Source organism: Pipistrellus kuhlii, unplaced genomic scaffold, assembly GCF_014108245.1.
Source record: "Pipistrellus kuhlii isolate mPipKuh1 unplaced genomic scaffold, mPipKuh1.p scaffold_m20_p_14, whole genome shotgun sequence".
Taxonomy (NCBI): Eukaryota; Metazoa; Chordata; class Mammalia; order Chiroptera; family Vespertilionidae; genus Pipistrellus; species Pipistrellus kuhlii.
In genome coordinates this window covers 14,940,186-15,012,274 of record NW_023425449.1, presented here as the reverse complement: position 1 = coordinate 15,012,274, position 72,089 = coordinate 14,940,186, and the positions used below count along the sequence as shown (strand labels likewise).

Below are 72,089 nucleotides of genomic sequence, written 5' to 3'. Positions count from 1 at the left end.
CTACATTGGGGAAAGGTTATACACTATATCCCTTCATAGAGACATCCAATACACCTTATCTTAGAAGGCATAAAAATGTTCTGTAGAATAAATTTGTTTAACCCAGAATTTCTGCAAGTGTCTGAACCACAAAAAAAGCTATCCCTTGGGATTAGCAGGATTTGTATTTTCAGTAAAACACTTTGGGAAACATTGCTTAATAATCACCAGTTAAGGCTTGTATCAAGAACTGGCTATTGCATTAATTTTTTAAAAGAATAATCCTATCAATTTTAATCATATATTTTCCTGTGAACTAAATTATTATATTTCCACAATAGTCATTTGTGTTTTTTAATATCTGCAGGTATGGAACACTGAAATGTTGAAGTTTTCTCTGCAGAAGCCAGGAGATAAGACTTGATTTAAATCAAATAAATAATTACTTTTCTAACCTGATGACTAATTTCCTTCCCGCCCCTTACTTCTAGCTAATAATCACTGTCGTCTCCATATGCCTCCCATGTGCCAGATAGGAAGTGAATATTATTTCCCAAGAATCATGCAATTAAGTAAGATCATCCCTTTTATTAAGAAGAAAATGGAGCTTCTAAGATGCTGACAAATTTCACTAGTAAATAGCAGGGGGAGAGACTGAACCCAGGTTTGTTTGACTCCATCTGCTTTCCTCTGGATCACACAGTTTCTCTCCACTGTGAGCTTACTTACCTGCTTTCTACTTTAAGGGAGGATATGATGTGTCTACATGCAAACTAAAATCTCGCTGATCCCACTGGTGTTAAAAAGTGAAAACTTGTGGGCTTTTACCTTAAACTAAGTACCATCTGTTTACACACACCTGTGTCACCACCACTATCACACTCTGTTACAATTATTTTGTCTTACTCGTGATCTTGTTTATGATTCTGTATGTGGCTAAATCTTGTGTCTCAAAATTCCCAGAACTTACCATAAAACCTTAACTAATCACAAATATAATAATAGCTAACTCACATTAAGCAGTTTCTTTGAGTCAGGACTTAATTTAGATGTTTTTAATGCTTTTAACTCATTTTCTACTCCAATACCATGAGATAACTACTATAATTCTTTCTGTTACAGATGAAAAGCCTGAGACTCAGAGAAGTTAAGCAACTTGTTCGAGGACACATAGCTGGTAAATAAAAGAGACCAAAGTCTGAACATAGTAGAGACAATTGAACACCCTCATGAATAATAAATGATTAAAAAGAGCTAACACCGACTAAATTATTTCTTTGTCCTAGGCACCATCTAAGAGCTTTGCATTAATTTTGACTTCTATTTATACAACAACTAGAGGCCTGTTGCACGAATTCGTGCATGGGTAGAGGCTGGCCAGGGGAAGGGAATATGGAAGGTAGGCCAGCCTGCCCCACCCCTGATTAGGGTTGGAGGGCCCAATTGGGGCCAGAGCCTACTGGGGGGAGGAGTTACAGCAGCTGTGGGGAGGGCCCATGGGCAGTAGGCCATTTGGCCCCACCCCCTGGTCAAACTCCCAGTTGGACTCCTGGGCGAGGGGCCAATTTGCATATTAGCTTTTTATTATATAGAATTCTATGAGATGGGTGGGATTATTACATACACCCCCATTCTGTACAGAGATGGAAACTGCTCAGAGAGAACTTAAATAATGTGCTCAAAGTTACAAAGCTAGTAAGTGATGGGCTGGGAGTAGAACTGACTCCAGAACCTGTGGTCATATGTTTTTCATAATTGAATAATTTAATTGTTTTTAAAAACTGAACTAATTACAAGACAAATCAGTAGGGAGTTCCACACCTAAGCAATAGGAATCACATACTTATGAACATCATGAATCTTAGAAAATGTCTGAAACCATTTTTGAGAAGGAACAAAATGTGCTGTCAATGGTTTTCATTATGAAATTCTACAAATTGACACCTGGCTTTCCTGAAGTTAGAAAGAATACTTTGGTACAGCATTTCTTCTTGTGGCTTCTATCTTAAAAAAAAAAAAAATAGGATTTTGATATGGCCTTTCTTGGGAAAACTGATTTGAAGGATTTTAAACGAATCAATCAAAAGCAAGCAAAATAGAAAGCATTCATCAGAGGCTCACCTCTAGATATTTTCAAAATTCCCCCCAATAAAATATGCCTATTCTATATGTTCTATTCTCTCCCTCAAAAAATACATTCTTCGGATCTAAATTCCCTTAAAGGACTGGGAGCCAGAAATAAATAGGGGCAGAGAAAGGAGAGAGAGCAACAAGCATCACAGGAAAAAAAACAAACACCTCTGCTTTTCACAGACAACTCTTGGAGGGAAGTTCTCAGCTGCCCAATAGCTGTGTAATGTTCAGCAAATTTTGCCTCTCTGGATTTATGGGGTATAGAAAATGGCCATCACAAGACCTGAGAATGATGAGTCCAGTCCCGAAATCACCGTGTCAACACAGAAAGTGCAGTGGAAGGCAAATAAAAATGATTACATTTTGTGTGACAGAAGGTGCCGGCTCGCAGAGCACAAGCAGCTGTTTCCCCAGGGAGACATTTGTCACAAGTGGGACATTGATGGTGGCCAAGAGCAGGCAGCCGGGGCCAGGTGGGTGCAAGGCAGGAAGGATTGCAGAGGGAAGGAGGAGTGGTTCTATCCTCTATCCAGGCTGCGTCGGTTCTTCCTGGGGATGTCAAACCTTGCTATGTCAGTCCTGCCCTAGGAGGACATAGCACCTCCCATTGTGCCTGAGGTCCTCAGTGGATGAGGACTGCCATTAATGAGCACTTGCCATGTTAAAAGCAATTCTAACCACTGTTTATCTCTCCCTTTACTGAAACCACAAAACTCCACAGCAATTTTACTGTACACACGAGAAAACCAAGACGAGGAGAAATTAACCGCCCAAGGTTTAATAGCTAGAAAGGAAGAGTCCAGAATTCAGAGAGGGACCATCTGACCCAAATTCGCTGTCTTCACACTCCCTGCCAGAGGTCAACAAACAGCAGCCTGGTGGCCAAATCAGCCCCCAGCCTGCTATGTTCGTGGCCCATGAGCTAAGGATGGTTTTTATATTTTTAAACGGTTGGGGAGGAAAAACATCAAAAGGAGAAGAATATTTTGTGGCACATGATCATCACATTAGATTCAAATTTCATTGTTTATCAACAAAGTTTGATTGGAACACAGCCACACTCATTCATCTCTACATTGTCCGTGAATGCTTTTGAGCTACCATGAAAAAAGTTAGCTGTCACTACCGAGGTTGTATGACCTAACAAGCCAAAAATGTTTATTCTCTGGCCTATTATAGAAAGTCTTTTGGTGCCTGGTCAGTTCAGTGCTGAGCAAGGACTGAGAAGAATTCTCCGAAGTTGACGTACTCAAAGGATGATCCGGACAAACCTTCTGGTCCACCTACCCACATTCGTTTCATTCCTATCTTTGTTTCTGTATGTGAATGTGGTGCAGTAGCAAATGTCTGACCTCTCACCGATAGATTGTCTTGAGATGGATGGATGGAACTACCCCAGCAGAAGTGGCCATTCTACAAAATGAAACTAATAACAAAACCAAATTTCTAAAATACAGTTATTGTGAGGGTAAAAATAGTTGAGCCAGTGTTCAAGTGGGAGAGGAAAGAAGCATTAAAAATATTTTTGTAATTAGATTGCTCCCATCGAAGAATAAAAGGTTATATTGTTGCCCAGAAAAGGTAGGCTCTTCTTCAGCTGATCCAGCTACTCAACTGCCTTCACTGTGGTTTGATGATTCTCACCCGAGAGTAACAAAGCGCCGATAAGTCAGTCACTGTTGATGAAGACACGTGTGCATAAAATAGCCATCAAAGAGGAAAAGGCAAAGGTAATTGGGAAAGCAGTGCAGCTTCCCTGATCACCAGGTTTTGAATATTTTAATAAATAAATTAAAGTCCATGTTTAATTTAAACATTAGTTGGATAAAAATTTCACCTGAACACTTCATGCCTGGCTTTTATCTCTCTAGCATCACTATAGCAACAAGGCAGGAGCAGGATTTGGCATTTCCTTAACCACAGTTAAAGGGGTAACCAATAAAAATAGGTGAACTTAGAACAAAGACCCATAAAATATACATCATTAGCCCAGTGGAGCCCTGGTTTTCTGTTGCGTTAGTGTGCACTCCAGAAGAACAGAAAGCAAGACAAATCTAAGGATTATCTCCAAAGAGGAGCTATTACTCTGTACTCCCAAGGGGACTCATCTGCATATGTAGAGCGGGTTTAAAGGTCCCCAGGAGCTTGATTCTTTGACATCACGTGGGTTTTTCTGCTCTGTTCCCTTATGCAGCTCTTAGCCTCCACAGGCTCTGCAAGATTAGAGCATTACTTCTCTGATGCATGTGGGTTTGGGCTTTTCTCCATGCTGGCGACACAAGAGGACCAGAGCAGCCTGATGGGCCACCAGCAAACATAGGCAGTGTTGACAGATATGGGATGAAATCCAAAGGGCGCAACCAGAGAGCCCATCTCCCCAGCTGGGTTCAGAAGACAGCTTAGTCCAGCTTCACAGAGGAAACCAACTTCTCCCATTTTGGTTCCCTTGGGATGATGGGGTATGAGAGATGCTAGGCACATGTGTCAAACACAAGGCCCGTGGGCCAAATCCGTCCCGCCAGGCCTTGCAATGTGGCCCGCACCACGCTGTCATCACTGCACTCCGCTGCGTTTCCATCACAATGACAGTTTATGACTGTTCAGTAAACCATTCGGCCCGCGATTTAGGCTGGATTTTAGATTTTGGCCCCTTCTCTGATTGAGTTCGACACCCCTATGCTAGAGTATGACTGCACTACCTGAGCCTTAAACATCACTCTTGGTTCTCAAGAGGCACCTGAAATACCCTCAAAATTAGACATTTAAAACTAGAACGTGTCAATTATTCCATCACCCTCATTTTACAGACCAGGAAACTGAGCCTCAGAGAACTGAAGCAAATTGCCCAGGGTCATCAGTTGATTTTCGGGATACCCAAGTCTTTTATGGGACATTGAATTCCATTTCTGCTATACATATCATCTTGCCTCCTTGCTCTTCCAAGCATGGGCCAGCTCCTTTTAAGAATGACATTGGAGACCTACCAGTTTGGCTCATTGGTTAGCGCATTGGTATGTGAACTGAAGGGTCCCAGGATCAATTCTGGTCAAGGGCACATGCCCAGGTTGTGGGATCGATTTCCCAGTAGGGAGCGTGCAGAAGGCAGCCAATTAATGGTTTTCTCTCATCATTGAAATTTCTGTCTCTCCCTATCCCTCCCTCTCTGAAATCAATAAAAATATATTTAAATATTAAAAAAAAAGAATGACATGGATCACAACACATTATATTGAACTCTGGGTTGCCAAAGGCTAATGTTGCTTGTTGAAACATTGTTAAAAGCATATGTCTAAAATGAGAAGATGTTTTCACGACTTGTTCTGCCCTGGGGAGCTAGTGAACACGAAATACTAATTGAGGCAAGCAAGGAAAGTTTAAAATTGCTGCCTGTGGCATCTCCCTGGAAAGCCAGTCAATCAATCAATAGAAAGTATTTCAATCTTTGAAGCACACTAACCCCTTAGGTAAGCCAATTCAGCCAGAATTTATTAGGAACAAGCATAATGTTGTAGAAATTTCCTTTTCCAGCTGTGCTGGTATTCAATTACATATACCCAATAGAGCCTAGGAGAATGCAGCTATTTTGGCAAGATTCAGCATTTCTTCAGTTATAAGGATGTTTTAGAAAATTATGGAATGTTTCATTCCAGAGACTTTCTCATTACTAGGAAACATGGCAGTAAGTAGTTGGAATAGTTTATGTTATGTTCCATAAATATATCCCACTTCTTCACTTTATTATATACATTCTTCCCTCAGCCTAAAATACCCTTTCCTCTGTCCACTCTCAAGATTCAGTTCAAGAATTGGCTCTCCCATAAGCTTTTTTGATCCTCCAGGCCACTTGGGTGGCCACTCTGATGTACAACTAAAGAGCTCACTGTATTTCTTCACATTTCTATCGTTGAACTGGCAAGGTCATATTGTAACTCCTATTTTGTGTTTGCTTGTCTCTCCCATTGGACTATGAACTACTGGAGGGCAAGAGACCCTTCTTATTTATCGTTGCTTCCCACAATAATTGGAGTATATAGGTTCCAAGCAAAATATTTATTTTCTGAAATAATGTTTTGTGAATGACACTAATTGAATTGTTTATGATCTGCACATGCCAGCTGCTCTCCATTTTACCTCCCTAAAGGATGTCCTTGAAGATTTTGACATCTTACTCTTTTGCATACACAGACATTCCTCTCATTCTTAAGTTGATTTGATCATTTGGCTAAAACTCAGAAGTAATGTGAATATTAACACTGACTGCGATTGCCAAGATGGGAGGAGGACTGGAAAGCAGCACAATTGATGAGAGATGTTGGAGTAGTAGGGCTTGCTCATCTCCTCATCATAGTGACTTTCAAACGCTCTTGACCTAGACCCACAGTGAGAAGTCTATTTTTATATTATAACCATGTACCTCTCAGACTTCCAGGTTTGCACCCTGACTCTGGAATATATCACCTCTCTGTCCTTATAAAGTTGTTTAACCCTCAAATGCAAAATGAAGTTGGTAATCAATTTTCTAAGATTGTTATAGAATTAACACAGGATTATTAAATTCTTAGAATGGTGTCAGTCATATTTTTACCTATATAAATTCAGTAAAACTAGAAGTCTATGAAATAACGCTTACCCACATTATCTAAAAGGGCATTTATCGTACAAATTTAAATTGATTTCACAACCCAATACTGGGTCTTTGCCTGAAGTTTGAAAAAATAACAACGCTTGACAATTTCATTTTCTTTTTAAATATTCATTTGCTAGATTTTGCTAAATACCAATTGCTTTTGGAGTCCCTGTAGCACAGGCAGAGAGACTATAAAGCCTCAAGTCCTAAGAATGGGCCCTCTAGTCTTCTCGACTTACTTTAAGAATTTGTTCAACAAAAAAAAGAGCTTTGCTGTCCATTCTTTTCATTATTAAATAGATGTAGATCCTCTCTTTTCCCTGTCGGTTCTCTGCAATATTGATGAGCATCTAGGTTTTTTAAATGGCTCTGCCACTTTCTGAAACCATTAAGTAGTTAGCCCAGGCCTCAAAACTCAGCAGAATTAAAGAGCAGTGCTTTTTTTTCCTCTCCTTTAAGTATAATAAAAGTTAACATTTATTCAGTACACTATTAGTGTGAGTATAGTTCTAATAATTTTAATTCATATTATTTTATTTAATTCTAAAAAAGGACATGCAACCCTATGAGCTAACTATGATAAAAATGACATGCCAAAGCCACACAGACAGTAAGTGAGCCTGGATCAAAGACCAGACAGTCTGAGTCAAGACCATGGGCTTAGTGTATGTCTTTGTAAGAGGGTTCTATGCCCAATGATGGGAAAGTCAGACACTGCATGTATTATGGAGTAGTATTCACCATGTAACCTCCTCAGAGCAAGACCAGCCATCTACTGCTCTCCACTGAGAATTTTCCATCTCCATTTCCAAACTGGTTGGCCAGGGGCATTTGTCCAACTATTTGTTGCTTATTTTTTCCTCCTGCGCCTGATCATTATTGACTTTCCCCCTAGTCTTGTGAAATGACTGCACACACCACTTCACATAGAATTAGTTACTCCTTATATTGCAATTGTGTACACACTTCCATTATAGCAGCGAACATACTGCATTATAATTGGCAGTATATGTGCCCTTCCCCCCTCCCCTCCCCACTGCCAGGCTGGGAGCTCCTCTGTGCTTTTTACATTCACATTTCTATCTGTAGTGTGGGACATAGACTCTGTCCAATAACTGACACTCAATCAGTAAGCATTTACCAAGCATGAATGGATGAATAGAGGGACAGACAATAGAGCCTTTACACTGAAGGTGAGAAATCACTCTGTAATGTTGTCTCATAATTCACTCACCACATTTCTTTCCTGCCATTCTTCTTCCCAGGGGATTTCCCAGCACTCTGGAAAGTTAAAAAAAAAAAAATACAATCAGATACTTCAGGAAGGTCTTTCTTAGAGGAAATTGACTATTTCACAAATTGAAAACTTGTTCCACATTAATGTCTCTTTTTATTTACTTATTTACTTTTGTGTTTTTTAATCATTTCAATATTAAAAGTGACCTTTGAGTCTCTGAGATACTAAACTTCTAATTTTAGAAGGTCTTACTGAACTCATTCAAACAAAGTTCCTATCACCATCAGTCCTAAGGAATTCCCACCCACCTACCTTCTCCATGCCTTTGGGCCATCTGTGTAGACTGTCAGAAAACTTTTCTCATGGAGGTGTGGCCCCTTCTGCACCCAGTGCTAGCATGAACTCATCAGTGACCAATTATCCAGATGCAACTAACAGCCTGAAAACTGACTGGATTTTATTTGTGATGACTGTCTTCATTTCCTTTTTATTATATACTAGAAGCCTGGTGCATGAAATTTGTGCACAGGGGGAGGGTCTTTCAGCCTGGCCTGCATGCTCTCACAATCTGGGACCACTAGCTCCTAACTGTTCTCCTCCTGCCTGCTTGATTGGCCCTAATCACTCTGTTTACATGCCTCATCACTCCTAACCACTCACCTGCCTGCCTGGTCACCCCTAACCACTGTGCCTGCCTGCCTGATTTCCCCTAACTGTTCGCCTGCCTGCCTGATCACCCCTAACCATCTCTGCCTTGGCCCCTGCCACTGTGGCTTCATCCAGAAGGACATCCAGAATGACGTCCAGAAGGTTGTTTGGCTATCCGGTTTAATTAGCATATTATGCTTTTATTATTATAGATAGCTCCTATATTCTATACTCTCCTTTCTGTCTTAGGACATTAATTAAGCCAACAATTCCTAACAATGAGAACAGATAATTTTCTTCAAAGTTTGCTAAGACAATAATTACAATTTCAAAGGCACTAGTAAGGATTTAAATTCTACAAATTCTCCCATTTCTTATGTACACAATTATGGTGAATAAACAAATACTTGCATTTTTGTTAATTAATAAAATTACTGATGAATTTTTTAATGTTACATTTCACATTAGCTCAGTTTTAGAAGAATGAGAGTGATATGGTACCATCATCTTCATGGAGTTAGATCTCAGTCAAACCACTAAAAAACTCCATTAGATACAGCAAGACATATTTCATAGCTTAGCTGTTTTAAAGGTGTAATGTGGTGTTTTAGCAAGTGTAATAATGCCAGTTTTATTTTTCACAAATATGTTGTGTTTGTAGAGTAGTAAATATGCTAAACCCTTTTTATGTGCCAAGTGCTGGGCTAAGTGCTTGATATGTGTTATCATTTACTCATCACATCTATTCTATAAATTACATTTTATGTCAATCATTTGGGGAAATCAATTCACCATTTGTAAAACAAATGTGCATTAGATTCAAACTGCCTTCTCTGTGTTCTCTGATTATTCTGTCTGCTAAATGTAGGGGGCATGCAAATGCATAAAAGGGAGTTCAGAGAGTTCACCTTAAACATGTGGGGTTACTTTCTGCTTTTCTGCTTTTAACATTTTACATGTATCTGCTACATAGATTTGAATACAAACAAAACATTATGTAGATTTGCATGAAAACGGTGCAGTCATTTTGGAAAACATTTTGGCAGACTCATGAAAATGTAAACCTATTCTAAATTTATGTCCTACCAATTTCACTCTTAGGTAATTTGATAATCCTTATCCAAGAAATATGACAAAATATTTCCACAAATGTGGTATTTATGTGCATGTTAGTGGAAGTTTTATTCATAATGACCCAAACCTGAAAACAATGGAAATGTCCACCAACAGGTGAATGGATAAACAAAATATGATATACCTACATATGCATACAATGAAATATTATGCATCCATAAAAGGGGACAAACTACTGATTCATGTGACAAAGTAAAAAAAATATATACACAAAACATTATGCGGAATCAGAGAAGCCAGACATATAAGAATACATGCTGTATAATTCCACCTACATGAAACTTAAGAAGTAGATATAATCTAGAGATAGGATGCTGAACGACATTTACTGGGACACAGAATTGTTCTGGGGATAGAAAACTGACAGAAAAGGAACGCAGGGAACATTTTAGGATGATGGAGTTTTTCTGTATCATGTTTGTGGTCATGGCTACAAAGGTTTATCTATTTGTTAAAACTTTACACTTAAAATGAATTCTTTTTATTTATGTAAACTTATGTAAAAATCACTACAGTTTATTTTTAAAGAAAATTATGCATAGATTCAGTTGGGAAGCAGTGTTATGTGTCTCCATTTGTGTGTATGACACAGGAAATATGCACCAGGGAGCAACTGAAGGTCAAATACAAAAGTTGATAGATTTAGGAGGTAAAAAAGAATTTATTGTTAAAGTCTTATACAACTATTCATGTAAAGATACAAATTTTGACTTGAGATTTTTAACAGAGTAAAGCATCCTACATAATAAAATCCTAATATGCAGATGACTGAACGGTGGAACAACCAGTCATTATGATGCACACTGACCACCAGGGGGCAGACGCTTAATGTAGGAGCTGCCCCCTGGTGGTCAGTGCACTCCCACAGGGAGAGCGCGGCTCAGCCAGAAGCTGGGCGTGGCTGGTGAGCGAAGCGGTGGTGGCAGCAGCCTCTCCTACCGCCGCGGCAGAGCTAAGGACCCTGGGTGGATGTCTGCCTACTGGCTTAGACCTGCTCCCCATGGCAGGCGGACAAGTCCCAGACTGCGAGCGGGTGCAGGCCCGGCTGAGGGACCTCTTACCCCCTAGTGCACAAATGTCATGCACCAGGCCTCTAGTGAAATATAATCAGCTCCAAATGAAAGTTTATAATAACATAATTTTTTTTTGAAGTATGTGAATTAAAAAAATGAGTGTTTCATAAAACATGCAATAAATCAAAATAAGCACAAGTTCAGAAGTTAGATACTTTGCTTGAATTATTACTCTTTCATCTTTTGTATGGGTCATGCCCACAAAACTGATAAACAGCATTAAACCTTTCTGATCAGATAACAAAAGATATGGACTGCAGGGATGAAGGAGCTATGTGTGTATGTGTTTATACTTTTTTTCATTTTCAAATATTTTTAGGTTGAGTTCTGCTGCACTTTGTTTTCAAATTTAAGATCCTATTTTCTCCACCAATGTTGACACCAGTGTCAGCGTTGTAATAACCTGGCTGTTATTTAACAGGAAATGAATGAAAGGGGAGACCAAACGATACAGCCATGTTATTTACACAGCTTTTCGAAAAGGCTGCTTTAACATTCTCCAAGTCTACTCCCTGCTGATTAATGGGAGAAGGGACTGGGATGAAGGCAGTTCAGTTACATGCCCAGTAAGGTCTGATTGATGTGGGAAAATGCTTACCTGTCAATCACACCTGAAAATAGGCAATTGGCTACCGCAAGCTCTCAAAATCTAAATGCATGAACTTCTAGAGAAAAGAGCCACATTCTCCTGGGTCCAGGTTGCTGGGCCCTCTTGGGACTCCTCCTGCAGAGACACACTCCTCTTTGTCCCATGGGGCTCACGGCCACGTGGGCTAATGTGCCTTAATCTGGCCTGAATGTGGAACCACACTCAGTGACAACATGGAAGGGAAGCTCTGGACTCTGGCTCTGTTCCTGACTTTGCTGACCTCCTAGCTGCCCCTCTTCCAGGATTGGTTTAAGGGGCAGAGGACTTTGGTACCTGAGAAATGTAACCTGATGCAAATAAAGCCTTCTTCCTATGTGAGTCTGAGAAAACTCATATTCTGAAGATATTGCAATCCTGTGTCTGGGAAGCCTGGCCCTTTAATTCCCCTGACATCACTAGGATACATAAAAGTATACATGACAGAGAAACAGAAAAGAACAATTTGTGCCTCAAATACCCAACACAGCGTATTTATCTTTCAGTATAAACAGGATTATTCATGTCTTTTCCAATAAACACAAAGTCATAATCCCATTTCATAAAGTATTCTCTCTAGCTAATATTTAAATTCCAGCAAAAATGAATTCTGACACCTTTTTTTTTTTCTATAAAGTTTGCCAAATGCCTTCGTCTACCCCAGGCTCTGGGGGAAATTGCACCTGAACAGAGGAAATGGAAGTAGCATCCTCAGTTCAGCATCTGGGTGACTCAGCATAAAATCCCTTGTTTTCCTCTCCCAGAACCCATCCCTTCTGTCCCAATCCTGGTGACTAAGTCTTTGACGTGGGCTCTGTGACTGATGATTAACTTGATAGACTGCATCGCATTCAGCATTTCTCAACCTAGATACCTGCACAGTTATACAATTTCTCTCAGGAACCGAGACTGTGCCAGAGTTCGGCTGCCAAACTTTTCTGATGTCCCCTTTTTGAATCTTGGCAGGTGACTTGCCCCCCGTTTATTTCACCTGGCTGGCTGTCCTGCGGCCTAGACTGCGTGTGCCTGCAATCCCTCACCCGGAGGCCGGCGTTTGCCGGGGCGGATCAGTGGCTCGTGACCATTGTTGCACATAGTAATCTTGGGCTTCACTTTGTGACCGATTAAGTAAAACTGTCTGAAAGACAGACCTGGGTATCTATATATTTTTTAAACTTTCCAGATTATTCTAAGTCTTAACCAAGGACCAGAAAGCTGGGAATGGGGCAAAGCAAGGGAGGTCTACAAAAAGTAAAAGAGCTCCAAAAATTCATTAGTCAAGAGTGAAATTTAATGCAATGGTTTTAAAAATCAAAATGAATGCCAAATAATCCATAATAAAAAAAGTAACAAAATTTTGCATAAAGAACCAGGACTCAGAGACTTGTGTGAAAGGGAAAATTCATCCTATTGGTCCTGTCTTTAAATCTTTGATATTTTATTCATCAAAGACTTTTTGCATTAACTTTAATTTTTAGAAATATTGCATTAACATAATGTGAAATAAGCCTGTCAGAGAAAGATAAGTATCGCATGATCTCACAAATATGTGAAATCTAATGAACCAAATAAACTGATGTATAAAATAGACCCAGAGACATAGAAGCATGGAACAGACTGACAAATTTCAGAGGGAAGTCAGGGGTAGACAATGGAGGCAAAAGGGGGGCCATCTATAATATTTTCTACAATAAAGATAAATTTTTAAAAAGAAAAGAAAAAAATCTTATCAGAAAAAAATATTGCATTAAATATTAATTATATCAATTACTGAGGTTTTCGCCACTCCCTTAAATTTTGTTCTCTCTTCACTCTGCTCTGGATCCTACAAACCCCTGGACCAGCCGAATGCTCTACACTATCTGTGACCCCAGCAGCATTTGAATGTAGTGAGCACAGATATTCTCTTTCCCAACAATTCCCCACCTGCTACAGTTATACCATGTAAGACAGAGAGTAAGAAGAATTATTTTGTCTATAATCCAGATCTCTTTTGCAGGCCACTCTTAGGAAATACACCGTAACCAAAATATGTAGGAGGGCTGCCATAGCATGCACATTTTCAAAACCCTTTCTAGATTATTCTGATTCATCATTGCTCTTTACCTCCCCATCAGAACCATTGAGCTAGATCATACAGTGACTCCAAGTGTTACTCAGAGTATGGTCCACAGATCAACAGCCACAGCATCACCTGGATGTTTATAAGAAATGCATGCACTCAGGTCCCAGCCTAGAGCAACCAAAACAGCCATTTGAGGAAGAAGCCAGGGATCTAGGTTTTCACTAGGTCTCTGGGAGATTCAGATGCATGCTAATGTTTGAGAAATGCTGATGATGTAAATAACCATCCACCCACTATGTATTTGGGACAACCCGTATAGAGGACCACCTACAACCTGGATAGCTAAGATTGCCTCCAGAAACAAGTGTAGGTCTGGCCTGATTCCTCTTGTGTAGAGAGGTAGGAGGGTCCGGCAGGGGTGATGTCATGTCAGCCACAGTATCGCAAGGAAAAAGACTTGGCCAAGCAGATGATTTCTGGGGTAGCAAGGAAGGAGAAAGCGTGATACGGAGGGCAAATTATATGATTAGGAATGCCAAGTGTGGGAAGCAGAAGTACTAGATCTTTTTAGAGTTCAAGGTAAGATCTAAGGCCAGACCTCTCCCATCTCCCCCGCAAAAAAAAAAAAAAAAGGTCCTGACCAGGATTCGAAAACCATACATAGAAGAGCCTGTGAAGTCTCATGTTCATTTTTATTGATGGATGGGTGTGATGGCCTGGCTAACGGCATGAGGGCAGAGGAAGAAGGGTGAGACTGAAATGGGCATGAAAGTGTGTGCAGAGTTTTAGGCTCTCCAGCTACACTGCCCCAGCCATGACTTACTGTCCTTTTTTAAAACCACTGGCCTATTCCCAAAGGAGGCATTTCTCTGTAGTCTTAGTACTAAAAAGATATAAAATGCTATAAAAAGACACAAAAGCCACAAGTCGAATATCTTAAAATTTAAGCCATTGTGAGAAAAAAATATCTCAACCCAAATGCAAAGTTTATTTCTAATTTGTGCAGCTCTTTACACAGAAGGAGCATTTATTAGCTATTAGCTGATTGGGGTTTACAAATGAAACACCCAACTAATGAAATCACAGTTGTTTGGAAAATATAGTTTTGCAAAGAGTATTAAGGTGATTGGAATAGGCAGGACCATCATAAACAGGCATGTCTGGGACGGTGGAATCAGAAGTTTGGGCTCCCCAGAGTTGAAAGAATTAGTTAAGGGGGGAAGGGAGGATGGTCCCAGTCAGAGCAGAAGGAGGACTCTTTGCTAGGAAACCTGCCTGGTCGGCATCAGAGGCTGTCTCATCACCAGCTCAGACTTCTATGGCCAAAACAGAATCATCAATCACTCCCCCACCCTCCAAAATCCTTGTCATTTTACACAGCAGGGCTTTACATGTCCTGTGGCCTTCAGTCAGAAGAGCTTCGCTCACCCCTCCTAGCAAAAGGAAGCTGCACGTTACTTTGAGACTGTTCTCAGATTACCTTGCCTAGGAAGCCTTCACTGGTCTCTCAGTCCATTGTCCCCACCACCCACAAACGATGTCTCCTTCACAATCTAAACCCTCTCCCAACATAAGTAGATTTTTTTATTGTTGTTGTTTTTCAATTGATTTTAGCGAGAAATTGAGAGAGACAGAGAGAGAAACATTGATGTGAGAGTGAAACATCGACTGGTTGCCTCCTGCCCTCCCACTATAGGGGATGGAGTCCACACCTGGACATGTGCCCTGGTCAGGAATCGAACCAGTAACTTCTTGTTTGCATAGAGCACATGTGTCAAACACAAGGCCCGCAGTCCAAATCCGTCCCACCAGGCCTTGCAATGTGGCCCGCACCACGCTGTCATCACTGCACTCCGCTGCGTTTCCATCACAATGACAGTTTATGACTGTTCAGTAAACCATTCGGCCCGCGATTTAGGCTGGATTTTAGATTTTGGCCCCTTCTCTGATTGAGTTCGACACCGCTAGCATAGAGCGATGCCCAACCAACTGAGCCACACCGGCCAGGGCAACATACATTTTTTTTAAATGTATATCTCCCTGTAGCTGTTTATAAGTTTACTTCTCCCAATAGACCATGACCTATTTGAAAGTTAAAAAAATTTTTTATATACTAGGCCCTTGGTGCATAGTAAAAGCTTAACAATTATGGGCTAAAAAAGAATAAATAAATAGAGGCCCAAAATAGAACTCAGAATGAGGACCTTGCATAGAATTGTTGGAGAATGTAAAAATAAGACGACTTGGGGCAGAGCTGGCATTGCCAGAGGAAAAGGCATAGAGATGATCTCTCCCTGACCTTTACGACTTAAGGATAAGCTTGAAGTATGGTTTTTTGAAGAGGCCTGGAAGCTGACTCTCATCCCAGGGAGAATGGCAGGGCAAGATATGCTTTCTGAACTGTGACTTCAAGAGGCATTTGGGGTTGAAGGTGATAGGGTTAAGGCGGGGTAGGGAGGCCATGCCTTCATCTGAGAATTTTTTATCCTGAAATGGAGAGGTCTAGTCAAGACATGGGGCATTCAGAGCAATCTCCATCCTCTAGATGAGAGAGAGGTAAAGGGTGCATCCATTGTCCAGTCTGCTAACCCAGTTGTGGGAACAAACTATCAATAGAATGTGGGCTGAAATTCTATTCAGGGTGAAAGAATGTGGATGTGGCTGGTACTCTCCACCGTCTCTCTCAGGAACAGAGGGTGAGAGTCAGATGGCTACAGTGTGATACGGAGTGACGCTGGCCTGTGTGACAGATGAGACTTAGTGTGAAGTGAGGAACATAGGAAGCACTTCCTATATCAAGAACCCCCACAAACTGCGACCCACAACCACTGCTCAGCTCCCGATGATAATTTCTATGCAGGAATATGGGCCCACAGTTGCCAGATCTCTCTTATTTTGATGAGAGGCAGAGGTCCAGATATAAAATACAATTTTCTCAATTTCAAAAGGTAGACAATTACCAACTTATTTTAAATTACACTTGAGCTTCCACTCTACAGGCCAAACAATACACATCTGAAAGCTGGATTGTGAGTTATTAGTTCGCAACTACAGATGATTTAAACGGAGAAAGAGATACTCAGAGGGCCCTTATTTGTTCATTCAGAGGGTGGAATTTGCTTAACATGATTCAGAGCTTCCCCTTCATCCTGTTGTTACCTGGCCTTGAACATGGCTTTGATTCCCCCATGGCCTTGTCTGCTCAGAAATATATCCTTCCATGAACATCTTCTAGAAGGAAGATCATCTAAATGTCTTAAAAACAGAGTATCAGCCCATTCAGTGTACAGGAAATGCAGTTAAGCGCTGTTTTTCTTAGTTAATAAAACCAAAGTGGACAAGCATTAACATTTGGCATATTCAGTTGGAGCCTGGAGAAGGGAGATAGCTTACCTGGACTTCCATAAAAAAGTATAAAGATTTGCCCACAGGCTACGTTAGAGAAATAAAAATCAAAGTGAAGTGCACTTTTATTAAGATAAAAAAAAAAAAGATGGGTCTATAAAGTTTCATTTCCGACACATGGCACAGAGGGGCACTGGCCTAGATTTCCACTGGACAAGTTTTCACCTACAAATACATTGACAGAAAACATGGCTGGTGGCACATGGGGCTGGCAGTCCAGAGGGTGGGTGAAGACTCTCAGAGCAATTAGAGAGATTTTACTAAGTGCCGCAGAGGCAGAATTGAAAAACAAACTTAGTTGATCAAATGCAGGTTTAAATGGATGTTCTCAGCTCAAAGTTTTTTGTTTTTTTTTAATACAGTAATATTTATAAGCCCCAGAAGATGGAAGCTGAAATGGTTTTAAATAAATTTTAACTCCTTTTCCTTTCACATAGCAGGAGAAGAGGGAGTCGCTTTTACTGGTTTACAGGAGAAACAGTCTTAAGGGTTTCCCTGGTAGAGAAAGAAGTTGATTTCAGCTCAGATTTTTCAAGCTTCCACGGCTTGTGTCTGGATCAGAAAGATGTGCTATTCCCAAAGTCCTACCAAACAGGGTGGGTCAAGCTATTTCAGGGGCTGCTCAGGTCCTGAGGGGCCCATAGAACTCAGACCATAAGCAACTATGAAGACTGTCTGCCTCTGGACCCCTCGCTTGTGATCAGCCTTCCAGACTGAGAGGTGTCACATCAGCATAGTTCAAAGTAAACCCTTCAAGGGGGAGAAGATTAAGAATCAGTGAGGACTGATTGGCATCTGTGTGTGTGTGTGTGTGTGTGTGTGTGTGAGTGTGTGTGTGTGTGTGTGTGTGTGTGTGTGTGTGTGAGAGAGAGAGAGAGAGAGAGAGAGAGAGAGAGAGAGAGAGAGAGAGAGTTAGAGTTCTCATTAGGGGCGATCTGTGATTTGCCAGCCTCGCTGCTCCTGCTGCTGCTGTCTGGCTGCGGCTGCATGGTCCGTCAGCACTTGAACGGGGCTGCGAGGGCTCAGGAGGAACTGCAGTTCTGAAGACAGACCGGGCGCTGCTGAGTGGGCTCCCAGTCACACAAAGTGGATGAGAATCCCTGCAGGTTTGGAAACTTGGACTTCTTACTGCTTCCCCCACCCAGAGAGGCAGGCAGCAGCGCTACAGGAGAAAAGGTAAGAGATTGCTCTTTTACTGGGTGGGCAGGGCAGGGGGCTCAAAGGAGATGGAGACTCAAAGGCTTGCTTTGATCCTAGCGAAGGGATCTCACCCGCTGAGAGCTAAGGAGGCAGATGCTCATTTCCCGCTGGGCTTAATCAGTGAGCCCCCTGACTCCCTCCATCCGGTCTCTCCCCCCTCATCCCTTTTTCTTATTTATGCTTTCCCCAAGCCTCTGAGAGGTTTCTTGGTACCTGTTTTTCAGTTAGCAGATCATGTTTAGTTGTTCCCTCTGAGCACTCTTTCCAAACAGAGAGCTTTATCTCTGTGTCTCATTTCTTAAGCATTTTTTTTTTCCTCCATAAAACTGGTCCCTCTTTCCATAAGCTGCTCAAAAACAGTTTCTCCATCCTACACTAGAGGAGTTTTCAGAAGTACGCAGGAGCCCCGTTCTGGCAGCAAGAGGGGAGGTGAAAGGAGAGGAGGTGAGGGTTCCTGGGCAATTCACTAGATTTGAACGAGGCTGTGACTGACTGTGGACTGTTCCTCTTCACAGGGGCAGGGGAACACTGTGATAAAGGCAGGACGCTGGAAAGAGAATGTTCTGAGAAGTGTCTCAAGAGAAACTTATAAGCCACCGAAGATGGAGAATGAGACAGTAAGCGACCTGAACCAGACCCAGCTCCAGCCACGAGCTGTGATGGCCCTAGAGTACCAAGTGGTCACCATCCTACTTGTGCTCATCATCTGTGGGCTGGGCATTGTGGGCAACAGCATGGTGGTCCTCGTGGTCATGAGAACCAAGCACATGAGGACCCCCACCAACTGCTACCTGGTGAGCCTGGCAGTGGCCGATCTCATGGTCCTGGTGGCCGCGGGCCTACCCAACATCACTGAGAGCGTCTACGGTTCCTGGGTCTACGGCTACATCGGCTGCCTCTGCATCACTTATCTCCAGTACTTGGGCATCAATGCTTCCTCTTGTTCGATCACAGCCTTCACCATTGAGAGGTACATAGCCATCTGCCACCCCATCAAAGCCCAGTTCCTCTGCACATTTTCCAGAGCCAAAAAGATCATCATCTTTGTCTGGGCATTCACATCCATTTACTGCATGCTCTGGTTCTTCTTGCTGGATCTCAACATTAGCACCTACAAAGATGCTATCGTGGTGTCCTGCGGCTACAAGATCTCCAGAAATTACTACTCACCTATTTACCTGCTGGACTTTGCTGTCTTTTATTGTGTGCCCATGATCCTGGCCACTGTCCTCTATGGCTTTATAGCTAGGATCCTCTTTTTAAATCCCATCCCTTCGGATCCTAAAGAAAACTCTAAGACTTGTAAAAATGGCTCAACTCATCAGAACAAGAATCTGAATTCGAAGACCTCCAATAGGTGTTTCAACAGCACCATATCGTCAAGAAAACAGGTAAGCAAATCTGGACATCCAGGTCCACAGAGGAAATGTGGGCTAGAGTCCCTTGTGAGATGGGATCAACTTTGCCCTCCTTAGCTGATGCCTAAACCAAAATACCATCATGTAAACATTTCTCAGTGTAAGCTCCTGCTTTGCATATTAAATCCATCTCTAAAGCAACTGAAGATCTAAAAATAGATGGGGGAGATGCTGATAGCACATCAGCAGGTACCGGCTTTGGTGTTATTAAAGTATAAGGAACTATAAACAGAAGCCCCAGAAATCCATCTTTAAAATGTTTGTGCCTCTCTGGGAAATGGTATGAAAATGTTTATACCCTTTCAGGCTTCTGTAGGGAGCAGCTGGATGTCTTTTAAGAATTCTATTGCACTGCAAAGATTTGATCAGATAGCTTGAGAAAAGATGAGGTAAAGCAATAATGAAACTTTTACCCTTTAATTGTTGCTCACGACTGAGACACAGGACTGAGATGGGCTCCTGGACTTGCTTTTAGTCTCAGTGGGAAAGATTCTATCACCCTCACCTCCAGCTCCCCACAAAGTGTGTCGGCCTGCAGAAGCTGAGAATGTACTTTGCTCAGGCAATGTTCTGATAAAAAGGCTAACACCAAGCTCAACTGGTTACACACACACACACACACACACACACACACACACACACACCGTTGCATTTTTAAAAATGTATATTTTTCCTACTAAAACGTAACTAAAAAGCCCTTTATGCTTTCAGATCATCTGAATCCCCAGGTGGCTACAGCTGGATAATAGTTTTATTAGCAAATGAAATATAACTTTAGTTACAATTGATATGGTTTCTAAGAAATATTGGAAAAATACGTTTATATCAGATACATATTTACCTATATTTACACAACTGTTTTAAGTTACTTATGAACTCGGCTTTAAGTTCCTTTCTTTCTTTGCTAAACAGAATAAACACATGGTAAACATTTTTGCTCACAGCTGAAAAAGAAAACTTGAAGTTAACTACTCTGGCTCTTTCAAATAGGGTGTGTGTGTGTGTGTGTGTGTGTGTGTGTGTGTGTAGGATATAATTCTTCCTGTGTACATTGATAGAAACTGAGTATACCTTGAAAGTACTCATAGGGATCATTTATGTTAACTCTAGATTAACTGATATATGAAGAGTTATAATAGGAAATGTGGGCACAAGTATAACAAGCTACTAGTAAACGTCTGTGTTTTAGGTATACATGAAATTAATAATGAACTGTCACTGAAAAGAAATATTTACAGCATTTTTAATGATTATGTGGTACTTGATTTATATAACTTTAATATTTGAAGATACTTAGATGATAGAAAGAAAAGACCTGAACAACTATTGCCAACTCTTAGATTCCTATTGCTTTGGTTCAGCAGTACTACCTAATACAAGGCATATTTGGCCATCTAGTACCCAAAACTTGATTAAGGGAAATTCAGAGAGAACCGCTGACCATCTGCCAAGACAAACATTAAAAGATACAATAAGATAGTAAAGCATATGTACATCTCAATTAGAGACCAAACGTGGGCTAATGTCTGTAGCAAAGAAGGTCAGTGAGGAAATTTATTCATTAGATGCCAATTGATATTCTTGTTATAAGATCTGAAATATTGCTTGTCTGGTCTAATATTTCCTTCCTTTCAATTACAGTCATTAGTACCGAACAGCATTAATAATGTGCTTTAGGTTGTTAATTCTGTTACATATGCACACTCTTATTTCAGAGCTGTTACAGATAGGCTGTCTTTACAGAGGCCGTGTGGCAGAAGAAAAAGGCAACATTTTGGCTCCATACAATCCTGAGTTTAAAGGCCAGGGTTCCAATCAAGTTGTGTGATCTCGGAGAAGCAGAAATCTCTGAGACTCAGGGCAAACCAACATCCAGGGCTGTCTATCTTACGAAAGACACCTAAAATGTCATTGTAATTAACATCTGGGTGTTAATTAACCTCCTTCATAATTTTCTAGCATGCTGACAGTTATTAAGGAAACTACAGCCAGTCAGAGAAAGACAAATATTACATGATATTTGTCTTTCTCTGACTGGCTGTATTTTTTCTTAATAGCTGTCACATGTGGAATCTAAAGGACAAAATAAGCTGACAAATAAATGAACAGATAACAAATAAATGGCGTGGATAAATGAACAGACTGACAGTTCTCAGAGGGGATGAGGTGGGGAGGATGGGAAGAGATCAACCAAAGAATTTACATATAGAATAGTCCATGGGCACAGACAGTAATGTGGTGAAAGCCTGGGATGGGGAAGAGGTGGAAGCAGCATGGAAGGGGGGGGGGGGGAAAAGGGGGGATATAGAGTAAATCTGTAATAGAGTCAACAATTAAAAAAAAAAGAAATATAAATTTATTCTTAAAAACATACATTTGTATTTAAACAGATTATTTTTAAACAAATGTGTATATCATACAGTCACTTCTTTAAGGAGACTTTTAATAATTAGGGCATTTGGAAACGTATTGAGCAAATAGGGTTGTTACAATAACATCACCGTCAGCTAGCATCTGGAGCCAGGGATGCCAAACGTGCTGGAACGTGCAAGACAATCCTGTGCAAGGAAGGGCCTTGTTACAAACGCCAATAGCGCGCTCTGAAAGAATTATGGGATGACATATGAATCAAAAGAGTCGTATTTAAGTACTGTATCCTGTCATTTAGCCCTAATTATAGAGGGGCTGGGAGTTCAGAGAAAAGGAAGGAAATTATGAAGCAAGCGACATCAGAGAAGACCTCACAGAAGAGGTGGCATTTGAGAAGGCTCTAGAAAGGTGGGGATACTTTTGAAAGTGAACATCAGGAGGGGGACAGCACTCCACACAGAAAGGATATGGCTGGGATGAGAAGGGCATGGGTTCGAAGAGGAGACAAGGAGGAGACCTAGGGTGGGGTTTTTACAGGACGGAAGGACTTTGAGGAGCAAAATGAATGATGTATTGGGGCGAGTAGCAAAGAGAAAGATGGGATCAATAGGTAAGAGAAAGAAGGGGGCGAGGGCTTTGGAGGATTTCAAGGATCAGGCAGAGAGGGGAGATTGAACTTAGTGCAGAGGCAATAAAATGAGAGTGGTGAGCAGGAGCAGCAGGAGGAAAATGGGGTTGAGGGTGGTGACAGGAATAGCTGTGGAGGAGGGAGAAGGCAGGTTTGGAGGGCAAGAGATGGGGGCAGAAAGACTACTCAGAAAGCTGGTGACCCAGGAGTGAGGTTGTAAAACCCTCTATCAGAAAAATGTAAAGGAAGGAATGAACTGGGGAGATGTTTCAAAGAAAGAAAGGGTGAGATGTGTACATATTAGATACAAGCAATGCAGAGAGGACAGTTCCACGTGGACCAGTGTTCTGAGTCTGGAACAACGGTGGTGCCCCGGATAAATGGGAACAAGTGCCTTGAGGTTTTGTCCACAACCAATGAGCCTTTATCTGGCCTTTACCTCTTCTGAAGTAATGATTTTCTTAAATCTTTGAAAGTTCAAACCTCCACCTTCTATTACCCATGGACTTCTCTTTTAATATTTTCTCTGCATCTTTTTTTCTTTCAGGCAAGTTTTAATAAATATATGTCCAAGCCAGGTCTTTTTAACCAAGTTATTAAAGTCAACTATGCTTAGCCTAAAAGAACTACAGTAAAAAGGGACAAACTGTAAGAGACAAATGTGTTTTTTGTTTGTTTGTTTGTTTGTTTGTTTGTTTTCAACTTACATCCTCTATGCAGATGTAACCCAGGCCAGATTCTTTCTTGCTCCTATTACTCAGAGATTTAATTACATTTTAGGAAACTAAATAAATATTTGGTAAATCCAATGAAGTAAACTGTTCAAACTAATGGCTTGGAATTGCATAGACAAGAGAATTCCCCGATTGACTACATCTTTTGCTTGCAAGTAGTTGTTTTGATATTGAGGAGACACAGTTTAAATGATCAGTTTGTCACATTTCAGCTGTCTCTACACAATGGGAAAATATTCTCCCCGTTCAGTCCAGTCAGGTGTTCGGCATTGTGTAGGTAAAATAGCTCTATTATTGACTGTACATTTCAAAGGAATTGATTGGAACTTTTGGCATCCTGGAGGTAACAAAAACATGGGCTATCATATGGATAAACACAATCCATTCAAACAGTCGCTTTCCACAGGATAGAGCGGACTGCACAATACTTTGGTGATCACGCCACCAGCTTTAATTTTAGTTGAGTCACTGTAGTTTTCTTCTCTGTGAGCATAGCTGGTGGGGGAACGGTAACACAACCCAAATAGAAAGCTTTAGCACTTTATGGCCAAATTTTCATTATGGGTTTTATGTGACTAAACAAGTCTATAAAATACCAAACAGTTTTTGTGTCCATAAATTTCTTAAATGCCTTCTATTTTATTAGAACAATGTTGGTATCCAAGAAACAAAAGCAGTTTTTTTTAAAGCAATATATGCCTTTTGTTGCTGTTTCCATTGTTACCACAATGACAACATAAAAGCAATCAAGTGTCTTATGAAAAAAAAAACAACACCACCAAAAACATAGAAAACTAGGAATAAGAAAATATCCTTTACCCCATCTCTTAAAACCACAATTTATTAGTATTCAGTTATATTATTTTTCTGATACTTGCATTGCTCTTTTTTTATATTATGGTAGATATACATAGTATCTGTAATTTTATATCCTGCTTTTACATAAAAATGTTAAAATGATTATTCTCAAAGAGAATAGCACAGAAAAAAATGAGAAAGATCGTGAGTGTGAGTCCATTTCTCTCAACCTCAGTTTCCTTATCATTAAAGTGGGAATAACAATCGAGTCACTGTTGAAATTTGGTCCAATGCATCAGACAAAAGTCATGTTTGCTCTCCTCCTACCTGCTCCATCAGCTGTCTTCCCTCAGTCCTGTCCTCAGTGACCTCCAACCCTTAGGCAGCCTCCTGGTTTTCTCATAAGCAATTTCCTACAATATGATGTGCTCATTGAAATTAAAGACACTCAAATAAAGAAGGGGTTTTAATGCATCTTCTCTCTTCTCCCCCTGCCTCCCTCCAACTCCCACCTCTATTGCTAGTTACTTTTTAAAGAAGAAATCTTAAACAAAGAGGAGGAAGTAAAATGGTGGAATGTCAGGCAGTAGATCTGATATTTAGGAGGATAAAGTTCTTAAGTTGTATGGGTAACTTGATTACTGATTCATCTTATAAGGCAGATTAATGATACTGAACTCTTCAGTGTTAGGTCTGAATTAGCAGTGTCTGAAGTTCACTGGGATTGTTTTTATAGTGTTTTCAGAGACCCATCTTTCATTTATAATTGTTCTATTTGTTTCACTTGTCTGGGTTCAAGCATATTATTCATAGCAAAAAAGTGCAATTTTGTCACTTAGCGCACAATTATCTAAAGGTGCCATCTTGTTTTTATTATTAAAAAAAAAACAGCTTTACATTTTCTGGTTCGTATTCTACATGAGTAAAGACCCTGTGCACATCCCATAAAATGAGTAAGTGACAGTCCCCTGCAGTTAAACGCTTTGTATCCTATGGTTAGATGAACACTCATTGTTTGTTCCTAATGTTATACTGGAAACTTTGAGCCATCATTTTCTTAGCAAAGAAAAATTAATTTTCCTAAATGCCTCCAAAAAAAGAAAAACCTACACTCCTTCAGAATTCTCAATTTGGTCACACACACACACAGTAAAATCAGCTAACCTTGAAAATAGTAAGATACTTTATACTTCTTAATGTATAATATAATGTAGCCTCTTGTGAATGCTTTATACTGCAAATAGATATCCCACGTTCAAAACAGATAATGCTGGGGCTGTATCAGACAATGTACTCAGTCTCCTAATATATTTAATGACTTGGGGCAAGGGTGAAAGGTACAAAGCTAGGTCTTGGGGTAAACATTAAGTAAAATTTTGCAGTAGGCAATTTTATATTCACTATCATCCTCAATGTAATTAAATGGCCCCCAAGGCACTCAGCACTGGGAGAGGTGCAGATGCTACAGGGACACATAAAGACTAACTCCACCTTCAAGGAGCCCACCGTGGGCCACATACTCCTAAGTGGACCATTCATTACGTTCTACAACAGAGGACACACATCATTGAGGGATGAAGGAAAAAGCGGGGGATGGAGGGATGATTTATGGAATTCATGACATTCAGCAAGGCCTGTGCAGGTGGGCAGAAAGTCTCAAAGTAGCAGTAGGGAGAAAGGGGAAAAAAGGAAGAGACAATTGAACACAAAAGGGCACTGTCTAGTGAGGGAAGTCCCAACCAGGTTCTAGTCCTGTCACATTCAGCTTCTGTCTCTCCTCCCTGCCCTGTGGCATTCCACCTACTTCCATCACCCCCATCCTTACAACTACCACCTGCCAATCTCCACAGACAGCTCCTGCAGACACATCTCCTGACCTGTACTTAACTGTTCTGTGGACCTCATGGAAATACATCAAATTTAATATGTCTAAAACTAAACCCATTATTTTCCCCGATAAACCTCTACCTCTGTGTTTTTTTCCTAGTTTAGGTGCCCAAGCCAGACATACAGGAGTCCCTCTAAGAGCCTTTCTGGCCCACTCACCTGCAAATCTCAGCAGTAGCCAAGTCCTGGAGCTTCTAGCTCCTAACTTTCTCCTCTAACCTCCTCCATCACATTGACATTGCCCCAGTTCACCATTTGTCACCTGCATTCATCCAATACACACCTCACCAACCTCTCTGACTTCCATTCTGTGCCCTACACCCCCCCTCCCCTCCATCATTCTGCACATTGCTCACTCACAGGTCTAACACAGAGATGTGTTATCAAAGTGATCTTTACAGCTCCCTGAGGCCTAGAATTTAAACTTCTCAGCATAAAAATAAGATCCTAGATCCTTCCTGTGTTCTCAGCTTCATCTCTTCCAGCTCTCCTTACACTTTATGCTCCATTGACACCAGGTTATTTGTAGTTCTCTGAACTTGCTCTGTTCTTTCAGCTGGAATGCCCTTCATCTGGCAAACTCCCAGTTATCTTTCAAATCTAAGATCAAATGATGCTTCCCATGCACCCCATCAAGCTTTCCCTGAACTTCTCAGGCAGATTTCTACATCTAAATGCATAGCTCTAACTATGTATGCTAGGACTTCTACCTATGCTTTTATAGCACTTTGCACCTACTTGTGGTTGAATAATTCTTTTTTTAAAATATATATTTTATTGACTTTTTACAGAGAGGAAGAGAGACGGATAGAGAGACGGATTTATCAGGGAAAATAATGGGTTTAGTTTTAGATGGATAGATGAGAGGGAATCATCGCTCAGCTGCCTCATGCACACCCCCTACTGGGGATGTGTCCGCAATCAAGGTACATACCCCTGACTGGAATCGAACCCGGGACCTTTCAGTCAGCAGGCCGACGCTCTATCCACTGAGCCAAACTGGTTTTGGCTTAGTAATTCTTATGTATCATAATTGTTAGCTTGCCAGTCCTCCCACTGACACTAACATCCTTAGGAGCAAGGCCTTGCATTCCCAGTGCCTCCAGAACTGAGTTTGGCAGTGTTATCAACAGGAGAAAAAAAAAAAAATCCCAGAATTAAAAACAGCATGTGCTATCTGAGGAATAGCCATATATGGGCCATAGATTCATGTTAGGGAGACATGGAAAACACATTTGGAGGACGTGCGGGCTGGGGCCGGATTAATGAGGCCAGAAAACTCAACACAGGATCATCACCTCCTGCCTTCCCAGGTCCCTCACCCTGCTATTGAGCAATGCCAGGGTCACACTCCATAGGCAGCATGTACTTTAGCCGTGGAGTTTCCATTCCAATGGGCCCTCGGTGATCTCTGCCCATCCATTTACAGGACCATAATGAGTTCCCTCTTTTCAGGCCTTAAATGTTTATTTCAAAACTTCCTATTCTCCTCGAATCATTATACCTGGAATATTTTCCCTCTGAAATCCTCCTACAACCAACCTCTTCTTTCTACTGCCATTTCCTCAATCCCAGCCTCATTTCCTCTCTGCACTATATATAGATGAGAACTCTGGTCTCTCTGCTTCACCAAATCATTGCAAAGCCTTCCTAACCAATCACCCTGCCTCTTAATTCCCCTCTTCTCAATCATCCCCCAGAATGCTCCTAGGCTAGAGTCACTAAACGCAAACTTGATAGCTACACTGCCTGAAATCCTCCAATATCCCTACTTCTTATAGGTCTAAACCCAACAACATTATCATGGCACACTGGGGCATATTTATGTCCAGTTTTCTACCTGCTTTCCCAAACTCATCTTCTTCCTTCCCCTACATGCCATTTGACAAGAGGTTTCCTAAACTGGCCGTACGCTACCATGCCTCCAGCCAGTGTGCACATCCCTAGCCACAAGCATTCTGCAGGCCTCACTTTCCTCTTACTTTGAATCCACCCTCTTGTAAATCACCTCTCAGAGCAGGCTTTCTGGACCTCCACTGGCAGGCTTTGGTGTTTCCCCCTCCCCTTTGTAGTATTTTGTACTTACGTCTGTTCAGGACACCTTGTTGCTGTAGTAATTTTCCCAAATGTCTCTCCCATCAGATTGGCTGGAACATCGTCCCATTCATATTTGTGTCCACAGTGTCATGGTTCCCAGGGGACATATCGATAAATGACAAAATTAGTAGTGATTGGATATAAAGGATGAGAGAGAGGACAAAGTCAAATATGACTCCAAAGATTTATTTTTTTTAAGGAGACTGAAAATATAATTGTTAAAAGCAATGTTGAAAGAGAGATGTTAAAATCTTCAGATTAAGATGGGGATGTGGAAAACTTAAATTGTAAGTAAATGGTCAAGATCAGATATGTGAATTTGGAAATCATTAGGATAATGGGGAAAAAGGTGTGACCAAGGTTGAGTTTTAAAAGAGGTAAGAACAGACTGACAAGTACTGAGTTCTGGACCAAGCTTTCCCTTTAGGAAGCTAGAAGAAAAATTGGGTCTTTGCTAGAGATAAAAAGACCCGTTTTTCTATTTTGGAACCTAGCCAGAGAACTAAAGACAAAATTTCATTGGATTCTCTCATCTAGGAAAGAAAGTAAAGAAAGAGAATGATCCAAGGAGAGAGAAAGGTTCAGTTAAAACAGTACGTGGCTTGAATATATTCCTTGATGAACATCATTCAACAAATACATTTTGATTTAAATTTTAAACAGTGAGTTATTCTACAAATATAAAACGTGCACAATGGTAAAAACGTTTATATACAAGTCATTCAAGTTTATTTTCTTTTCAAAGTGAAAGAAAAGAATAAGTGGACTTATCTAAAACTGAAAAGTCATGGCCTGGTCACCAGAGTCAAACACAACTCTTCAGAGATTTGTGACAGGCACATGGAAAGAACTTGAATAAGCTAAAAGTTCAATTAGCTCAGAAAATTAAATAGGGCCGAATACATGTGCATATGAAATAGGATGAATAATGTAAAAACACCTGACAGCCATATTTAGTTGAAATAAAAATAGATAACATCCTTTTGGAGGAGAGAAACTGGTACAACCTTCCATAATCAGCACTGCTGACTTTTGGCTCTATCCCTTGCATAGATTGCCTAAACATAATTATATAGCTGCGGCAAGTAAGTAAGACATCCTATGCCTCTCCATTCGGTGCCTTTGTTGTTTGAGTTTTATGGGGATTTATGATTATGGAATAGCTCTGCATATTTTCTGAAGGCAGCAGTTCGGAGCTTAGAAAATAAGGAAGTGATTCAGAGAGCAGTGGCACCATTGTGAGAGGGAGAGAGGGCAGAAGCAGGATGAATGCAGAGCACGCCGGGACGCTCATTTTAAAGATCATTGGTAAAGTCAAGTGATTCAAACCGCCACCAATAAGCAGACTGACTCCCTGCCATGCTCTCCTCCTGACAGGGGTTCGTTTTTTGTGACTGATTCTACTTGGCACATGTTTGAAAGATTATGCATTCAGAAAATTTGGGTTGGGGAGGGTGGGAGAAAAGCATGCATGGAGATATTTTCTGCTCTACCTGGAAAGATAGAAATAGGCTCAGATGCAGGGTGAGTTTACAAGAGAACTGTTTAACAGAAATTATCAAATGCTAGGATGGCCCTCCAGGCATGATGAATCAATTAGACTGCTCCGTGAATTCGTTAACATCAATCAAGTCAAAACGTGTGTATCAACCAACTGCAGGGTACAGATGCGGTGTTATCCTACAGCTAAGGATGGTCTTGTTAAATGATTTCAATCCCTTCCAACGTGTTGTTATAGGAAATAGTGGAATCAAGAGCAGATTTTCACCTACTCACTGATGACTTTATTGAGAACCTACTGTATATAAGGCACTGTGTTAGGCACTGGGATTGAAAACAGAGTACCTACTCATAAAAACATCACAGTCTAATAGGAAAAACAGGGAAGTATGTAGATAATTAAAGCCATAAAAAAAATACGTGTTACTGTAGGAAAAAGCATGGATTACTGTTACCTGACCTAGGTGGCTTGGGAAAAGATGAGCATCAGAAAGGCTTTTTGGAAAAGGAAATGCTTAAGCAGGGCCTTACAAATGAACAGTAGTTTTGAAGGTGAAAATGGGAAGGGAGAGATTATGTAGAACTATAATATAAAGGTGAAGATCAGGGTTCCCAAAAGTACACAATTAGTCCAGAGAACATCAAGGGGCTCATTAGAGCTGGGCAAGAAAAGATGAGCCTAATACAGTAAGGAAATATGGGGTTTATATAAAATATTGAGGGGATATGGAAGGAAAATCATATTATAATCAGACGTATGCTTGAGGAAGGTCACTGTCTTCAATGTAGGCAAGGAATAGACCAGAGTCAAGGATGTTAATTAGAAGAGTGCTATAACCATATGGGCAAGACAATGATTCTGGTAAGGCCTAATATGATACCAGTAAGAATATAAAGAAATAGATACATTGGGATTAGAATCAATAGACTTGGTGTGAGTAGATGTGAGGAGAAGGGAAGAGAAAGGAGTCAAAGGTAACTCACTTGAGCCATTGAAAAAAAGAGTGACTGAAAGTGGAGAGCCTGTATTTCAGAATCTCACTCCCTGGGGTCAGAGCCACTGACTAAGTGATATGAGCAAGTTAATTTGACTCAGTTTGCACATGTGCAAAAAGGATGCTAGTAACAGCACCTATCTCTAAAGGTAGTTATTATTATATTATAATTTAGTGTAAAAGTCCATATAAAGTACTGTGCATGGTGTCTGGAACATAGAAATAGTAAATGGTAGCTACTATTATTATTAATTGTATAGTGCTGTGGTCAGCAAACTGTGACTCGTGAGCCATATGTGGCTCTTTGGCCCCTTGAGTGTGGATCTTCCACAAAATACCACAGCCTGGGCAAGTCTATTTTGAAGAAGTGGCATTAGAAAAAGTTTAAGTTTTAAAAAATTGGCTCTCAAAAGAAATGTCAATTGTTGTACTGTTGATATTTGGCTCTGTTGACTAATGAGTTTGCCAACCACTGGTATAGGTAAGTTGCCTAAATGAGGGACAATTGACAGAGGCACATATTTCAGAACAGTGAGTATATTTCATTCAGTTTTGCCCATGTTGTATTTAGTGTCTAGTCTGCAATAGTTCAATTAGAAATATAGGATTAGAGCTCAGAAGAATCATCTTGCCTAGAGATGTAGATTTGGGAGCAAACAATATACCGATAATGGCTTATTGAAGACCCTGGAGTAGATATGATTATTGGGGGAAATTTGGTAGAATAGAAAAGAAACTGGAGTAGCTAAAATTCTGGGAAGAATAGAATGGAGAGCCTGTAAATAAATGGAAGGAATTACCAGAGAGGAAAACCAGAAGAAAGTAGAGTCACAAAAGCCTAAGAGAGAAACATAGGAGTGGTCAATAGAAAGAGATAAAGATAAGAACTGGAAAAGCACCTGAACAGGCATTGGTAACCTTAAATAAATTAGATTTCATGGAGTTGATGAATGAATAGATGGGGAGCAGGGGACTGGAGGTCAGAGAATAAGAGTAGACAGCTGTTCTAACAAACTTGACTGAGAGAGAGAGAGAGAGAGAGAGAGAGAGAGAGAGAGAGAGAGAGAGAGAGAGAGAGAGAGGGAGATAACAGTAATGACAGGGAGAAATAAGTCAGAGTATTTTAATTTGTTTTATTTTCTTTTACTTCTTAAGAAGAAACTCGAGCCTGCTAAGGTAGAAAAAAGATACTAGAGTGGGAGGAATTATTTGTAGATACCAAGCAAGATTCAATTTCGATAGGGCATGGTCCTGAGGAGGCCAGAGGAATACCATAAAGACTGTAACAATTTACCTTGGAGAGAAGCGGGGTATCTTTCTTTTCCTGTCTGCTGAGATTGTGTCTAGGTCACTGATCCATTTGCAGCACTGAGCACCGTGTCTGGCACCTAGAAGTATCCAATGAACATCAAATAAGTAAGTGGATAAACGAGTGGATTAAAGAAGGAATGAGTAGGATGCCAGGATAGGAGATAAAGATGATTACTGTTACAGATCAATTTTAGGTTATGGGGCAGGAAATGATGAGTTCTCACAAGCTGTGAGAACTTTCTCAGTAAAAGAGAATGGAAAGTCATCAACTGAGAATGAAGAGGCATGTCAGAGGGAGGGGATTCGAAGAGAGACTTGGCAATTCATGCTGGAAAATGAGAGAGGTAGATGACAGGTTAGAATGATAACAGGACTAAGTCCCATTCACATTTAGGAAAACTAACCTGGCACAGCAGTAAATTACAGGTGATCTGAATTCGTTAGCGAAGTCTAGACACTTTGCAGTGGGCCTGTCCTGAGACTCATTCCCAGTAAACATATTAAGAAAATTAGGAAAAATGCATCCCTTTGTTTAGAGTCTAAACTTTAGACTATTAGAGGCCCTGATCCTGATGTTCTTTACACTAGGTGTCCTATTTATTTTTTAAATCTTTATTAAAAAGAATTACATATGTCCCTTTCCCCCCATTGACCCCTTCGAGCCCACCCCCTGGGGTTCTCCTTATATGAGCATTTCATCGTCCTCAGTTTGTTTCCTTTACTGTGGTGGCAAGTGACATACCCACAACCAGTTCAATTTTACAGTTAGCACTTCATTCCCTTCGCTGAGGCAAGGATCTGCTGATAAGGGCTGGACTGATCAGAGGCGGTGCATCACCACAGGGCAGAGACTTCTACAGTCACAAAAAAGTTCCATCCGATGCCCTGCCTTCGAATGGATAGAAGCCAGGGGCCTCAACAAATCTCTTCCTCAAAAACACGGAGAAACAAACAGCTCATGGCGATAGCTCATGGCGATAGCTCTGTACTCACCGCATGGAGCCACGTCTCCCCTGTATCAGCACCTTCAGCTAGCAAAACTGGTGTTTTATTTTCCCTCAGACATCTTGGCTCTTTCCAATTTATCTTTGAAGGATTCTGGAAAAACACTCAAGAGCAATTAGCCTTGTGACAAAAGCAACCCACTCCATCTTGCACACGGTTCTTGACTGTGTCACTGACTTCAGCTCAAAGACAGATGGTATCATAAGGTGCAAATAACAAACAGGGATGGACATGATCAAGGATGCTTGACTCTTGTGGGCTTTGTGCCTCAGAAGACCCTAGAGAGGCACTAAAGGTAAAAGCCAGGCAGGCCCCGCAGCACAGCCCTTCCTTATCAGTGCACCGCTCTCCACACTTCAGCATCGTAAAGGAGGTTTGTTTATTCCTTAGGGAAGCTCTCCCAACTCAAGGAGACTGTGTGCGCGCCACTTGAAATCCGATGCAGACCCAAAATCCAGAGGGGTAGAACACTGCTGTTATTGACTGTGGCCTTTAAGCTAATGAATAACCATTTCTGCTTCTGGCTCCTCCCCAGCTCCACCCAGCTCCTCAGGATAATTAATCAGGAGAGGCTATTAGATCCCATCGGGCCTATTGTCCCCATTCTAAACATGCTTCAAAATAGATAATTATCCATGCATACACTACAAGTGGAAAAGGCAGTCTTGAAAAAAAAAAAAATATATATATATATATATATATATATATAATTTTAATCTCGAAGACTGCCACACTGAAAGAAAACTCATGTTCCTATTACGCCCAGTTAGTCAAAAGACAGAAATTTCTGGGCTGTGACAGCATGAATTATCTTCTCTAATAATCTCTAATGGTCATTAAAAAGCTCTTGGGAGCACTGAAGGGAGGTCCATTAATTTTTACAAACTGATCCTTGAGTGTAAGCCCACTTTCCGACAAGGCTGCTATCTTTTAAAGAGTTATCAAGGAAAGCTATTCTAATTAGAATGTTATTTGTCCGGGAAGGTCACCTTTTGGCCTCGGCTAAACCAACCCAGTAAGATTCCAATATTAAAAAATAGAAACAATTTGTTTAGAATACCACGTATTCTCTCAACACCCCAACAATTTATCATAAAGACGGCGTAGAGTATGAGGATTAGCTGGAATGAAGCTCACAAAATCATTCCCCCCCCAAAAAAAAAGAAATGTCTGCAAAGTAAGGCATCCTGGTGAACCATTGCAACTGTGCTATAGGAAAGGCTCTGTACAGGAGCCTCTGAAATGAGTAGTGATTTCCTTGTGAGCTAACTAGCCCATATTTCAGCTCTATGCTGTGTTTACAGTCATCATAAAAATTTGAACATATTACATCTTACATTATAAATTTGTCAACTTTTATTTCACTCCCAAGCCCCAGAGGTGCCGGACATTTTACCTTCAGTAGCAGAAGTACATCCCAACATAAATCCCATCCCGTTTCAAGAGTCACTGTCTAAATATGCTAGCTCAGATTCTTCAGTTAATACCGTGCACCAGGCTGCTTGTCTGGGCTTCTCCCCACCTGGAAGGCAACCTGGAAAACAGTCTGACCCACTTGCCTAGGGGCCTGTGGTTTATTAACCTTTCTGATAGGTGTTGTTTATGAGCTTTTAGTATGCACCAGGCATGGTGCTCAGGGCGTTTGCCCATCATCTTCTTTGCACTAATGACAATTTATCATCTCCATTTTTTTATTGATTTGTGAGGGAGGAAGGGGGAAAAGATAGATAGATAGATAGATAGATAGATAGATAGATAGATAGATAGATAGATGATAGATAGAGAGAGAGATTGATCAGCTGCCTCTTACACATGCCCTAATTGGGAATTAAACCTGCAACCCATGTATGTGCTCTGAATGGGTATTGAACTTGCCACCTTTGGTCCATGGGACATTTCAATTAACTGAGCCACACCGGTCAGGGCTAGCACCTCCAAAATCAGGTAATAGATACAAATAACATATGAACAAATAAGCATAGTATATTCCAATTGTGACATATCAGGTTGTGGAGAAAAATTAAGCAGATAAGGAGGATATGAAATGCTGACATTGAAGAGGTGCAATTTTATATAGGGTGGTCAAATAAATAGCCATTTTCAGAATGCAGTGTTCTTTTGATTCTATATGCAAGACACTAGCAAATGTCACTTAATAAATCAATGCCTGAAACAACAGAGTTTTTCCCATTAATGCAATGCTAAAACACCAGGCTGGCCTACATGAGTCACTGGCTTTTATACACAGGAAGTATAACAGCATTATTGATACTATTCGATTATATTTCATAAATTCTAAAACAATTTTTCCAAAAGAAAATACATTCTATGTTCTAATGCAGAACCAAAGCATCTCCCAGTGGCAGGAATGGGACCGCTAGGTAAGCCAGAGATTGAGAGAGGTTTCAGATGAAGGTTCCTTTAACCCAAATACAGTGTCAGCTCTCTAAGAAACACTTGTCCTTTTAGGGCCAGACAGACAAGAGACTGCCATCTTTTCTGTGGTAGCCAGAGTGGTTAAAGCACCGATTGGGACAAACTGTCTGGATGGAATTCCAGTTTTACCACCTGCAGGTGGAATATGGCTTCGCTCATTTGTAAGATGGAGTTAATGATCCTACCTTCCTCACAATGCTATTGTTGAGGGTGAATGAGCAATATGCATATGTGCTGCCAAAGCGAACACGGAATGAGCAATATGTAAATAAAACACTTAGAACAAGGGTTCAGGCACAGTAAGTCATGAGTATTTTCTATTACTAGTTTCAAACATAGCTTTCACTTTTCTAGCGTTTACTATGTTCCAAACACTAGTCTAAGAACTTGGTATACATCATCTCAGTTATCCACAGCAACCCTGGGAATTAGGTAAGATTTATTTCACCATTTTTCCAGAATAGGAAACAAAGACTCAGAAATAGTAACAGGCTCCAAATTCTAACAGCTGGTAAGTGGGGGGAGCTGGGATCCCAACACAAGTGACTGCTATAAATGAGGAGTCTCTGACATTGATTAATTAGGAGAGTCTGATTTAAACACACAGAGAGATGAGAGAGAGAGAGAGAGAGAGAGAGAGAGAGAGAGAGAGAGAGAGAGAGAGAGAGAGAGAGAGAAGAGTTTGTCTTTCTCTGGGCCAGGAGTGTAAATTGCCATCAATCAAAAGCACAACTTCTCTGACTGGCTCCTGTCCTGATGCCTGTATGACTCCTGATTTAAACTTCCATGACAGCACATGCCTTCTGGGGAAGTTGCTTCCACAATTACTAAAGGACAGCGTTATCATTGCATTTTTCGGTGATACATTTTAGAGAGGGCAATGCCAACCATGATTCTGTCATAGGAAAAAATCAAACATAAAATCAAAACTTTGGTCCACAAGCTGACAGCCAGTATTACTAGTATTTGGCCCACATTTCTCTTAGGCTCTGTGGATAATTAGATGAAGAACTTGAAAAAATTAGCCATAAATCCTCATTGTGATTTGAAATCCTCTATATGTCCTTTGTCCATTTTATTAGAAGTGTTCAACTCTTCCATTGGTTGGCAAACTAAGGTCATGGGCCAAATTCATCTCTACTGCTGGTGTTTCCAAATCAGGTGTTCAGGAAGTACAGCCAGGCCCATTCTTTTATGTGTTGTCTGTGGAGGCTTTCACGTCACGGCAGAATTGAGCGGTTGTATGGCCCACAAAAGCTAAACTATTTGCTACCTGATCCTTTATGGTTAAAGCTTGCTGACCCCTCAACTATGTCTATGTAAAAGTATATTTGTGAAAATATTGTATGCTTAGTAAAGACACCAGCACATGACAGGTGCTCAAGAAATAAATGATAAAACATGTTTGGATTCCACAAAATTACAAAGACAGGAAAGTTCAAGCTGATCACAGACAGCCAAAATTAGCAGCTAGTGAGTCCCTGCCTCCATCTTGATTCTGTATCCCCTAGTAGGGGTGTCGAACTCAATCAGAGAAGGGGCCAAAATCTAAAATCCAGCCTAAATCGCGGGCCAAATGGTTTACTGAACAGTCATAAACTGTCATTGTGATGGAAACGCAGCGGAGTGCAGTGATGACAGCGTGGTGCGGGCCACATTGCAAGGCCTGGCGGGATGGATTTGGCCCGTGGGCCTTGTGTTTGACACATGTGCTAGAGAAAATGCTTGGGCCCTGCTATGGGAGCAGCCTTGATTTCAATGGGCCCTAAAAATACAAACTTAAGATGCAGGATGACATTTAGAGAGAAAGCTTCACGAGTGACAGAGAAACCACCCATGAATAAATATGAAAGGAAATAGATGAACACAGAGCAAGAAGCCTATCAAAGTGAGATTTGTATCTTTGCATGGCAAATCTTACCTTACCTTGGCATATATTAACATATAATAGTATTAATCAACATCCCGTAATGGGAAATGAGCTCAACATAAATCATATGGAGTCAGCATCTTCTTAGCTCTTTACTTTTCTTGGGTTCTTCATAACAATACATCCAATAATTACTTCTAGAGTAACAGACTAAATAACAGAATAACAATAGAATAAAATCCCCAAGAACATTTTCTTCACCAGAATTATAGTCTGATCTATCATGCCCCTTTTTGAGACTGAATCTTTGCCCATTGATTTTAATGTTTAACTTCAAGCATTTTTTGATGCCTAGCCTGGTTTTAGCGGCTAGTGAGAAAAATAAGCAATACACACTGTTTCTGTCATCAAGATCTTAAATATCAGAAAAAAGCCCCAAAATAATAATAGTATTTGTATTAGAGCTGAAAATACTAAAGAATAACATAGTGGATTCCTTCCTTTCCTCCCTCCCTTTTTTCCCTCCCTCCCTCTCTCCCTTCCTTCCTTTCTCCTTCCTTCCTTCCTTCCTTCCTTCCTTCCTTCCTTCCTTCCTTCCTTCCTTCCTTCCTTCCTTCCTTCCTACCAGGTGCCAGATCTGCATGTTGCTTCTTGCAGGCAGGGTAGGGATCTTCAAGGAGCCATCATTCTAGGGAGTGAAGAGAGGCAATAAACAGGTAAACAAATGAAGTAACAAAACCCTTTCAGAAAGTGACTATTAGGATAGATGAAATAAATGGGGATATGAGAGAAAGTGATAGGGAGGGCTTAGTTTCCACCATTCTCTCTATAATAATAACATCTCTAGATCTCTTTCTCTTCACCTATAAAATAAAGAGAATAGTTACTTTATAAAGACTGAATAACTCAATAAAGTATCTGGTGCTATGTTTAAAATATATTAAATGCTTAATAGAGTATCATCATCATCATCATCATCATCATCATCATCATCAAAGGCTTCTCTGTCACTTCGTTAAATCTTCCACATTTTCCCAGAGACTGAGATATATAATCACTCTAAATATAATATTAGATATTGTTTTTTGAGGACCACACTCTATGCTGGTGCTTTATACAAATCACCTCATTTATTCTTTATACTTACTCCTGTTTCACAGATAAATAAACTGAGGCTTAGAAGGGTGAGCTGTCTTGTCCAATGGCATACAGCTAGTAACAGGAAGAACTAGAATTAGAATCCAGCTATGTCCGGCTCCCCAGCCTGTCCCCTTCACAACTATACTAATACTACAAAGTGTCCTGGACAACGTGATCCAATAGAGGCCCTGATGATGTAGTGCTCTGGGGTGAAAGCTTGGGCCTCACAGCACAGGACCAGCATGCCGTCGTTTGCATCACACACCTACAGAGCCAGGGGGTTTCTAGTCAAACAGGCAAGAAGCTGGTCCATGAAAGAAACTTCATTCAACCTGTTAGTTTAACACAGAGTAGTCATAAAGCTAGGTCTCCTTACTAGGGATGCAGATTTCAAGGCAAGCTAAGAAACACAACACCCCTTTAGATCAGAAAGTTCTAATATATGTTACAAACTGTGTTGTTTTTCCTTTGTTTTTTTTAAAAAAATATATTTTATTGATTTTCTACAGAGAGGAAGGGAGAGGAATAGAGAGTAGAAACATCGATGAAAGAGAAACATTGATCAGTTGCCTCCTGCACACTCCCCACTGAGGATATGCCTGCAACCAAGGTACATGCCCTTGACCGGAATCGAACCTGGGACTTTTCAGTTTGCAGGCCGACGCTCCATCCACTGAGCCAAACCCATTTGGCACAATGTGTTTTTACATCCTCCTTGCAATTGATCTTCCAATATGTTTTCATATATGAACTGCTGACTCTCAAAAAGCTTTGAGTGATAATGAGTAGTTAAGCTGAGACTTCAAACCATGTCTCCTGATCTTGAGTCCCGTGCTTAGCATATTCTGAAGCTAACACCAGTGGAAAACGCTGAATTTGTGGTTTGCTGAAGGAAAGAGATGAGCCACCTCCATGTTTGTTGTCTCTGTGAGTCCTTTAGGACAGCTAGGAAGTTAGGTCTGAAACTCCAGGGGCATTAGCATGGTCCAGGCAGTCTTCCCCGGGAGATACACAGGCATGGGAGGAGCTGGCTGCCTCCCAGGCAGGCTCAGCCCCGTGGAACTTTGTCCAAGACTTTTAGAAGCAAAACAACTCAACGCCCACTAAAAATTTGGCAGCCCTGAGAGCTTTCCTCCCCTCTCCATCACTCACGTTTTACATTTTAAAATATTCTCATTGATTTTCCATCCCCTGCTGCGTGAGCAGCTGAGGGATTGCTTCCCTGGATCAGAGTCCATAATGTCACCCTTACCGGGCTGTGTGGCCAGAGACGATCAGGGAGGAGATTAGATCGGGAAATATGTCCCTCAGAAAGGATCAATTTCTCCATAGAAGTATGACAGGTAGCATCTAGGCTTCTAGCTCAGAGCCGGCCACGATGCTTCATTCAGAATTTCGAAGGTCTGGTTCCAATGAGAAAAATGATCAGGAAAAGTAAACATGCCCTAGAGAGCAAAGGTAAGAAAACCACAGCAGGTGTATTACGGCAGACCTTTCCACATGCTTAGCCATTTGCCAATAATTTACCTGGAAGAGAGAACATAAAAAAAAAAAAAAAAAAAAAAAAGGCTAAACAGTCCTGGCCAGTTTTCTCAGTGGTTAGAATGTTGGCCTATGGACCAAAGGTCTGGGTTCAATTCCCAGTCAAGGGTATGTACTCGGTTGCAGGCCTGATCCTGGCCTGGGTCAGGGTGTGTGCCAGAGGCAACTGATCAATGTGTCTATCTCACATCAAAGTTTCTCTCTCTCTCCTTCACCTCCTTCCACTTTCTAAAAAACCAATGGGAAAATGTCCTCGAGTGAGAATTAAAAAAAAAAAAAAAAAATGAGGGTAGGGGCTAAAAGCACATGCAACCCACAGCAGACAAACTAGAGCTTTGTCCTAGCGTGGCCCATAAAAGAATTCAGAATGACATTTTATTTTCTAAATTAAGGTGTTATTATAATTTTGAATTCCAATTCTGCCAGCTGAGTTATTCCCTTCCCAGTGTGTTCCCAAATATCTGCCTCCAGCGAACAAGAAAACACGCAGGCAGCTGGAGGGGGCAGCCATTCAGCGAGCACAATTATCAGGCCACAATCAATACTGGCACCTCCGCACAGGCACCGTTGCTAATGTTGTGGAAAGTTCTGCATCTAATCCTTGGCTCTGGTTGCAAATGTTACCTAGTGCACAGCTGTTTTCCACCCTGAGAAGAACCTTGAAATCAGAAGCATTCAAAAACGTGTTGCATGAGGACTTCGTATCACGGTGTGAATAGAAATATCTTTGTTAGAGGCAACAACCCTTGGCTGGAAATAAAATTCTCCTTCTCCTACTTCACGCTCACATACAGCCTTCACCAATTCCACCCTTTCACTTCAGAATTAAATATGTTTCTTCCCCAAATTCAAGGTATTATAGTAAAGAGGTATTATAGTAACTTCGGCGTAAACATGGGTACCCAAGTATATGTAAGGTAGAGGTTGACTTTTATTCATTAGCATATGGTTTTTCTCAGCATTGATCTTATTCTCTGTAAAATGCAGGTAAAGTGGGACTGTTATGAGGAACACGCCAAGCACAGTACCTGGCACGTATTTTAATGCTCTTCTTCTCTTTCATCTGCTACTTCCTACTGATAGATTGGAATGCCTTCTCTTTAAACCTGGTTTTCCTCATTCTAGATGGGAACATGTTCAGAAGTACTGCACAGTCTGATTGGTGCTTCGGATTTCTTAGGATATATTCCTAGAAGTGGAATCAATGGGTCAAATGGCAGATCCATATTTAATTTTTTGAGGAAACTCCATACTGTTTTCCATAATGGTTTCACCAGACTCCCAGAGATTCTCAGAAAGTGAAGCTCACGATCACTCGGGGTCTCTAAGTGAACCTTCTCCATGACTGCCAAATGTTGAATGGGGCCCCGTTACCTTCTGTTAAATAACTTTTGTCTACCTGTTCCTTTTAAAACTTACACAAATTCAGTGTTTAAATTAGCAGTTCCCCTTTAGAAAGATGTATTTGTTTTCTTTCTAAAAGTGATACCTTTATATAACTCCATTTCTTCAACAATATTTCAGTTATAGTGAATTTTCAAAGATAAAATAATAGCAGGTCAGGAAGCCAGAGTCCTGGGTCTAGAAGGCACCCTGTTTTTAGTTGGCTATAAGGAAGTAAAATGAATTCTAGTAATTTCTTCAGCACTTCAGGAAACTGCAGCACCCCTGCAAATGCAGCAATTAAGATGATTCTCAGCAATCAGTGTGAGTAAGAGCTGAATCTGTTCCTTTGGTTTATCAACACCTTGAGAGATACATACATACACTCTGGGTACTATTTCCCTTGTCCTGGCTTTATAACCCCAAGTAACACAACCTAATTATGTGAAAATGATCATAAATATGTCTGAATATTGTGTCACCATTAGCAATACGTAAGCTAGATTTTCTAAAAATGTTAGAACTGGGGAAACTTTTCAAGATTGTACATTTACTGATTCTGGAAAATGAGGTCCAGACATAAGACCATGAGACCTAGAGTATTGATCTAGAGGTGATAAAGATGACAAAAGTATAAGCTGAGAAGGACTGAACCCAAACTCTTATGAGAACTATATGCCACTATTCCCCATAAATATAATGAAGAGTAATATATCTAGTCAAGCTTGAGTTCAAAATTTTAACCTGATCTTCATCATGGGGTCAAGGAGAGAAACTCATTGAGCTCTTAGACTGCCCTGTTCCCACTCTGCTCTTCTTAACCACCTCTGCTGGCAATCTGTCTCTTTAAACACTGCATTTTAATCAACAGATTTCTCTACCTCTATGCCTGGCCTTCAATATACTCTACAAAAAAAAAAAAAATGCCTGTTCTACCTCAGGGCTGACAATTGGCTCCATGGAGCTGGCATTTTCAGAAAAACCTCTGCCCTGCAGCTCTATCTGCTCTGGCAGATGCACCCCTCCTTCTGTCCTGGCAATGGAGAGCCAAACACCCTACAGAGTGTGGCATCGCCTCATCATATAAAAAGGATGGCCTTGTAATGGTTTCCACATGCTTTCTAGTCAAAAGGATGCTCCACTTCATTACCCAGTCTGCAGTTAGATTGAATTACTTCTCATCCCTAGGATAGGCCCCGCCACCTCATGTCTCTTGATCATCACACACACCATTATCGTGAAGACAGTGCTCACTTAAGAGTGCTTCCTGTCTCTCCTTACCTTCAGGTTTTGGCTTAGATGTCACAGAAACTGAAAGGCCCTAACCACCCATCCTCAACCTCAAGTTCAGATCAGGTGCTGTCCTAGAACTCCACATTTCCTCTATCTTAGCGTTTATCACATTGTATTGTAACTGCCCATCAGAGTACAAGGTAGCTGAAATCACTGGCAATGTCTCTCTGCATTACTGTCAAATCCACAAGGGCCGGGATTTGGACAGTTGCACAGCACGGCTGCAAATGAATCTCTGAGAATGAATGGATGAATTCTTTTCCAATCAAAAATATACTGTAAGATCATTTCCCCTGGATGATTATGTCATGCTGTTTCTCAAGGACATCTTGAGGCAGAGACTTCTATAAGGAAGTCTTATATAATTGCATAGCCCATGCTTTGCCTTGGCAAAAATGGCAATGCTTAGATATAATGGCCCAAGATATTTTCAAATTAGCATTTTTGTTACTTTATTTAGGATAAAGCATAACAACAGAAATAAAACTTCTGCTACCACTGTGAAATTAATTGAGGGTGAAAGACAATTTTCAGGACATTTTCTTTCTGGGTGTTTGTTCTCATACTCAGTAAGAGGTGCTAAAATCTAAGCTATAGCCACACTGAAAACTTGTGGAGTTAGCCCCAGGTGCCCTTTGTGGTAGGTATCTTCTTTCTCAGAGTCAACAATGCCAACAGCAAGTGTGAGATCTTGTCATCTCACCTGGCTTCCATGGTCTTCAAGAAGCAGAGAGCTGGAGAGATGGAGGAAAGTGTCCAGTGACACCTGTTACTTTTACTCATTATGCATTGGGAGGGGTTTCATCACATGAGCATGCCTAACTGCAGTGAGGGCTGGCAAAAGTGAGCCAGCTGTGCACCTGGGAGGAAGCAGAAAGAGGTTTAGTGAATAGGTGGCCTGCCTTCCCATCCCACCTCATGGGGCCACTGACTCCTCTTAGAAAGGAGTTGTTAGCTGCAGCAGAGAAGGATGGTGCCACACAGGGATGAGGGCAGTAAGTGCTCTGGTGATGATTAATGAGAAGAACATCTTTGATTTACCAAAGCAATGTATTCCTGAAGACAGTGCTCACTTAACAAAAGTAGTCCCGCTGGTGTTTCCTGGTGATCTCCCATTGGGGATTTCAAATAGGAATTAGAATTTCAAAAAAAAGGTGATCTGTTTGCAGGAGCCCATAGAAGGTGGGACACTAATATTTGTATTCATATTTATGGCCATCTTTAATACCAGCCATCCTCCAATCCCATTTCATAAAAGGGTGAGATTTATAATTAGAGTCAGCATGGTTTTAAATCCTGACCCCGCCATTTACTGGCTCTGTGACCTTGAGCTAACCTCTTTGTGTAACCTCTTCACTAAGCTTCGGTTTCTGTGACTGTGAGCTACTAAAGGTACAAATGCCTCAGAGGAGGTGGTGAGAATGGCCATAGACAGTGCAGGTAAAGAGCACAGTATGGCCCAGTGGGAGTGGCTCAGTGGTTGAGTGTGGACCCATGAACCAAGAGGTCACAGTTTGATTTTCATCAGGGCACATGCCCAGGTTTTGGGCTCAACCCCTAGTAGGGGGCTTGCAGAGGGCAGCCTATAGATGATTCTCATCATTGATATTTCTACCTCTCCTCCTTCCTTTTCTCTGAAATCAATAAAAACAAAACTTTGTGAACATTTTAGGAAGTGGTTATATTCAATCAAAGATATTTGAAATTAAATAAAAATAATTATGAGTAGAGTTACATGTAATCTCTGTTATTCCACTGGAGACATTTTCCTCTGGGTCAATCTTAGAAACTCATTAATATTTATTTCATTTCATACCTCCATAAATTTAAAAATATATATATTTCAAATAAAAAACTGAAATATATTAAGGACTCATTTTACTAATTAACCATCTCCATTTAAAAGGATTTTTGATATTAAAAAGTAAAGCACTTGTAAAAATTCTCTAACAATATGTTGGGGAACTGAAATCCACAAAAAGATCATGGTTGTATATTTTGAAAAGAATTCTTTCAATGCCCCAATTTATTCAACATTTTTTGAAGACTGTCATATCACATCTGGCACTAATTCCCTGGAGAAATAAATAACCTTCTTCCTGCCCTGAAGAACTCATTGTCTATTGAAGAGATGGACAAATACAGTTCATTGCAATAAAAAGTTTTGGGAGTGATGTTTAAGAGTTCATGGAGGGCTGTGGAAGCTCATGGCAGAGATTCTAAGCTCAAAACAGGTTGTTTTTCTTTGACACAATAAAAGTTACTTCCTCACTGACATTAAGTGAAGACAGAAGGTAGATATAAATGTGGATTCCATGTTTCATCTGACAACTGTAGAGGAAAATATAAAGGTAGATGAAAATCAACTTTTAAGTTCGGAAATTTAGTAGCAATAAGTTTGTTGGATTTATACTTAGAAGAAGTTACACGTTTTGGTGACAATGATGGGGATAACACAGTAAAAATATCATCATTGGATTGCAAACGGCTTTCACAGAAAAAGTGAAGCATAAAAGAATGAGGATGGACTTTGGCTTAAGTAGATTTAGGATGAATTACTGCTCTCTCACTTACTACCCATGTGTCTTTAGATATTTTCAACTGGTGTGCCATACAGTTAAATTCTTAAAACATGCAATATCTGACTTTTAGTCAGGATCACTTTTTATTCCTTAGCTTGTCAAATAAAAAGATGGCAACTGCCAACAAAACAATAGCAGTCCATTGATAAATGAATCAAAAGTATACCTATTTTTTGTTAGATAGGCAAAAAGTATATTTTTGGGTATGCTGCAGAATTTTAGTAATTAGTTTATGTGTGCCATGAAAAGGGTTAAAAATCACTGCTTCACACAGCTCACACTCCCTAAAACCCAATTTCTTAACACACAAAATAGAGGCAATACTAGCTTACACATAGAGTTATAAGCATTAAATATGATAATGTTCACATATCTTTGTGATGGGGCATCATGAAGGACTCAAATGTAGGCTACAGAATCCTTGGCAAGGAGTAGAAGGATGTTGGCAAGTGTGAAGCAGTAGCCTGATGTCAGAAATCTGGAGTGCTGGGCAGGAAACAAAGGCAGGGATGTGAGTGATTTTATGACAAGAAAGGTAGTAACTACTATGGCTCCTTCCAAAGCTCAGAATATTTATCACTGAATTAAGCTTTTGATTTCCTATGACCACTTATTTACTCATGATCTTAACTCTGCTTGGGAAAAATCAGGCTTCAAGAGGTACATTGTGAAAACCATACCTTCCCACTGAACAATGGCTCAACCACCAGGGAGCAAAATATGAAATGTAACTGTTCTACATGCACTGAGTTGGAAGAGATGCTCAGGAAACGATAAATGAGATGAACAGGAGGGCAGGGAACTTCCAGAACATGATATAACAGCCTGTGGAAGTAGAGAAAACACAGTAACTTGTGAACAGGAAGGTAGCTCACAAAGTGCCCTTGCAAGAAAGTAGTAGGTATCATTCAAGAGATGGGGTTCAAAAAGAGAAAAAGATAGCCGAAACCGGTTTGGCTCAATGGATAGAGCGTCGGCTTGGGGACTGAAAGGTCCCGGGTTAGATTCTGGTCAAGGGCATGTACCTTGGTTGTGGGCACATCCTCAGTAGGGGGTGTGCAAGAGGCAGCTGATCGATGACTCTCTCTCATCGATGTTTCTAAACTCTCTATCTCTCTCCCTTCCTCTCTGTACAAAATCAATGAAATATATTTTTTTTAAAAAGAGAAAGATAATGTGTACCCATGGGTAAGAAGTTTGATAGCAGTTGATATTTGGAGAGCCAAGAAGGAGGCAATTACTATAGACCCAGCAAGTCAGGACTAAGTCAGGACTCATGGGGAACTCCTAGGTAGGGGGAAAGAGATGCAGTCAATGGTAAGATAGAGCCCCACAATCGGAAGACTAGGAATGCGGGGGGAGAGAGGGAGAAAGTCTCACATAGGAGATGAAAATGGATCCTACAACCAGGAGTAAGTACCAGGTTTGGAGCTGAATTTATAGTAGATGCCAAGGAAAGAGTAGGTGTCTAGATGGGATCTTTATTTCTACATTGAAGAACTTTTAAAAGTCCTTGATAAAAATAGGATTCCCCTCATTGTCAGAACAAAATAGAGGCTTCAGTGAATCAGCTGAGAGGTCAAGAGGGAAAAAGGAGGAAGAATCAGATCCTTCTCTATGTTGTTGGGTATTTTCCAAATTCAGAACATTTAGAAAGTATGGGTTCAGGAAGCTGAAATTGCTCAAACACTGTGGGAAACTAAAGAGAGCTAGAACCTTGTTTTTAAATGTGTAAAGTCTCGCTCTTGAAGAAAAGCAGCCAGTTATGATCTCCCCCACTGCTACAACTTTAATACACCCTTCCTATAGTTGAAACACTGTGGTCTCTTTATGCAGCCATTAGTAAAAGGGTAAAATTTCCATAGCGCTTTAAAGTTTCAAAGCTCTTCTCGCATTCATTATTTTATTTTTCTCCAGACCTGTATGAAGTAAAAGCAACGATATAATCAGACTTAGTTCCAGGTGTAGAAATGGAAGTACAGATGAATGACTTTATTAAGGTCTTAAAAGCACTTAAACAATCAAAGCCAGATGATTTAACTTTGATTCCTGGCCAATTCCCAGCCTTTCACTGAACACAGAGATGAATGAGGGAAGAATTTGCTCAATTATGCCTTTCAATAATCTTGTCCCTGGCCAATCTTGGATATTGAACCTCATCTTCCCTCATATCCTAGCTCCTGTGCACTGCTTGGACTTAGGACCACACTAAGTTCCAGAGTTTGTTTCCTCTGGACTCCCTCTCCCTTTACCGCAGAGGAAAGCTGTGCATGTGAAGGGCAAAAGCCTTGGATTCCTGCCGACATGGATCCCAATCCCAGCTCTAAGGCTTTACAACTCCCACCACAGTGCTAACCAGCATCTGTACCCCCCTTTTTCTAATTGGAAAAATGGAGTATGCAATACCTATTTAAGAGAGTCTTAAGATTTTTAAATGAGATCACATATGTCAGGCACCTAGCATAGTGTCTGTCACATCGACATTCTATAACCATTGGCTTTCTCGCTGAGGACACTTTCTCCTTTTCAAGCTACGATGTTACCTTGTTTGACATAGGGGAGCAGGGCTGGCTCCATTTTACAGATGAGGTATAAGCTTAAGCACATTTCTTGGGATCACATATAAGGTAAGTAAAGATGGGATTAGACCCCAAGCCTCCTCATGTTTGTTGAAGACATGCATTTGGCACCCTGTGTCACATCCTCTTAGTGTTACTGGTTTCAGCCACAGCTACAGAGGATGGGTCCTACCTGGAGAGAATGTCCTACTCCAGGCACCCACTGTCCCCTGTCTATCATCTTCTCTGCCTCAAGGTTCTCTCTGAAGCCCCCAGGAGTTTCCAGGCAGGAGAATCCTGGAGTGTAAGGTTATTAAAGACCCTAAAGATATCCCTCAACAAAGCAGGGAGGGCAGCCAGTGGATAAATGCCTGTCCTCTCTTCCTCTGGACAGATAACCTGGAGTGCACTATTTGATTGCCAGTTTCCCACAATGGGAACCTTCTCCATAACACACCCTTGCTTTGGGCTTTTCTTCTTCTATGACACTCTCCTCCATACACTTGATTCGGCTTCCTGGGACTTTCTCACAGATAAACTTCCGATGCTTAAGTCCTTGTTTCAAACTACATCTTGGGAACTAAAGGTTGGGATGGGGGTTGCGTTGCTTTCACTCTTTTGCTTTGCTTTGTTTCCATTTGTGTTTACAGGCATTTCTCTCTCTGTCTCTCTCCACAGGTCACCAAGATGCTGGCAGTGGTTGTAATTCTGTTTGCGCTTTTATGGATGCCCTACCGGACCCTTGTGGTTGTCAACTCATTTCTCTCCAGCCCTTTCCAAGAAAATTGGTTCTTACTCTTTTGCAGAATTTGCATTTATCTCAACAGTGCCATCAACCCAGTGATTTACAACCTCATGTCTCAGAAATTCCGAGCAGCCTTCAGGAAACTCTGCAACTGTAAGCAGAAGCCAATGGAGAAACCCGCTAGCTATAGTGTGGCCCTAAATTACAGTGTCATTAAGGAGTCAGATCACTTCAGCACAGAGCATGAGGATATCACTGTCACTGACACGTATTTGTCTGCCACGAAAGTGACTTTTGATGACACCTGTTTGGCTTCTGAAATAACCTTTAGCCAAAGCTGACTCACGAGATAGAAGAAAATGGACCATAAAGTGAATCTGTGCAGTTAGCCACCCAAGAGAGGAAAAGACTGATACTTGTATGTGAAGACAGAGCAGACAGTCTTTTCCAGCGCTCTAACAAATCCTGGCCCAAGATAATCTAACCCACAGAATGACTCACATTTTCCTTCTAGTATCACAAAACTAATATCACAAAAAATGAAGCAGATCTGTGAAAGAGCCAAAGGGTGAAATCTGAGAGTATAGCCCTTTGCATTTAATGTGAGAAGTTCACTTTATTTTGGGGGCTATGAAGTTTAGATAAAACCTAGACATCAATTTACATTATTTATAATAACTCTATCAAATGTGATTTCTCAACTTCCCACCGAAGTATTTACATATGGGTGGGACAAAGTTAGGTTTACAGTTGTTCATATGGAAAATAATACAATAATTCATAAATAATAATACAAGAATAAACTCTGTGTTTTGCATACTCACAACTGGTAAGCCTACTTTGCCTCACTCTGTATTTGGTAATTTTGCAGCCTGTGAATGCTTAAGTGTTTGCATTTAGCATTTCAACAAAGTGCAGTGCTATGACATGAATATCTGAGACTACAGGAAAAAATAGAAAAAAATATTTTTTATTTATTGAGTAAAAATGAGATTTCAGACAAATATGTTCACTATACTAAAACAAATACAAAAGGAAATGTCATGATTCTTATAAAATTTTGAGATGATTTTTATATCTTACCAAGTAGACAATCATCATTTTAAGTGTAATGTAAAACAAACCACAGAATAGTTAAAATTATAAATTAGGAGGAAATGTATATTTAATTGTTAGATAAGTCCATCTCTTATCAACTCTTTGAGCCTCCTAAGAGATGGCTTAGACATGAGAATTATTCAAATTGAGTAACTGTGGAAATACAAATGAACACACAATTAATATTGAAAAACATTGCCAAGGTAAGACCAAGTATTCAAAATAAGGTTTCACTTGTCTCTGAAACTTTAAGAAAATCCTCCTTGAGTAAGTATCATTGTTTGTAAAGTACTGAGCCATGTCCAGGGAATAAATCATTCTCACTGACTGTAGCTTAAAAGATGGGAACCTTCTCAAAAGCTCACTTGCTGTTCTGTCAGTCAGTGTGACTCCTCTCTGATCACTATATATAGCTTACAGATTTTAACTTGTCTTCACTTGTCTTTCCTTGCTGCCTGCTTGTTATTTGTAGATTCTTTATCTTTTTTCAATTGCTAGTGATATTTTGTTTACAGAGTCTAAATCAAAGCAATGCAATATGCTGTTGGCTTTATTTTCAATAGACCTAAAACTGATTTCAACTCATAATCAGTATCTCTTTATAGCTATGATTTAGACTTGCTAGTCTGTATCAGTGATTATTACAGAGCTATGAATGTAAATTTTCCGAAGACAGTGTCTGGTCTTACTTTACTCCCTTTCAAAATGACTCATCTACTAAGATCTGGCCAATCACCATCTCCAAGTATATAAACTGCCCTTGTGATGACAGTAATAGCTAATTTTTAATGACTTGGCCAGAAGTACTGGGTACTTCTAAGTATCCCATAGGCTAAAATGTTCTCTCTCTAACCTGTATCTCTTTTTGTGCATTTTTCTGGAACCCAGTTGCTACTGATAATTATTCCACCCCACCTTCTTAATGAAGAAGACATCATTCTGTTTTAGAAACTTTTTAAAATGCTGCTTTGCCATCCAGAACCTCATTTCAGGATAGGCTTTTGTAAAAATTGGCCTCATCCACTCCAGGAAGACATTCATATCCTGTCACTGTGTCAGTAAACAAATACAGCAAATCTATATATGTAAAAGGCTAATATGCAAAGTGTTCCCATAGGAGTTCGACCAGGAGACCAAGAGTGCTATTGCTTGCTATGACATGCATTGACCACCAGGAGGCACATGGAATGAGGAAAGGCCCTAACCAGCAGCTGGTGGCTGGCAACCAGGGAAGGGAGGCCCTGGCCAGCAGCCATAAGGCCTGATTGGCTCTGATCTCCAGCCAGACCTAGGGACCCTACCCATGCATGAATTTCATGTATCGGGCCTCTAGTATTTATATAAATTCTCTAAACATCTATCTGCATGACACTAAGAAACCTATTTTAACTGACTTGCATCCTGAATTAAATGTTAATCTTGAAAGCACCAGAGGAACCCAACCCCAAACCACGTGAGCACATGTGCAGGTGTGTAAAAACACAGACACACATATGTAAATAAACTGCTTAACAAAGGGAATTGCAATATATTCAATTTTTTTCATTATGGAAAGAACTTATATAATTGAGCTTCTAATTATGTTTCAGGCATGATGATAGGCCCTTAACCAACATTATCTTCATCACAATCTCACTACTGCTGTAAAGTCTCTGATGATAACACCAAGGGTCAGGGGTCAATGCAGCTTCCCTAAATTGTGTAGATACTAGGGAGAGAAAATGCCATTCCTTTCTTTTTTAAAAGCCAGCATGATGATTAAATTATTTTAGCCTGATGCCCTGAAGAATTAAAATATATATATATATATAATGTGTGTGTGTGCTTTGCAGGATGGTAATATCAGATGCAAATTTACAATTTGTCTTACGTGTTATACACAGAACACAGTATACCTTTCTCACCTTTAGAAATTTAATATATGTGCTTAGTTTTTCCATTTCAAGTTTTCAAAGTTATTTGCACCCTGGCCAGTGTGCTCACTGATTAGAGCATCAACTCATGTACCAAAAGGTCTCTCTCAGATTCGATTCCCAGTAAAGGGCACCCACTTGAATTGTGGGTTTGCTCCCCACCCTTGGTGGAGTTCATATGGGAGGCAACTAGTCTGTGTCTCTCTCAACTCTCTGTCTCTCTCTCTCTTGTTCTCTCTCCTTGAAAAAAAAAAATCCTCAAGTGAGGATTAACAGCAACAACACAAATTTTTTTTTGCTAATAGTCTGTTAGTTTTAGACCTTATGGGAAGTTCAAAAGAATACAGTATTTCCACTGCAAAACAAATGTCATAACAAAATTAAGAATTCTCATGCAATGTTCAATAGATACCTGGATTTACATAGAAGAGATACAACTTTTTAAAGTATTCTTTCTCACACTGTGCCAAATCATAAAGTATTTCCATAAAGAATAAAAACTTAATATACCATCAAATGGCAATTAAAGAACTAGATTAAAATTTGCTGTTCGAGTGAAGTAATATTATAATATTAAGGAACCCCCTTAATAAAATTCCTTGAGTTATTTATTACTTCCAATTTCATTAACTGCTGAGTGTCCTTGGTTAGATCTTGCACCTGAGGTAATTAGGTAAAGGTCACAGATCATGAATAAAATAAGACTTCGCCATCAGTGTTGTGAGTGTATTTCTAGAGCTTCAGTCAGCACAACTATTCTAAATGCTGGAAAGAAATAGGAAAAGTCTAAACTAGATTCAACTCTAAACAGGCTAAATGTACAGAACAAGACACCTTGACAATATTCAAAACAAATGAGCCATTTCAGTTAAGCAATTAGCAAAGTCAAAGGAAAACTGTAGCCATAAAACTTAGTTGAATATAACAAAACATAAAATGAAGGCTTTGTTTAATTTCCAGAAGAACGTGTTGGAATAGTAAGACAATTTGTCAGTAAAGCTGAGTCACGGAGTTTGAGACTACTCTTAAAGAATCAGAATTACATCATCCTAAACTATGTTAAATTTGAAAATATGTCAGAAGGGAGAAAATATTAACTTTTTAGAGGAAAAAGAGGTTTTAAATAGCTTACCTATGATTGTGAATTCTATGAATATTACCTTGAACATTAATGAATGGAGTAAGAATAAAGAAAGTAGATGTGAATAAGAGGGCATCCAAAAATAACCAGTCAGTCTTAGGTGCAAAGGGAAGATTTTTCAAATGTTTGGCATCACTTGTTGCCCTTGAAAAAAGCAGAGGGTGAAAACCTCTAGCAATTAATTTTTCTATTTATATTCAGTTATCTAATGTAAATATCCATCAAAACCAAGATTTATTTGAGCAAATACATTTTCAGAGTAATACACGTGAAGATGTCTTACAGAGTTGTGTGTTAGATATGTCCCTCTCTTTCTCCTCCTCTCCCATCAAATCTTATTCCTCCATAAGCATCACCTTCCTCAAGAGTAGGCAGGTTCATCTGACTTCAGCTAAGGCTAATCTTGAACATGAACTGTCTTAAGTAAAAGTGTAAATACGCTGAAACCAGTTTGGCTCAGTGGATAGAGCGTCGGTCTGCGTACTGATAGGTCACAGGTTCGATTCCGGTCAAGGGCATGTACATTGGTTGTGGGCACATCCCCAGTAGGGGGTGTGCAAGAGGCAGCTGGTCGATGTTTCTCTCTCATTGATGTTTCTAGCTTTCTATCCCTCCCTCTTCCTCTCTGTAAAAAATCAATAAAAAAAAATATATAAAAAGTGTAAATACTCTTTCAACCATATTTATTTATAAAAAGATATTTTGTTGTTCTGAGCACCTTCGTGCTTTCAAAAAATCATGTTTAAATTATGGAAAAACTGATGCCTCTAAAATCTCTATTTAACTTATGTCCCCATTTTTATGGTGGGGGTCACATGTAGAATGAAGCTAGCTGCTCAATATGGGTGTTTCCTCACACAACCATAAAAAGAGGTTTGGTATTTCTGAGGTTTCAGTGAGGAACCAATGAAAGAGCACTCATTGGGTGAAAAATCTCTACAGAAACGAAAAGGCTTTTCCAAATTTTGAGGAGCTCACAGACAATGAAAAATCAAACAAAAAGAAAAAGAAAAAAAACAAATAAACAACAACAAACAAGATCAGTACAATACCATTTCAAGATAACTGCTTGGCAATGTTTAGACTATGAATTGGAGATGCCATGTTTTAAAGAAACAATTATCAAAAGTCCGTTTAGAAATAACTTAGGATGACTTTTAATATAAAAATCATTTTAAGCTTTGCAATTCTATTTTATGAACTATAACCAGTTACATTGATTCATTTAATTTATAACTTCATTAATAACATGGAGGGAAAAGGTCAGGTGACACCCTGTAATATTTTTGTTCAAATGCTTGGTCTATAAGTATAATCTCAAATCACTCAGCAGAAAACCCCATTTACAAGAGTTGCACATTGGGGAACAGTTTTGTTACTGAGATGGTTAGCACCAAATGGACCATGCTGATGTGAACGAGACCTATATGATTCTAATTTTAATGACCAAATAATCGTTTGAGAAAGGAATGGCTTTGCGTGTTTGCATACAGTGCTGTTGGGCCTATTTACATTCTTGGACACCAAGCACGTTCATCATCAATCCAACCTGAGGTGACTAGTTTATGTTTTAGAAATTACATCTGGAAAATGTAATTTTCCAGAAGGAGCTGGATGAAATAGTACAACTGGAACGGCCATTGTCAGGACTGTCGCATCTGGATCCGGCAAGAAAACAAAAGACTGTTTTATGGCCAATAAACAGCAAATCCACACAATTGCCTACATGCCCTCATCAAGGAGCATCTGGTTCAAGTCCATACTACAGGCTCTCAATTGCAATAACGGACGTGAAAGTACTGTGGTAATTAATTATAAAAGTTAAAATGATGAGATAAGCAATGGAGTTGACTAAAGCTTCTGCAACTTATTTGAGCCCTGGAGCAACACTATAAGTGACAATTTTTTTCCTTGCAGAATAATAGACTAATTTGTATGCATGTGGTTGTTCTCTGACTTGCAAAACAAGAGAATGAACTTTCTCAAGAATATTACAGATTGATATTGATAAAGGTAGAACCTTGCCAGAAAAGAAAAGTAAACTCAACATGGCTGTACAATGAGACTCCACCAGTTACAACTGGCTGTCTGAATCCAGAAGTCAGGAAGAGCAGTTTCTACATTCCTGAAAAGACACCAATGCTCCAGTCAGGAGGCCAAATGTTTACTCCGGAGCCAGGAAGGATAAACCACACCCTCTTTGGTAAAGAGAAGAATTATCTGGGAGCTTACCTTAAAATTTATTTATTTGAGATTCTCATTTCTTAGGTGATCTTTGATGCCTGTAGTCTGACCACACCTTTGGAGCCTCTGAGTCCTGGTCCCCCATGTAGAGGCTTTAGGCTTTTATTCATCACATAATTCTTAATAAACAACCTACATGGAAAAATCCTTGAGGGTAAGTCTATTTCATCTTCATATTTCACAAACTATCTAAACTTAAAGGATGTCCATAAGTATCTGCTAAATGAATGAATGAATAAAATGAATCACAAACTAAGAAATACATTTTAAAATCTGCTAATGCCTAGTTTGCCTACAGATCTATAGATTTGTCTGTACAATCAGATAGCTAGTTTTGTTTCTTATTTTTCCAAACGGTTCTCTTTGTTAGGAATAGAGATGAACATTGTCTCTGCCCTCAAGGAGGTGATCATTTAATGACAACATTGATCTCAGAAATACAAAATTCCAAGAAAAAGGGTGTCCATGGGACCTGGAGTCACTAAAGAGGACTTTGTAGGAATGATAGGACTTCTTCAAAGATGCACTTGGTTTAGATAGTTAAAGGAAAGACAACCCATGTGGGAGAAATAAAATGAGTGAGAACAGGGAGACACAAACCTTAGAGCAAAGCTCTGGACAGAAGGTTGTGTCCAAGGCAAGTATGTTTCATGAAGGAGTGGTTAAGAAAGGCAGCTCATGCTTTAATATTCTCACCACCAATAAAGCCCCAAGTAAAGGAAGTCAAAGACCTACTTACATTTGTGAGGAAATATTCACCCATACGCTAGAGCAGTGGTCGGCAAACTCATTAGTCAACAGAGCCAAATATCAACAGAACAACGATTGAAATTTCTTTGGAGAGCCAAATTTTTTTAAACTTAAACTTCTTCTAATGCCAATTCTCCAAAATAGTCTCGCCCAGGTAATGGTATTTCGTGAAAGAGCCACACTCAAGGGGCCAAAGAGCCACATGTGGCTCGTGAGCTGCAGTTTGCTGAACATGGCGCTAGAGTATAGAGATAAAAAGCATATTGATCAGCTACGTTAATTTTCAAAACTTTGTGAATTTCAATTATTATCTATAGAAAATATAGTATACTATTTGTCCTATAAGTGTTATAATTCTAAAAGTATTCTTATGGTCTTAATTTTCCAAGTGCAAAATATATATAGTGTTTTTGTATACATACATACATACATATATATATATACATATATACACACACATATATACATACATATATATATATCTTTGTTTCTGTATTATATTGTCACTATATATTTCAAACTATTTATACTTGTGTATGTTATCCGGGGACCTTAGCAACAATTGCTGGTTTATCCAATTATGCTTAACATAGAAATCAGAGCTAGCTCAGGGACCTTGGCTCTTTATAAACTTAAACTTCAAGCTTAAATATAATATTGAAAAGCATGTATTTATTAGCTTCTGATTACTTGTGACAACATTATGGACTTGCATGTTGCTTATAATGTGCTTCTGAATGTGTTGGCTTCTTTCTTCTATCAATTTTAGAAAGAGCTATGCTGACCAACTTCATCACTTGGGAATTAATCATTGTGTCCTTGTCGAATAAGTTCTCTTCTTTAAGAAAAGTGCACTATTATGAGCTCTGCTATGGGAAACTGTGTATCTTATTTCTATCTGTATTGTGAGCAATAAAACATCCAACTAAAAGAACTGGCTCTGTAGCTTTCATTTTTGGTGTAAACTGACCCTACACCACTTGACCAGAAGAACTTAATTTTAATTTAGCCTGTTTTAGTCTTAAAACAGACTCCCAACATTTATCAATCGCTATGGTGTTTTTAGATTATTATAAGTAATATACAGACAGACATTTTCCTTCTGTTGTTGTTGATTTTATAAATCCTCACCTAAGGACATGAGGACATTTTTAAATTAATTTTAGGGGAGGGGGGAGAGAGAAACATTGATGTCAGAGAGAAACTTTTATCAGCTGCCTCCTGTACTTTCTCTGAAAGAGGATTGAACCCACAACCTAGGTATGTGTCCTGACTGGGAATCAAACCTGAAACCTTTTGGTGTACAGAACGATGCTATAACTAACTGAGCCACCCAGCCAGTGCGACATTTTTCCATTCTAAAAATAAACTTAATGTGTATGGAGCAAATACGACTTGCTCATCAAATACATTCTGTCAATGAAATTAATGAGTTCATTTAATGTTGATATTGGATGAGACAAAAGCCATGAGGGTAAAACAAGTGGCTAAAGTTTGGGCAACACTGAAGTAATTGTTCCAAATGTCTCTGTCTCTTCTTTATATATATATAAATATTGATAAATATATATAAATAATATATATAAAAATTGATTTTTTACAAAGAGGAAGAGAGAGGGACAGAGAGTTAGAAACATTGATGAGAGAGAATCATTGATCAGCTGCCTCCTGCAAACCCGCAACCAAGGCACGTACCCCTGACCGGAATCGAACCCGGGACCCCTCAGTCTGCAGGCCAACACTCTATCCACTGAGCCAAACCGGTTTTGGCTCTCTGTCTCTTCTTGAACAAAAACAAAGCAAACTCAAGTGGCTGTGTGTTATTGTAAAGCAGATTCCTCCATTACTTTTGTAATTCCACAAAATATCCAATTTACCTGGAATAGGCAGGTCAAAAAACACAGACCATGAAGTCCAGTTTTGTGCAGAGGTGGATTTGGCTACTCTAGTAAACAGACTCCATTTGATAAAGCTCATTTTGCCACGTAAAAGCAAATTCTTGCTTAAGTAAATCCCAAGCTTTGCTTGAATGACCTCATTCTTTTACACTTGAAGAATATGGAAAAAATAAAATAATGCATTTGAAACACTCTCATATTCATGAACAAGAGAGGATTTTTAGAATCTCTGTTCGAGAATAAAACAGGCTTGCTGCCCACTAACAGGGTCTACCTTTTAGAACATGTGTTCTTAGATTATGACATGTAGCACCTCCAGCTATATATTTAAATTTTCCTCAATTCCCCCAGGTGGCTGGTTTAGTGAGATTTTGCCAAGTAGCATATTGATCTTTCCCAAATATCCTGAAAATGCTATAAAAATCAATGAAGACACATTTTTGCTCACCATGATCAATAAAATGCAGTGACTAACACATTACCTGGAACATAATGGGCCATACAAAACTATCTGTTGATGGGTATAAATGAATGTGCTTATTAAAGAATTAAATTTAATGAAGAGAAAACATTCTAGATGACAGAAAACAACTACAGTACTAAGAGTATGATTGCAAGTATACACTGAAGTCTTAGGCCTCTTCAATCTCAAATACCATCCACTTATTCCTATTGACTTTAGATATGTTCAGCTTCATGATTCAATGCTGTTTCCTCTGACATGAAAATCCATTAAATGTGATCACCCCATCCACTCCACATATCTGCCAGTTCTCTGGTAAATTTGCTATAAAAGGTTAGATAATGTAGATGATTCTATGCAAATAAGCCAGTGCAATCTGTCACCTGTGGAGCTTTGGACTGCATCTTCTCTTTGGCTCCCATGATTTCAGCACAGCGGTGCTGGACAGTTCCTCACACATTGCTACCCTCCTGTCTACAGCAACCAAGGTGGTTCTGAGCTTTTCTGCCTCCTCGCAGCTTTCTCTAAAGCCATGCAAAACCATTCAGCTGGAGCACAGGTAATTCCACAGTGAGGGATGGAAACCGATGGACAAATGTTCCACCCTCTCCTCTTCTGGTGGAATATATCTGAGGTGCCTTCAAAAATGGTTCTTTATAGGATCTTCCTCATGACCAAGCTCCCATTCTCCATATTGGTAGCCACATTAAAAACACATCCTTCATCAACCTTTCTTCCTTTCTTGTCCTAATCTCCAATTTCCTTACTTCTGCTTATTGAAAGTCACAGTTATCCAAACTGTAACATTGCACCAAATCCTCACTTTGGGGTACAATCAGGGCTACAATTTTAAGTGGATTTCTAGAATAGTAGATCAGAAATGTCATAATCAGAAAGTAATACTGAAACTGAAACTCATTATATTTCTAATCAGAGATTTCTGTCTAAAATGTCAATGAGTTGACCTTGCATATGTGTGTCAGTTACTAATTATAAGAGTTGTTTATCTATACTACTGAATCATAAAGAATCCTATCATTTCAGCTTATCTTTGTTCTCTTCATTCTCTCTTATAAAATTTATAAGTATTTGAGTCAGCATATAATTATTGCATTTGTGAAATAGAGATAGAAATTTCTAATTCATGCATGAACTGTGAGGATTAAATTAAATTACAACGTAAAATTAGTTATAAGATACATGGCCCATGATATGCACTCAACATTTTTAACAATTACTAATCAGACTTCAAACAAGAAATTTCAACCATATCAAGTCACAGATATTGAGAAATGCTGTGATGATTAGTGACTTTTTTTTTTTTCAAATGTCCCTTTTCTGTCTGTGTGTCTATTCAGGTCCTTTGTCTATTTTAATAATTGATTGCTTTTTTTTTGGTGCTGAGTTTCATAAGTTCTTTATAAACTTTGGATATTAAACCCTTATTAGATGTATCTTTGGTGAGCCGAAAAATCCTAGAAGAAAGCATAGATAGTAAAATCTCTAAGATAAAATAAACAAATGGCACTATATAAAATTTAGAAGGTTTTGTACAGCAAAGGAAACCATCAACAAAATGAAAAGACAACTCACCAAATAAGAAGGAATTCTCTAATTATTAACATAGACAATAATTGCCAAGAAAGTTTATAAGAGAGAAAATCACTCCAGGCTAGGCCAGCCATAGGAAACCTTAAAGAGACAGTGGAATATGAACTGAATGTTAAATAGTAGCAGGATATGAAAAAGGAGAGTGGGTAGACAGAAAGGGGGGCATTCAAATGATAAAGGATAAAATGATTGGAGACAGAAGAGTGTGATGAAAACTATGGAAGATTAACTCACTTACAAGAGAATAATATCAAGAGCAGAATAACAATATAAGGCAGGTAGTGCTCATACAAAAGGGGAATTTAGTTGAGCTATGTTTTACTTTCAAACTAAGAAATTTATTCTGAAAATACCAAGCATTAAAATCATAATCAGACCTGGCAGGTGCAACTCAGTGGTTAAGCATTGATCTATGAACTAGGAGGTCACAGTTCTATTCCAGGTCAGGGCACAGGTCCGGGTTACAGGCTCGGACAGGAGGCATCCAATCAGTGAATCTCTCTCATCATTAATGCTTCTATGTCTCTCTCCCATCACCCTTGCTCTCTGAAATCAATAAAAAATATATTTTTAAAAATCATAATACTGTCATGTATTGTGATCTTTTTGTGTCACCCTGAAATTCATATGTTGAAATTCTAACCCCAGGGTGATAGTATTTATGGATGGAGAGTTTGGAGGTAATTGGATCAGAGCCTTTATGAATGGGATTGGTGTCCTTATTAAGATCCCAGGAGCCCACTCTCTCCTTCTGCCATGCTATGACAAAGCAAGAACATTACCTTCTGTACACCAGTCACCAGATTTGGTGGTGCCTGATGTTAGAATTCCCAGACTCCGAAATTGTGAGAAACAAAGCCACCCAGCCCATGGTATTCTGTCATAGCAGCCCAAATGCCCTAAGACTAATACTATTGTGCTTAATTTGTTTCTGGTTTATAATAAGTAGAAAGTAAGCAGAATAAAGTTCACTCTTTGAACTTGTCTGTAAATCTAAACTATTACGTAATTTAAAAAAATCAACCACAGATGTTTGTCATGGAACTCCAGGGAAAACAGTGATTTGTTCTAGAATGTTTCTCTTAAAGCTCCAAATTATATATACATTGCATTTTTTTTAAATAGTCAAATGGAAAAATTAGGCAAACTCACCAAAATTATTAACAAAGTTTACAACTCTCAAACCATAATAAAAGTGTAGCAGGACATTATTTACAAAAACTTTTTGAATGGCTCTCACTTGAGTCAGTTATCTTCATATTTTGTAATATAGCAGTGTAAGCCAGAAAAACCCACAACCTAACCCCAAACACACACACACACCATTCCCTCTCTCTCTCTCTCTCTCCCAGATTACAGAATTTTCAGAAGTATAAAATAATAGTGATCCCAGGGTGATCACAGACATGTTTCTCTCTTCAGTTCATCCACATAACTATTCACCAACTAAAACCATTATGTACCTCCTGCATGACTTTGGTCGTACTCCAGTGTTATAAAATGGACATTGGTTAGCTCCAAGAACTTTCTAATGACTCTGCCTTTGCCAAGTCACCCTCAGAGAAACTCCACATTGATGATTAACATAGTGTTTTCACTTTTACCCCACACTCCAGACCTTGAATGTCACATATTATGTCATTGTCTATTATGGCAGGTGATATGGTTGTGGAAACTTCCATAGGAAGACAAACTTGAACTGGGGGGAAAAAATCCTGAAAAATAGGTGATAATAGCAGTTGCCTCTACATAGTTTTCTGCTTACCAGGCTGTTAATAATCACCTGACATTCTGGGGAGACTTCCACAGCTGATCAGATAAGAAGGGAGTACACACCCAGGGAAATGGTCTTTAGTTTAGGGGAAGAGAAATCTCTATGAGTGCCTTAAGAAAGACTCTCAAATGAAAATGCACTGATACTCATTGAGAAACGATCTTTTACCGACATTTTCATAAATTAGATCATCTCCTTTCTTCAAACCAGAAATTTGTGAAAAATCTTTGTTTGCCTTCTATAGACATAATACCAAAAAGAGGATTCCCCGTTTTGAGAATGTACATTCATAAGAATCAATTACACTTATCAACTATTATATTCTAGGCACTGTGCCAAGTGTTTTACATGTATTATCGAATATCATTCTCACAAGATTCTCACGAGATATGTACTACATATTCTCTTTTATAAATGAAGAAACTCCATCAAAAAAGAATTGAGAGGAATTACATACCAGGCACTGTTCTTAGCTTTGTGTGGGTTGCCTCATTTGATCTGCAATTCCATTCCATGAAGTCTTATTGTTATCCCGCATTTACAAGAGAGGAAATTGTAACCCAGAGATGGGCACATTTTTTAAGGTAACACAGTGTGCACAGAGTTAACTATCATTTGCATCCAGATAGTCTGACTTCAGAGCCTTGTTTAGAAGCTCATATCATGCAATGTGTCCAAGGACCCTGGGCACATAAGCATAGATGGAAACCTAATTGGATCCCAGACTACGGGGTCACATTATAACCTTCAGCAACACTGAGCTCTAAAGTGTATAGCTTCCTCCACACATACACATATGTCATTCAAAGTTAAAACCACCCAAAATGGTGAAACCAAGCTTACATGTATGCTAAAATTAATTTCTATCTAGCTTTTCTGATGTCCAAATTCTAATTATGGCCATATAAATCAAACTCTTCCACATTTTTGTCAACTCTAGGAGAATGCCACTCGATCTACAATCTCCTATTTTTGATACAACAAAAAAGAATCGAAAAGTCTTTCTCATTAGATTATAGAAAAATATATCCGATGTGAATATGCTGAAATAATGGAAGTGCAACAAAAGGGTGGTTTTTCTCTGCTAATAATTTGGCATTAACTCAAAGAGCCCTAAGGCAAAGTACAATATTTCTGTTTCCAAGTGAATTAAAATCTGCAGACACAACGAAGTCACATTAACATTCCCACACAATTTCACTGGCTGGTCAACCCACCTGTCTAACCAGAGGGCCTCAGCCTTCACTTTAGTTATCTTTAAAAAAAAAAAAAAAAAAAAAAAAAAAAAAAAAAAAATATATATATATATATATATATATATATATATATATATATATATATATATATATATATATATATATATTAAAGAGAGGAAGGGAGAAGGATAGAGAGCTAGAAAGATCTATGAGAGAGAAACATTGACCAGCTGCCTCCTGCACACCCCCTATTGGGGATGTGCCCGCAACCAATGTACATGACCTTGACTGGAATCGAACCTTGGACCCCTCAGTCTGCAGACTGATGCTCTATCCACTGAGCCAAACTGGTTTTGGCTACTTTAGTTATCTCTTGCAGACCTGAGGGTGTATCGCCTTGCCCAGGACCTCAGCCCCCACATTGATGCAGAACCACTGGAGAACAAAAGCTCCTACTTGCCATGGCTGCCAGTTCTCACCCTGAGAATGTAGCTTTGCTCAAATATTATCTCTTTTGAGTTCAAAAGGTGCAAAGCTCCTAGTTACCAAAAAAGAGCTGCACTTCTTTCCTTGCTTCATGTAAAATGCATGTCTCTACCCTCTTTGGTGTCATCTTTTATACTAACCTTGGTTCTGTAAACCACTGAACATGCTTTGTCTGTATAGCAATGACTCCTATGAAAACTGGCTCTCAGCTTCCACCTACAAATGTTCTCCTGCAAGGTCAGATCCAGCCTGAGTTCAAGGCTAAGGAAAAACACCACACTGTCCTCTGCCACTTCTCATTTCTGCTCTTGGACACACATCCACAAAATTTTGGCCCCTGACATCTTTCCTCCCCCTGCTTTTTAAAAATATATTTTATTGATTTTTTACAGAGAGGCGGGGAGAGGGATAGAAAGTTAGAAACATCAATGAGAGAGAAACATCAATCAGCTGCCTCCTGCACACTCCTCACTGGGTATGTGCCCGCAACCAAGGTACATGCCCTTGATCAGAATCAAACCTGGGACCCTTCAGTCTGCAGGCCAACACTCTATTCACTGAGCCAAACCAGTTCAGGCTCTTTTTTCCCTTTAGTACAAATCAACTCATGAAAGTACACAATGAAGGGCCTGGCCCCCAGAGCAGCAGACAGATCCCAGATTAGGTTCTGAGAAAATTACAGTTATATTGAAAACAGAGTAAGTTTGAGCAACAAAGTAGACATGCTAATTTACTCATCTTTCTGGGACTTGAAAAACCAAATGTTAAAGGAAAGAGGAACTCAAGGGGTCCTGAGATTACTTGGAATCTGAGTTCAACCCTCCCCAAGCAAAAAATACTGATACCAAGGTCAGACATGAACATTTGTGGTTTTAGATTGTCTCTCAATCTTCAGTAGCCTCAAGTATTCAGATGTGCTGGTTTGGCCAGTTTATATTTATTACTTGAATGTCATTTTTCTGATCATGGCTAGGAATAGTCCCATTGATGAATTCTTTGGGACAAAGGAAAATTGAAGGAGTTGAGACCAGGAACTAGGCTCACCCCCAGGTATGGCTCAATAAAGGGATAATGGATTTGATTTTGGATTTCACATCAAACCCTGAAATGAATGGAATCATACAGTAGAGGCAGCAGGAACAGAAAGAGGGTCAGAGAACCAAATATAGAAATCAGGAAACCATAAGGGAATGTAAAATAAATGAAGGGGCAAGGCAGAAGAACCAAATCCAGTGGATGTGCAGACTGGTCAGGCAGCCAAGAACAGAGATCTTGGTATAAAAAGATTGACTGTGGATTTGCTTTGATTCTAATCAATTTCTAAAATCAATTGTAATTTTTAAGGGTTTTTTTTTTTTAATCAGAGTTTCCTTTTTCCATACCACCGCCTCTGCAAATCAACTCTATTGATTTGTTTTTCTCTGCCCCTGCATGAAATTTAAGACTTCATAGCTTCTGTGCTCCTTGTAATTTTTGCTTTTCTTTGGTATTTTTTTTCTTATTATTTTTCTTTATTGAACTCCCTGTAATTTTTAAGACAATAAACCAAAGGATCTAATTTAAGGTTAGAACTTCAAACCCTCTTTCAAATTAGGTAAAATGTCTACATCCTCCCCAACATCTCTCCAGCCCACTTGTTGGGCGTAACGCAGGTGATTAACCTAGATGGAGCAGAGGACATGATTAGCTGCTTCTGCACTTTCTTCCAAACTGCCTGGCTTCTTTTCCTCCCCCATACATAATTCTGCATGAAAAACTGGAGGGGAAGGGGAAAGCTGCAGCATAGAGGGGAGGGAGTGTTTGACAAGTCCAGTTTTTAACCTTCACTTACGCCTTCTAGGATGTCGGACACCTAACAATTCCTTATTGATTGGTGCTTCTGTGGGTGTTTGAAGGTGTCTTCCTCCTCCTCTGGGTTTCCTCCTACCAGTTCCCTTGATGTAAGTGATTCCTCCAAAGCTGGCTACTCTGCTCCTTAGATAGGATCTCACATTCCTTTGGGAGTTTCCAATGTATTCAAGGTCAGCACCTATCATAGAGTTCACACCAGTCTCATAGTCAGAGAAGGGCTCCCAGTGAAGCCCATGTTGCTGTAGATTGGGCATTTCTGGACCACCTCTCACTTCAGGCATTGACTTTTTCTGGGAACTCATGAAGGTCTTGAACTGGATTTTTTAATTCACGAAGCATGACTTGAGAAGGGCAGAGACAGTGATGTCTGGTAATAATCTCACAAGTCTTCTCTAAAGAAATCATCTCTATAATTTTTTAAGGGTTAGTTCAATTAACTATTAAATGGTATTTTTACTTTTAACAGACATACAAATCATTCTGCCATCTCTTTAACTCTACACTAATTTCATCACACCCATCTCCCTTATAAAATCTGGAGATGGGTAATGGACTCAGCATCCCAAAATTGGTGACAGAAACTCTTCGCATGTCGTGAACACATAGTCTGGTCCTTATTTCTTAGGGCCTTTGGAGCTTGGCCAACATTCCAAGACCACGGGAAAAGTCATGCCTAACATCCGGTTACCCAACAAGAAGCCTCGCTAAAGAATTTTCCTGTATGTTTCTGTATTACTTGCTGTCCTTGGATTTCCCTATGGAACTCTTCAAGGGACATCACAACTTCTATCACACAGTTCACACTTCTCAGAAGTCATTACAGCTTCACAGTTAAAGGTGCATGGCTTATCTCTCGCCATGTTCAGCTAATAAACACTGCCCCGTAATTCCTGAGTTATCTAGCACTGCACAAACTATTTAAATCCCCTCTGTGCCACATTTTCAACATGTTGAATGGCCACAATACTTGACTCATTTGGATTGTTGTGAAGATAAATGGAAACACTTTAAAATCTGAACACACTCAGTAAAAGATGGTTTGAAAATATTTACCTTGTGCATAGATGAGCCTGTTTGAAGGAAGGCTCTTTTCATGAGGGCCTGAAAAGAAGTAAAGCAGGGTTCATTCTATGCACTGGAAATTTTGGCTTAAGAGTACCCTTCTGTAGTAGAATAGAAGCAAAGTCATGTTGATATATGTATGTATGGCACAGACAATATGTTTTGGTGAAAAAGCAAAATAAGCCAGATATATTTTGACATACCAGCTTACTTTATGAAATACATAGTTTTTAAGTGATCAAATCTTGTCTCTGTACAATGATAGCTAAGTGTCGTAAGACTGCTTCTCTGGGATTTAGTATTACCCCGGTAAAGGATGGCCTATGGTAAAATACATCTGAGTCAAGAAATTGAAAAAGGTTTCAGAGTTTACATTTTGAAACAGTTGTTATGCCAACTATGAATTTCTGTCGGACAGTCCTTAGACTGTCTCTTTCTCATCTATATATATAAAAGCCTAAGTGACCACTTGACTGGTCCAACTTTCAACTGGTCGACTGGTCGCTATGACATGCACTGACCACCAGGGGGAAGATGCTCAATGCAGGGACTGCTCCCTGGCAATCAGTGTATCCCTACAGCAGGAGGGCTGCTCAGCTGACTGAGGGGTGCCAGATGCAGGCTCACGACTAGCCGTTGTAACCCAGGAGACTGCAGTGGAGCGGCAGCAAGCCTACCAAGCAGTGGTAGGTGTAGTGGGGCTGGGATGAGCAGGAGCAGCAGACAGGAGCAACAGGTGGTATTGTACTGCCAGTTTCAGCCAGATCCTTGCAGGCCATGCCAAGGCATCCCACCAGTGCATGAAGCTGTGCACTAGGCCTCTTGTCTTCAATAATATTCTATGATATTTTGCTAAATACTCTACAAAGTTTCACATACAATGTTTCTAAAAAGATGCCATCAATAAATCCTGCCACCCTAACTTTAATAGTCATTAATAAGGTTTAATAAATGCTATTTTAGGAATGTCACATACCCAGTAGGCTTAAGTATTCTCTTTTCAGTTACTAGCAGGTATAACCCAGATAATTTAGCATGTTTCTTTATAATCCAGTTCCCTGTATTCAATATTTTTACTCTCTGGTTCTCAAAACACATTCATTAAACCTGAAGGAGTATTTAGGCACCCACCTGTGACCCAATTTACCAGAAGAAATTGTACAGCTATAAGCTTAAACAGAGCTGATGGACTCAAGTCTATTTTTTAAGTGTCAAAACACTGACTACTGAATCCAATTATTACAATCAGGAACATTGGTCTAAAATATTTTTTGAACCAGATACATTTTGAATTTCTGCTTTCCTCTTGATAAAAGGGATTTTCTTAATGGGCAACACCAGTGTTTCAAAAGGAATCCCTAACGATTGAGAGAATTGTGGAACTCAGTTCACATTTACATATGTATGTGATTCAGTCTCCCAAGTAAATATTGCAACACTAGCTTATACTGTAATATGGCTGAATGTCATGAAGACAAGAGAAGTGGAAGTCAAGAGAAAATGTCTCATCTACCTTGTCTGTGTGGTAGACAATGGAAAGGTGAGTGGGAAGGTGGGTGGATGGATAGGTCTGCTTTACCTTCATCCTTATGTTTATTCCAACAGGCCAGGTATCACTCAGGATGTGTCCTCTTATCAAAGAACCTGGACTCAACTGTCCTAATGAATCAGAGAAACCAGAGAAGCAAAACCCTCCTTGAGGGGAGGAAGGGGGAAGACCTGTTTGAGTTTGAAATCCAATCACTTAATATCTCTGAACTTCAATTTTACCTAATGTTAATACATACTAAACAATGCTAGAATTCAATGAGATAATATGTACTACAACTTTATACACAAAGAGGGGACATGTGATTTTCTTCAATCCATAGGAGGTTTCTTTAATATAACTAATACAGTGTACGTTTCACAGATCAGGATATCTAAACTCAATGTTCATCAAACATACTGGAAGGTTCTTAACCATCAGCAGACCGAATTATGATATTTCCTATGCAAGTTTATTGCAGCAAAAGAAGTTCACACAGCCTTAAAGGCTCTTTAATAGTCAAATAAATTTATTCATTCAAAATATGTATTTGATGATGACTCTGTGCTAGATCCTGTGCTTATAATTTTGCCTGGACAAAGGTAAATAGGCATTTAGGATTTATTTTGTCACAAATGTTTAAATGACATGAATTAAGAAAAGTAGTTTCAGAATCAAAGCTATAATTGCATGTCCAAATTAAATATGTGATATAGTTAGGTATAAGAAAAATAGGGAATGGTGGGGATTTTGTCATATTTTGAAATCCAACCTAAAGATATTCAAATTAAAATGAATTAGAAATCAACTGTACTACCCAAATGGAAGATAGCAGCAGTCTGAATTTGGCTGGGTGGGTCTGAGCTCTCTTTTATATGGTTAGTTATAGACTATGTTTATGAAATCAATTTGCAAAATCAAACATTCTAGAGCTTTCTGGGTTTTTTTCTTAATTGTTCTTAATTCATACATGGAGGGATAGTTGACGATAAGAATTTGTATGTGAGTCACCCCATTTCAAGTTCCACTGCAGATCCTAGAAAAGAGAGGAAAGGAAGGTGTATCTTTAATTGAGTCTAGCAGATTGAAGAGTAATATTTTATTTTATTTTTTTATAAAACTTATCGGAAACGCAGCAGGGCACCTGCTTTCAGGAACAACATTGGGGCCTCTTGGCACTGATATGAAGAAACACAAAGAATGAGGCCTTTTCTGGTCTGAATAACAAAACAGGATGGCCACCAATAGCTCCTAAGAACCTAGAGGCTTGTGGGTTGTGCTGATTACAGGGCCAAGCACCAAGGTGGACAAAACACCCATTGGAAACCATCTCCTTAGAGCAGTGATTTTAACCGTTATCTCATGGCACACATACACTATTACTAAAATTCTTCAGCATTCCAAAAATAGATTACATTTTTGGGCCGATTTGACCAAAAAACAAGTGTAATTTTGATTTATTCACACTGGACAGCTACTGTTGTGTTGGCTGCTGCCATTGTTTTATTTGACAATCTAAGGGAAAAGAGGCCAGTGTCCCTTAATAAATAGTTTAAAATTCTTGCTGCACACCAGTGTGCCATGGCACATTAGAGGATAAAATAAACAGAATTAATTTTTAAAAGTTAGGTTTTGTGTTAATTGATAATGGCATAGATGCAGCTAGTAAAGACAAACATATAACATAAACAACAATGCAGTTCAAGAGGTAAGTGGATATAACGGGGCTGACCAAAAATGATATATGTCTCTTCAGGTAATTTCATACAAGAGATAGGAAAGAGAGAGTATGAACACAATTTCACTTGTCATATTTATAAGATTCCAAAACAAGTCAACTTTTTTGATACACTGTATTTCTCTGAAGTAATATTTAAGAACTTTGTAGTTTATACTGCTGAGTCAGACCAATGTACATTCCAGTCTATAAACCCTTTTTCGAGAATCTCATATCCCAATTTTCTCTCATCCTAGACTCTTGCTTTGTGTCTCAAGGCTCAGCTTTCTAACGCCTTTGGAAAATTTCCACTTACATGTCATGAAGTTATTTTCAAATTTATATTCTAAAACCAAATTTATCATATTTGCTCCCAGTTTCTTTGATCTCTCCCATTTCCTATTCTAGTCATTTGGATCATCTAGTCTCCCAAGCTCCAAAACTTAAATTCAGCCCTAGTTTTCCCTTCTCCTCATGCATCTAACGGCTCCTGAAACTTACTTCACTGTGACAATTATGATTCATCATAAATGTACTTCAAACTCTACCTAGTATGTGATTTAGTTGCCAAGCCTTATTAGTTCAGATTCTTATCATTTCACATCTGGATATTTGGGAGTATTTTTCTTTTTATTCCTAAGTAGATATTTACAACTAGATTTTAAACACCTGTATAAAGAGTGGATGTGTAATCCTATAAATCATATGAGAAACCCAGGCAATAAAAGGAAGAGCATCCTCACACAGCTCGAGAGCCAGCTACCACGTGGCCAGGTGTGCCGCTAGCAGGTGGTCTGGAGCTCACAATAAGGCTGTGATGTTCTCCTTGAACATGAAATTTTTCCCCAACACCAAGATGGAACAAGAGAAAAATAAGGCCACTGTATTACTACGTCTAAGCGGAGATAAACAGAAACATGGAACAAACCACAGAAAAAAAAGTAAGCAACTCCTTTTCTAACTACTATAAGAGAACTTATTTTGTTTATTTATTATTTGTTATTTGATTTGTTAATTACAGGCTTAATCTCACTTTTGTTCCCTTTATATCCTGGATAAGGTGCAGTAACATATCCAACCATGGCATTACCTTTATCTTCTGAGAATTCCGGAACCAGAGTAAATCCCCACTTCCTTAACCTCTTAACAAAATGATCTAAGAAAGGGCTAACCCCTATAAAAAGTCCCTGTCAACACCCTCTTCCTGAAATACCCTTCAGTTCTCCCTGGTATGTACTTCCTTTATGGCAACAAGAAATCAATTCAACTTTAACTTTGTGTGTGTCTCTGATCATCAACACTGATACAGAAATTATATATATTTTTTTTACCTGAGTGTTCCTATATCAGTGGAGAATACCCCCAGCATCAAATAATACAAAGTCTGCTTTGTGGTTGTTTGCATTAGTAGGAGCTTGCATTATAAAAAGTAGAGAGAAGTGTTTGCTATCAGAAGTTCTCCTCTAAAATAACGGCTTTTGGGGAACCAGGCACTTCTGCTCTTTCTGCTCTGCCATCCTAGGCTGGCATTCTGATGATGATTATATTATGATCAAAGGGTTGTTCCTGCACCTCCAGACATCTTTCAGAATTCCAGGTGAGAAAAAAAGGAGGAAAAAAATTTTTTTTTCCTCACCAGTTTTTCTTTTTAAGAGATACTCTCTCAGCTGAGTGGAGAAACACAATGGGGACCAGGCCAGGAGGGCCTTATGTGCAAAGACTAAGAGGTTTAGACATTATCTTTTTATCTGCATAGTAGAGGGTATGGTGTCTAGTTTTGGGTAATGTGTATTCCCAGCACCCAGCATAGCACAAAGCACATGATACTCTATCCACTGATGGTTTCCAAATTGCATTATTTCTTTGAGAGCTAGTGATGGACAAGTCTACTTAGAGAAGAGTTTTTTTCTTTGCTCCCATTTATTGGCTTATTTTTTTTTCCAGTGTAGGGCTCATGGATTCTTATTTTATTCAGTGGGTGATGAACTGTTATTATAATGGGTTATTCGGTGCTCTCGTCCTAGATTTGACCAATAGAAGCTGGCATCGATGCCCATTGACATGTCTCCATCATTCTTTGAGCACTATCTTAGTTTTTGGCAGGACAAAGTGTTCTGGATTAAAGAAAATGAAAGAAATCTAACAATTAAATGCAAAATAGATCCTGGCCTAGTTCCTGGACTGGGAAAGAATTTTTTTTTTTCTATAAAAGGTATTACTGGAACAATAGGCCAATTTGATTAGATCTGTAGATTAGGTAAGAGTATTGCATCAGCCAAAACCAGTTTGGCTCAGTGGATAGAGCGTCAGCCTTCGGACTGAGGGGTCCCGGGTTCGATTCTGGTCAAGGGCATGTACCTTAATTGCGGGCACATTCCCAGTAGGGGATGTGAAAGAGGCAGCTGACCGATGACTCTCTCTCATTGATGTTTTGAACTATCTCTCTCCCTTCCTCTCTGTAAAAAATCAATAAACTATATTTTTTTTAAAAAGTATTTGTATCAAAGCTAATTTATTGATTTTAACTGAGAGCATATTCTTGTTTTAAGGAAATGCAAACTTCTGTGTTTAGCGGTCAGTGGGCATTATGTCTGTGACTTACTCTCAGATTATATTTAGGAACAAATAACAAAAGAGAATTGTATGCAAATACGTATTTATGTATATATTCAACATAGCCACTCTTGCATATATCTGAGAGAGATTGATAAAGCCAATGTAACATGTTATTGTTTGGGAAATCTTGGGTATGGATATATGGAAACTTTTATGTTGTTCTTGATATTTTCCCGTAATTCTGAACTGTTTTGAAATATAAAATTTAAGAGAACAAACATACAAAAAAAAAAAAAAGATCTTGGCTGTTTTGGGAAGAATGATTTGTCAGGAATGAAAAGTGGGAAAAAGAACCTAAGAAAGGACACTATTATAGTAGTCTG

The 72,089-nt window shown here is 39.5% G+C and overlaps 1 protein-coding gene across 1 annotated transcript; it reads left to right on the top strand.

Annotated features, from left to right (window-relative positions):
- The first annotated feature begins 17,873 nt into the window (after window positions 1-17,873).
- Window positions 17,874-50,706, top strand: TRHR (thyrotropin releasing hormone receptor). The gene is made up of 3 exons (XM_036437386.2): window positions 17,874-18,102; window positions 18,642-19,517; window positions 48,352-50,706. Exons 2-3 carry the CDS (start codon window positions 18,729-18,731, stop codon window positions 48,757-48,759), a joined length of 1,197 nt encoding a protein of 398 aa, XP_036293279.1. The 5' UTR covers window positions 17,874-18,102; window positions 18,642-18,728; the 3' UTR covers window positions 48,760-50,706.
- Window positions 50,707-72,089: the final 21,383 nt, after the last annotated feature.

Coding starts and splice junctions, on each gene's coding strand:
- TRHR (XM_036437386.2), top strand. CDS start 18,729: ATGGAGAATGAGACAGTAAGCGACCTGAACCAGACCCAGCTCCAGCCA. Junction 19,518..48,351: donor CCATATCGTCAAGAAAACAG/GTAAGCAAATCT, acceptor CTCTCTCCACAG/GTCACCAAGATGCTGGCAGT.